Raw genomic sequence first — 72,089 nt, forward strand, 5'->3', positions numbered from 1 at the left:
AGGCCTTAGCATCCCGACTAAGGGACTTCCACACCCCGATCGAGGATCTTAAACCTTGACCGAGAGGTTCCTAACTAGGACTAGGGGCTTTTTAACCCCGACCAATAAAACGAACCTAGGCTAGGACAACAGTCTTAAAGCCTGTTTGGTTCTGATTTTCAAATTTCAAAATTATTTTTGTAAATTTATAACCTCAAAGCATTTTATAAAAATACTGAAAAATTAGAAAATGATTTTAAAATATTTTTGGGATATTTCCACAAAAAAATATTTTGATAAAGGCTCGTTTAGATTTTTTATTTTAAATTCTTAATGCCTTTTAAACTAATGTTGTACAGGTGTTTATCTCCCTAAGTCATCAACAACAACATTTACCATCATTTATATAATTATTGTTACAATTCTTTAAATATGCAAAAAAAACCTATGCATGTCTAAGACCGAAAAAATAATCGGTTAAAATAAAACGTTATACAACCGATTTTCAAATGCTAAATTTATATGTAGAGACCGTTTTTAAAACGAGTACGGAGGATAAAGCATGAAAGCCCTTTTCTCGAGTATCACCAAACTATATACGAACTTAAAGAAACTCTTGTTAAAAAATGTTTGTACACATATGCCAGTTTATTGATTTTCAAAATTCAATTGGCGACTCTATTTTCAAATATATGATCTTTTATATTAATTATTTTTAATTAATTTAAATAACGCGTTTCTAAAAAATCAAATTGTAATTTGATTACTGCAAATTCATGGATTATTTAAATTTGAACCTAAATTAAGTATTTTAATTATTTTCAAAAGTTTTCATAAATTATATTAAATCTTTTAAAATAATTTTTATTTTTATATGATTCCTGATACGTACACCGAGGTTGAAATTCTCGAATCTTGAGCTTGCACTATGACCAAATGGTTTTCTAGGGTTATAACTTTCTACCGACTCCGTTGATGATTAAATGTTTAACTTAAAAACATGAACTTGGCTTTTGAAAACGTTTGAATCATGTTTTCAACTTAATAGGCATATCCTAAAAGGTACAACATCTAATGAATTCATAGGTTTTATCCTATTAAATGCAAATAGTTACAAAAGGTACATCACCCTAACATTATATGCAAATAAATACACGACTGGATTCAGTACTTCTACACTTATGTGCAAACATTATCAATGAGAAATGACAACTTGTTACAAAATTATTGATGTTGCGAGAGGAAAAACTAGGATACAAGGGATTGACCACACCTTTTGGCGATGAGTCATCCAATAGGATGTATGCATTGTGGTGGTGGGGAGATTTTCTCAATTGAGTTGATATTCTATGGTTTATGGCGGTAATTTTACACCCTCCACTATTGGTGAATGATATTTTCTTATGATTTCCCTTAGCACAAAAAACATGGATAATATCACCAAGTCGGTTGTTTGTTGTTCTCAAACAACCAAAACCTTGTCATTAAATCTCTTATGTGACTACTATATATGTATTATGTGTATGCATGTATTGTAACATCTCAAACATGTTCCTTTTCAAAAAAATCAGATATTTGTAAATATTTTGACTTTCACATCTTAGACGATGTTTAGGCCGAAGGATACCATAGTAGTCACGTGAATTGATAGTTTCCACGAAAACGAGTGGAATTGTCAAACCTATGTACTAATCCCATCATGAGGTTTATAAACTTCAAGATAAATCACACCTTCATGATACAAATTCAAAAAAGGTGGAACCCCATGAGACGAGTTTACTTTATGGGAGAAAGGAAAATGTGCCCAACCATAGAAGAATTCTAATTTATCTTAACGATGGACAACAAGAATATTATGCACTTGAAACTATTTGTAAAATCAATGTCCTTGAGGAAACTCTTACAAGAGGAGTACATATACACAAAGACAACATCTAATATTATCATAAGGAATACGTATATCGACTTCCAAAAATGGACAAAGATGGAGGTAAGGAATGGAGAAATCCCTTTGACTTTAGGATCATCCATGTTGACGGTAATGATCCTACTAGCTCACTTCTTCCTAGCACTAGCAACTGGTAAACTCTCCTCAAGAATCCTGGAGGTAGCATACCACATGCGTAGGGGAAACAAAGACCCCTCAAGTATCTTTCTAGATGAAATGCTAATGGTATTGAATGATTTATTTCTAACCTCCACTATGAGTAAAAGAGGCTCACGTTTGATTCTCTACATCTGGTTACTCGACAAACTTAGACATTTTCCACCAATATGTCCTAGAGACATCATGTCCCATTCTCTTCAATACTAAATAATGAATAAAGCTTCACCTAAACTTCTTGTAGAGAATGACGATGAAGTTAGGGAATTACTCATATGGTATCCCATAAAGAAGATGTCATACATGATGGATGATAAAACTATGATCATACTTATGGACTTGGAATGGGTTACATTCTACTACACTCACAACCTCTTAAAACAATATGGTTGTGGCTTCATGTCCCTTTATACAAGGACTGTTATCACTATAAACAGGCCAATTAATTGCAAGGCATATGTGGGATATCTCGAAAAATGGCACAATGTCTCCGAGATGAGTATCCTAGAAAAGCGAAAGAACTACCTGACTTCCATTCACAAATAATACGAGCATGCAAAGAAAAATGAAGAGGAGGAATCATCTAGTGTAGGAACAGGCTGCATGACTTAAAGCCTGTGACCATCGTCAACACTTTTTCCCTTTAGACTCTCTCTATAAATCTTAACAAGAGAGATATATTTGAAACAAACTTAACGAGTATGTTTTGTATAGCAAATCTATGTTTGGTTTTTAATCACAAAAGAGATGCATTCCCTATGATTAATCTTGCATGCATATTCATTACATTGCATTACATTGTACTATGTTACAACTAAAAACCTCACCTATTTTTCTTCGCAACAGTCCACGACTACGATAGTCGACACAGTCCCTAGATAAAGAGATCCAAAAACCGGACGTTTTATACGTCACCAGATGGTCGAAGAACTCACAGTACCTGAAAAAGTTTATATGACCAAATTCGGTTAAATGAAGGAAGCCTTGCAGCATGTGATGGGACAACTCGTGCTTATCACAACCTCTTTACTAATCAGCGATATCGTCCACATCCCAAAAGATGCATTCTTTTTCTCGATTTCCTAATCAGCCTATCCCGGTTAAGTTTACTCCCATCAACCCATGTTCTACTGGTCCTCGAACTCAAGAAGAAGTCTCTCTCTATGAAGACTCTAAAGAAGATTTTGACCAAACCACACGGGCACAAACACGGGACAGATGGGGAAGTACTCAACCCCCAAGGATCATAAGAAATCATATTTCAGTGGTTGATCAACCACTACTAATGGAATATAAATATTATATGGCTCAAGTTCAAGCCATGCATGTAGAGATGCAAGCCTAACTAAACAAAATGGCTCAAGGTAAAAGTATTGAGGAATACTATGACTGAAAAGATGCTATGAAGATTGTCGAATGAGTAGTCATTCCATTAGACGTCAAACTACCAGCCATATCCAAGTACATCGAAATAAGCGATCAATCGGTCTTTTTTAAAATGTACACTTCTACAATGATCCCATTGCGAATTTAAGAATCAACAGTTCTCCGTTTATTCTCTCAGTACCTCGATGACGCTACTTTATGCAAGTATCACTAGCAAAAAATAGTGTATCTACAGACCACTAAAGAATTGGTTGCAGTGTTCATAGAACGCTTCTCTATGCACCTCAACTTGGAATGACAATAAAAGAGGTTAAAAATATCAAACAATGAGAAAATGAGAAAGTCTCTATGTTCATCAAAAGATGGAAAGATGTCGCCAAGAAAATTGATTCCCTCCCGAGCGAACAATGACAAATCAATATGATCTTGGAAAGAATTAACGGACGATATTATGTTGGATTCGTCATTAAAACCTTCCAAAATATGAAGAAATTGCTAAAAACTGGCAATAATCTCGATGACGCCGTCGAGAAAGAATGGAGAGAGGAAAAAGTAGTTAAAGTTTCCCCATCTCCAAGTCATTTCTCAAGAAAGCAAAAAAAAGAAGTACAATAGGTAATGACTAATGACTGCTTGACAGGAACGTCCTCCTCAAAAGACAAGCCTAATTAAGCCTCCACAAGCTAAGGTAGACACAACAACCCCTATAAAATCTACGCCTCTAAAGGCACCTAGACCTCCTAGAGTCTTTGACGATCTAGGGATGCTTTTGAAATGGGTGATGAAGATTCTCCAAGAAAAAATCTTATCAAACCCCACACCCCAAGAATGGACAGACCACTCTTGGGAAAATATGAGAGCACTTGGTGCGACTACCATCGAGCAAAGGGCCATGCTATTGATATTTGTAGAGCCCTTAAACATATGTTCCATGACTTGTTCGACTAGAACATGATCGCCAAGCCAGAGATAGCAAAGAATCTACTAACGAATCGCTAACCGACAAAACATCTTTTGACACCAGCACATTGCTGGACCAGATCCATGACACTCAACCAGAAATCAACATGATTGATCTCTGGCCCAAAAAGAAGTCCAAGACCCATTCCATTAAGTCTTCTAAATGGTGGAAGTCAAAAATGACTTCCCACACCCATGCCTTGATAGATATCACGGTAACACGTAGTGGAACGGATTTTCAACCCAATTTCATGAAGACCACAATTATAATGTGTCATCCACTTCTCAACCACCAGCATTAAAGTGAAAGGAAGATGAGCTCAAAGCTCTTAACCCAGAAGACAACCTCCTAAGTCAACTAAAAAGGATGAATGCTTACATTTGCATCTAGAAAATTTGGATGTACTCCATCGAGCAAAGGAAAGTACTCTTCAATGAGTTAAGCAAGGCAAATGTATGTACTAACACCACTCTAGAGGAATTAGTATGAACTATTACGGCGAGCTAAGCTTCATTTTAGGGTTTGGGAAAGATTCTTACACGTCATTGGAGTGTTCTCCAATCATTAGTAAGCTTCCAGACCTACTGTAATTCAATTTATGATTTGAAATTAGATTTTTCCAAGTTTGATCAGGTTGATCATATTTAGGGTTCAAATTTGCGTTTTCTTTGTTTGAAATCATTCCCTATATGATTTTTAAGCTTTCTGTTGAAGAGATTTCATCAATTCAACTTAAATCAAGAAAACATAAATTTGATTTGAAAATATAGAAAATTTGAATTTTGTGTTCTTGAGCTTTAAATCTTGATTTTTTTAAAATAGTTGTTAAACATGTTTGTAAACATGTTAGGATGATTTCCAGATCATATTACATTCATCCTGATCATGTTGATCCAACTGAAATTTTTGAAATAAAAAGTTTAAATTTCAGTTTTGAATGTTTTTACAAAGCTTGATTGATGTTCTTGTTTTGGTTGTGTTCGACTATAAACATCATTTTGAAGCTGTTGTAACAAGAATTACGTCGTTAGATAGCCTAAATCAAAAATCATTTTGAAAAATCAATTGTTATAGAGTTAGATTGACCGTGTTTAGGGTTAGGGATTATGATCCCTACATTCATATAAGTTGTTTGCAACTTATAGTTCATGATTTCATGGTCTATATCAAAAAATACAAACCTATAATTCTTCATACTAAATGAAGAACACTTGGCCCCCAACGACCGAGTTATGTATGACCGGGATCGAGAAATAGGACCGAGAACTCTCGGTCCTGGTCGAGACCAAGGACCAAGGAAACCGACATAGGACCGAGACCACCAGTGTTCTTGAGTTAGGACCGAGACCTAAGATAGTGTTCTTGAGAAAGAACTGAGGAATCTGATCAAAGATTCTAACCTAGAACCGAGAGGTCTGACCTTAGACCGAGACTCCTAGGTTCACGATCGAGGAAGCTAGTCTTGGGGAAGAGCCTCCTGGAGCCAAGACCGAACAATCCAAGTTTAAGACAGGCCTCCTAAACCCCAAGGTCAAACCCTTCAGTCCCTTGACCGAGTGTCCTAAGCCCCGATCCAGATCACCCCAGTTTAGACTGAGCCCGTTCGAGCCCATATGGGTAAAAACGGACCCAAGCCTTAGGACTTTAGTCCTAATGTCTGTTTGGTTGCATTTTTCAAATTCCAAAATTAATTTTATAATTTTGGACCCCAATCCATTTTCAAATAATCCTAAAAGGTTAGAAAATGAATTTTAAATATTTTCAGAATATTTCCCAAATAATTATATTGGCTAAGGCCCGTTTGGAATTTGTTTTTAAGTTCTAACACTTTTCTAAATTTTTTTCATGGTTTTAACTAAATCTTATATCAACGTAATCGCATGTACGTCCTTCTAAATATTTACCTAATCTAAACTTATTCATGTTTATGACCCTCAGACTACTAATTAAAGGAAATAAATATAAATAAAACATTTGATAGCCATATTTTTACTTTAAAAAAACCGTCATTTGATTGACGCGGAGGACATATCGTGAAGCCTTTCCCCGGGCATAACCAAAAAATGAACCCCTTATAAAAACTCAAGTATAAAATACGTTTATACACTTATCATTTTACTATTTTTTCTAAAATCATTTGACGACTCTATTTTCAAATAACTATTCTGTTAAATTAATTATTTTTGATTAATTTAAACAATATTTTAATTAAATTGTTATTTTAATCCCCAAATTATAAAAAATTTAATTAAATTAATTATTTTACATAGTTAATTTTAAAAAGTTGTTAGGTATTGTCAAAATCCTTTAAAATATTATTTTTTTAAAAGAGACCTAGCACGCAAACCAATATTGAAACGCATCAAACCTCGAGCCACCCCGTAATCCCCATATTATCACATGTCCATGACACATGTTAAGCTACGAACCAAGAGGGAACATTCCTGGGGTTACAACTTTCTTGGCGACTTTGTCGATGACCACTTAATTTATAAATAAATAAAACTCTGGGCTATACAAGTTCTTATTTATAACATTCTAGAACTTTCACAATAGTCCACATTATAGGGTCCATCACCCTAAAGAGTATTTAGGCTCTATCCTAATAATTGCCAGAAACCCAAAATGGGTATATCACATGGGATTACGTGAAAACGTACCAGATCAGAACTCTACCCACCCGTTGTTTGACGTCCCCAAACAAAAAATTCGCGACACTCAACATGTACGTGCTTATTTACATACATACATTATAATATATATAATAAACATCTCTAAGCATATTTATTTTTAAGTTCTAACACTTCTTTCATTTTTTTTCAGGGTTTTTACTCAATCTTATATCAACGCAATCATATGTTATGCCCTTCTAAATAATTTTGTATAATTATTTACGTAATCTAAATTTATCCCTCTTTAGGACCGTAAACAACTAATTAAAGGAAATAAATATAAATAAAACTTTTGAAGATAAATTCTTCCTTTCAAATTAAAACAGTCATTTAACGGGCGCGGAGGACATAGCACGAAAGCTCTTCCCCGAGTGTAACCAAAAAACGAACCTTTTATAAAAATTATGGTATAAAATACGTTTATACATGCATCATTTTACTAATTTTTCTAAAATTATTTGGCGACTCTGATTTCAAATTAATAATATGTTAAATTAATTATGTTTGATTAATTTAAATAGACTTTAATTAAATTGTTATTTTAATCTTTTGATTATAAAAATTTGAATTAAATTAATTATTTTTTACATATTTAATTTTAAAGAGCTGAAAGGTACTATAAAAAAAAATTAAAATAATATTTTCTTTTTAAAAGACCTGACACGGAAACTGAAACGCAAACTAAGATTGAAACGCATTGAACTTTGAATCACCACGCGATTCCCGTATTGACACGTGTTAAGCTACGGACCAAGAGGGAACATTCCTGGGAGTTACACACTTACACATATCATATTTTTTACATTTAAATTTAATATATGTATATATAATTAAATAAAAGGTATTATATGAGTTTGTAATTTTAATTTTATAATACATTTGATTATTTTTTTTAATATTTGATTAGGTTATTTAATACTAATAATTTAATATATATATATATATATATTATAATAAGAGAAAAAATATATTATATATAATCAGAAAAAGATAACCAAATTATCGAGATAGAAAATGAGTGAATAAAAATTAAAATTAAATTAAACTTAAAATATATATATATATATATATATATATATATATATATATATATATATATACTATTAACCAAGAAAAATAAAACTTTGGTGTATCGAATTTAAAATTGCATCATTATTATATATATTTATATAACAGATGTTTGAAAATATTTAAATTTTATATCTATATATATAATTAAATAAAATTTATATTATTTTATAATTAAATAAAAGATATTATACGTAATTATAATTTCAATTTATATTATTATTTTTTATTTTTTATTAAGTTATTTAATACTAATAATTTAATATATATATATATATGCAAAATAATAAGAGAAAATATATAATATATTTATATATAATTAGAAAAATAACTATATTATTAAGGGAGAAAAAAGTGAACAAAAATTAAAAATAAAATATTTGTATTTAGAGAGAAAAATAAAACTTTGGTATATCAAATTTAAAATTGCATTATTATTATTATTATATAAATTTATATGATAAATATTTAAAAATATTCAAACATAATATAATATATATATTATAACATTTAAATTTAATATATATATATATATAATTAAATAAAAGATATTATATGAGTTTGTAATTTTAATTTTTAATATTTTTTTACTTTTTTCTCTATTTTGTATTAAGTTATTTAATACTAATAATTTAAATTTAAAGTTTCATTTTATTATATAATATACAGTATTAATAAATTAATCTAATTTGGATTTTTTTTTACTATAATTAAACATTATTTTAATTATATATATAAAAAATAAATATTCAATTAAAAGAAGGGTTATATATCTATAAATGTTATTTTATCAGTAAAAATAACTTTATTAAAAAAAGAATTAATAGTTTTTAATTATCTAAAAATTATTTTAATTTGAACCATCATTTTCTTAAGCTTCAAAACTTATATATAAGTATCATTGTTATTTTAATTTTTATAATACCACTCTTAACTTCGTATTAGATGAAATTAGAATTATAATCTTTAAATATAAAATGTGAACACTTTAATCTATAAATTATTGATTATTGATTTTAATTTATAATTTTTTATATTTATATTTATTATTTTCAAATATATTAAAATCTGTTATGAACTAATTTTTATTCTTACCAAGATTCAAATCAAACTTTGATCTTTATCAAAAGATGTTAATAATGTATAGAATTAAGTTTCATTTTATTTATATATATAAAAGAAACATGGAAAAGGGGATTTGTGAGAAAATTTGAAAGAAGATGACCTTATATAATCTGATTCACTGACAAATTAAAAAAAATAAATTATTTCTCTTCTCCCTAATTTTTATCTTTTTAGTGATGTAATGATACGTAATTCTCTCTTTTATTCACTCTCAAATTTTCTCCCAATATTACTCCTCTCTAAATAAATTAAAAAATCTCTATAAATAATCATATATATATATATATTTGTTCAATTGATAATTTACAAAATTTAACAATATAATTATATTATTTTTTAAAAAAAAATTATATATTATAAAAAATATGAATTTTTTAAGGATAATAAAATAAAGCCTCACATAAAAAAAAAAATTAAAACATATAAAAAAAAAACAAAAATTCAGATAACAAAACATCATGAGGAAGTTCTTCTAACTTCTCAAACAATATTATAAATTGTCTTGATAACAATAATAATGTTGTAAAGATTATATAAAATAAAATTACTCAAAATAATTATTCAAATTATATTATATCTTTGTAAATAGTCGCAATGTCTAATGATTTCAAATATGAAACATTTTACGGACAAATTTGTTTCATTTGAAAAAAGCCAAGGAGTAAATTTCACTATTTATCCTTTGAAAACCGCCATTGAATTTTTGAACCCTAAACCTGCAATTATTTCCCCGCTCATCCAAACGCGCATTCCTTCTTTCTTAGAGAAGAAGAAACGAGTTTTTCAACCGTCTCGATCCTAATCGGTGCCGGCGTCTTTTGTAGGTTCGATTCAAGAACTCTCAATCTGTTCCTTTTTTCATTTCTGCACTTACTCTCAATCTGTTCACTCGCATTTATTAGTCTTTCATAAATCTTTCGCAGGTAAAAATCACTTTTTTCCCTAGAGAGAGAAAGAAATTGATTAAATTTGTGCATTTGTTGATTTGGGTCTTTCGAGATTTCGATGTCTACTTCGACGGTTTCATTCACCGCCAATCCTGCTCTCGCTAAGAGGAGGCAAGTGTTGATCGGTGAAGAGAATAGATCTATTAAAGAATTGGTAGTCGGCGATGGAACCGCGACTTCGGGAGGAAAGGAGGATTTCACTCGTTCAGTTCGGGGTGAATTGGTTATGGAAGCAACCAGAGACGTAATACATGTCAAGAAATCTCTTCAGACTTCACCTCCTCGACGGTCAAGCCGAAAGCCGAAGACTGAAAGGCCTCGCTGGTTGACTATATTACGCGTTCTCACAAAGAATCTTTCGATCTTGATTGTTTTATTTGGATTGGTTCAGATGGTTCAGAAACTAGCCCTGCGTTCCGGCAATGTAAGTGATAATCCTCCTATTAATGATTCTTCTTCAGAAGATATTTCAGTTTTTAAGCAACGGTTATTGGAAGTAGAAGAATCTGTGAAAGCCTCTGCTAAAGTAACTGAAGGGAAAGTTGAAGTTGTGAATCAAAAGATTGAGAGTGAAATAGGGGGTATAAGGGTAGATCTGAATAAGAAAATTGAGGAACAGGAGTTGAAGCTTACGAATGAGTTGAAGAAATTAGATGGAAGAACCTCAAATCTGGAGGAATCCCTGGTTAAGTTGACCACCAAAGAGTGGTTAGCCAAAGAGGAATTTGATATATTCTTTGATGAGTACAGAAAAGCCAGTGGACTTGACAACAGTAATTCACATCATATTAGCCTTGATGATATGAGAGCTTTTGCAAGAGAGGTTGTAAAAGATGAACTCATAAAGCATGCGGCTGACGGTCTTGGTAAAGTGGATTATGCACTAGCATCGGGTGGGGGTTTTGTTATGAAGCATTCAGAAATCTACAACTTAGGGAAGCGCACAAATTGGTTTTATGACAACAGCCAGGTTAAAGTTCACCCAGATGCAGAGAGGATGCTTAGACCTAGTTTTGGGGAGCCTGGTCAGTGTTTTGCATTGAAAGGAAACAGTGGTTTTGTAGATGTTGGGCTCAGAACTGCTATAGTTGTTGAGGCTGTGACTTTGGAACACGTTTCTAAGGTGAATTATCTTTCCCCATTACTTCTTTTCTTTTTATTTTCTTCATTTATCGTTTCTAATAAGAAGGCATTTAAACAATGCTGAAAAGAGAGTTACACAAGAACGGGATATCAGAAACATCGATACCCCGAAAACCTTGTTATCCATTGACACAAAAGATGGGCAGGTTCAACAAAAATGCTAGGAATAAACCCAAATGAAAGGGAATTATGAAATGCTGGAAGTCATGTTTTATTTGTTTCATTGATCTCAATAGGTTTAACCCAAATGGTACGCCGTTGTTGCTTTAAGGTACATGAAGACTCAAAAAACTTAAGCCATACTTTGGGCCTTTTTTGTTGCTGAAATTAGAACAATACAGGATTAATAAGAGTGTTACATGCTAAAAGTCAGGAATGGAGATGTAATTAACATGAATACCCCTTAAACTTTCAGTTGTCTGTACCCATTTACTGAGTTTATGAGCAGATTGAACAAACTTTCTAAACACAAAAATTAAGGAGATAAAAGTTGAAGAAGAAACAAGATGAGTGCAACAGTGATGATTAGATAGTTACTCTCATCTTGTTGAGAACAAAGTCTGCTGAATCTGAAACCATGGTTTGACATAAAGAATGCTGTCATTATAATTTATGTAGTAATAATTGAAGCTGTGATGTCTCAAAGAATAAAGCTACCATCAAATAAAATGACATAAAAAATGATGATGGTCTTCTTTCTTATATCTAGAAAATTGATAGGCAAATTTCTTACCTAGTGTCTGTCCAATTGTTTGCAATGCAACTTTAATGTTAGGAGATACTTATCGAACTTCTTATTGATAGTTGCAGGTATTTTGATTTCATAATAAGAGTTGTTGCCATACAAAACTAATTCCATTCCCTTTATGTTTCATTTCAATATTTGTCACTTAGAACTTGTTTTGATATTGGGTTATTTGGGTTTATTCAAAATAATCCCTTGTATTGTACAAAAAGATATTTAAATAATTTACCCAAATGATCTATTTTTTCCTGAAACAAGATTTTTTTCCAAATAATCCCAGATCAAACAAGCACTAACAATTTCCGACAGATTTTCTGCTTGTACTGACCCATTTCTTTCATGCATATGAATGGAATGGAACATACAGAGTGTTGCATACGACAGGTCTAGTGCTCCTAAAGATTGCAGGGTTTCAGGCTGGCTGAGAGAGGGAAATAATAATAACAATGGGGAAGAGAAGAAGATCCATTTTCTGACTGAATTCACATATGATCTTGAAAAGAGTAATGCTCAGACTTATGAGGTGTTGGAATCAGCAGGTACTAATGTTGTGGACACAATAAGATTAGAATTCACGTCAAACCATGGAAGTCCTGCACATACGTGCATATATCGGTTGAGAGTTCATGGCCATGAGCCCAGCAGCTCTACCTTAATGGTGTCAGCACAGTATTGAACTCGGTTTTTGCAATATGTTTTTGATTTCTCGTTATGAAACTAACTGTAGTTGTTTGGAGTGTGTTTGTATGGATAAAACTACGATTATGTGTATTGTGGTTAGAAACTTTTGTGTTAGGCTCTCAGCTCTTTTATGTTCTTCTGGAAAAATCTGTCTGGGAAATATATATATATTACATCTCAAGTGTAATGTGGTCCTTTTGTAAATCTTATTTATTCAATTCACTTCAACATATGATTGAATACAGATATTTGAAGCTTGATGAACTGAAAAAATCCATCTGCATATATGTCATACAATTGTTTTCTACTATAACTTGGTTAAATGTGAGAATTATGGTTTTGTTAAGACATCATATGATTTTTTATTTATGATGGTATGAGTTTATAAATTATTTTAATTTACAATTTTATATTAATAAATTAAAATAAATATTTATTTATTAAAATAAAATGAACTCATATTTAATTTTGTTACTATATATTGTTTTTAGTGTTATTTGTTTATTATTATTTTTTAAATTAATAATATATAATCTATTCTTTTAAATTTTTTTCATAACATTTAAATTACATTTACAAATTACCAGTTTATACCATTCAATTGACCATTGGTGAAACCAAAAATCAATTTTGTTGAGATGTTGTAAACTTAATTTTTTAATGTATATATAGTGGGGTTGATATTTTGACCTCTTTAAGATTAAATTTTATGTGACTAAAGTTGTATGTTTTCAGTTTTTCTTCTAATTTTTTGTTTAAAAGTTTATATATTGCTTTTGTTATGTCACCAATTCATAGTAAGATTCTGAAAATATTTCATTAGGTTGCCTTTTTGTCTCCTTGTAAGCTCTTCAATAAATAATTATAGTAGATCTTAGATTTTTGGCATAAGTGTAAAGTGATATTTACTTCATGATTTGATTTGAGAAGTTTATAGGAAAATAATACAATGTTTTTTTCCTTGTGTTGTTTTTTCATTTTACTTCTATATTTTTCTTTAGTAGCTCCAAAAGTTTCATTTCTTTTGTTTCCAACTAATGAGTATTATTATTACTTGGTTCAATTATCTAACTAAGCACAAGTTCTACTAATGATATATATATATATAATGATGCTTAATTTTTAAAGTATTCGGATTTCCGGGTCGAGAGCTGTGGTTAATTTGGGTATATGTGAGACTAAATGGATACTTGGGTCGGATTGTGGGTTGACCCGCCCATAAACTTAAAACGGTTAAAAATAAAATTAAAAATGCTATAGGTATGGTTCGAACTTGCAACCTAACAAAACAAGTACAACCTTTTAACCAACTAGACTAATAACACTTTATATTTTAAATTCAACCCAAAATTTGATAAACGCGTGACATGTTAACGATATAAGTTCAACTTTTTTTTAACTAACTAATCTATATATATATATATATATAATGATGCTTAATTTTTAAAGTGTCCGGATTGCCAGGTCGAGAGCTGTGGTTAATTTGGATATATGTGAGACTAAATGAATATTTGAGTCGGATTATGGGTTGACCCACCCATAAACTTAAAACGGTTAAAAATAAAATTAAAAATGCTATAGGTATGGTTCCAACTTGCAACATAACAAAATAAGTACAACCTTTTAACCAACTAGGCTAATAACACTTTATATTTTAAATTCAACTTAAAATTTGATAAACGCGTGACATTTTAACAATATAAGTTCAACTTTTTAACTAACTAATTATATAATGATTCTTAATTTTTAAAGTGTCCGGATTGCCGGGTAAAAATTTTATTGTAATGTTTTTTCACCGTTTTTTATATTATTACTCGTGCAAATGCACGGGATACATGCTAGTTTTGTTAATGTTGTAAATTATTTAATTGACACATTTTAACTATAGTCTATAAATTCATTTATTTTGGCTACACAAGACATGATAATTTATTTAATGAAACCAAAATAATGATATATGTCACTGAACAAAAACAAAATGACAAATATACTTAGTACAAAGAAATAGTAAATGCAAAATAGATGGCCCCGGTATTAAAACAACTTATGGATTGTATTTTTTCGATCTAGCTGATTTGCTTGCATCAACCGGACTACTTGAAACCTGAAAGAAGTTATATGGCTTCTCTAAAAAGAGTAAATAATGAATGCCTCTGCACCCTAGGTTAGGATATCCCATAATCATATGTCGTCTTTGTTTTTAGTAATGAAAGTTAAACTGATACAACTTATTTATCCATGTTTCATTTTTTCTCTGGTTATCAAGATTATATGTTTTACACTATTTCGGGTAATAAGTTAACATATTAAGCATATTAATCAAATTTATCTACGAATACCTCTACTAAAATAAAATAAATATACAAGATCTAAAAAGTGATGAGAATACCCGATTTAAATAACAAATTTATATATTTAAAATTTTATCTCGTATTATTGAAAATGTAAAATTAAAACAAAAAAAAAAATCTATAGAATTTAACAAACTTTTACATATTATTTAAGTTGCAACCTTCTATTCTTTGTATAATAAAATTCATCTATTATATAATCTGAATCAATATCTTCAACAAGCTTTCGTTCATTATAAATTATCATGGTATTTGTTAAAAACTATTCTTCCGTCTTATCTCGTTGAATAGTGTTTACATGTTTCATTGTTGAAAATGATCTTTCTGTAGTGGTAATAGAAACTGATAAAGTCAAAACAAGTTGAATCAATCTATTAATCGAATTATAATTTGATGACTTATTTGTTTCAACTAATTTGCGACACAATTCAATGATGGAAGATATATTTTGAAAATTATCATTATGAGAAACATCAATTTTATAATGCATGAATTGTGATATCAAATAATACATTTCTTGATCACTGAAGTCTCTTAAATAATATTTTTTAGCCAATTTGTAAATATTTTCAACATTAAATGATTTGAAATTATCTTTAGGGTGTAAAGTAGAACTAAATATGAGGAGATCTATTGCTTTATCACTAAATCTGGAATTTAACTTTTTTTGTTGAAAATCTATCACTGAATTAAAGATATTTAAATGATAGTGTTGTAGAATTGTCAACAAATCTTTGTGTTGACATGAACGTCTTGTTGCATTTTTGTATGAAGCAGTTGGATATGAAATTTCAATGCATGTTGTGTGCAAACCATTTGCACGTATTCTATAAAATGATCAAAATTTTCTTCTCTTAAATTGAAAAGTCTAGATCCATGACACTTATAATTTCAAGAGATTTGTGTTGCAAAGCTTGACAAATTAGGTCTGTAATTTCCATAATTTTGTGTATCATATAAAGTGTGAAAATAAATTTAAAAGATCTCAAATCTATCAGACAACTGTTAGAAATTAAAGTAGTAATAATAATAATTAAGGAGTCTTTTTATTATTCAAGAGTCTTTTGGTCTTATCTCTAGTAAATGAGACTTTTCATGTCTTATAGTTTAATGTATAAGTTTTGTTTTTACTTTATATAAGTTTGTAATAATGTTCTTATTTCAACAAGTTCAATAGACAGAATTTTATTCTAATTTGTTTTCATTCTCTAAATTCTTTATTCACTTTCTAATAAGTTTCTTCACGGTTCGATCATCGAAGTCCTGTTTGTGACTTTGTTACATGGTATCAGAGCTTTGGTAACATTGATGAACAAGGTATCGTTGTTATTCGATATGGAAAGTGGTGGTCGTGTAACTGGACTCGGTTTGGAGTTGTTAAACCAGTCAAACTATCGAATATTGAAAACCTGTATGGAATCGTACCTGGTTAGGGAAGATTTGTGGGACATCGTCATAGACAACGATGATGTATCTCCTGAGGATGTTGCTAAAATGTGAAAGCATCGAAGAAGTGGAAGAGACTCAACGCGAAGGAAGAATTTGTGTTGAAGAGGTCAATCTCCCACAATCTGTTCGAACACATCATCGGCTGTGGATCTGCTCGCGAGATCTGGGAAACGCTTGATCAACTTTTCAACAAGAAGAACGATGATCGTCTCTAGATGCTTGAAAACGAGTTGGCAATCGCAAAACAAATATGATCTATCTCGGAGTTCTTTCTTAAGGTAAAATACATATGCTCAAAAATTTCTTTATTGAACCCAAATGATAAAATCTTAGGGGCTCGAACAAAGAGGCATATTGTTCGAGGACTTCGACCCGAATATACATCATTCATCACCTCGATTCAAGGTTGGGCTCAAAAATTTTCACTCGAGGAGTTTGAAAATCCCTTCTCATCTCAAAAGTCTTTGGCTGCACAAATGGATGGAACGAGTATAAAGGAGGAGTTAAACAGTAAGTTGTTCGTGAATAAAGAAATTGAGCTGAAAAAAGGGAAAGTTGAAGAAGGAAGAAACATGTCAAGATTCTTCAAATATTCCTAAGAAGTATCTTAAATGTTTCAGGTGTAGCAAGACTGGACACTTCAAAAGATATTGTCAAGTAAATTTTGATGGAAACTTTGCTAATTCAAATCTCGGAGAAAAGTCTAATCAGCGTGTTGAGGAGGATTATGACAAAACTGTTCATGTCAATGTGATGATTTCAAAGGAAAAGCAAACATAGACGTCTCATGGTAAACAAGAGATCGATCAAAGGTGGATCCTCGATTTAGGGTGCGGACATCACATTACTGAAGATGATTTTGTACTCTCGTCGAGTCGAGTTCATACTGGGGTGGTAGTATTGTCACGGCAGATAACTCAATTCACGAAGTTAAAAAGGAGGATTGGTTGTCATTGAAAGCGACAAAGGAGAATCTATTACTCTGAACAATGTTTGCCACATTCCAGGAATTCGAAAGAACTTTTTCTCGATCGTAAATGTTATAGACGCTGGAAACCTTGTATTGTTCGGTCCACATGATGTGAAGTTCTTTAAGAACGTAAAAGATATTAGGGAGAATGTGGTTCACAATGGAACTCGGGTAAATGATCTTTTTTCCTTTCAACATCAAATTCGTACATAGAAAAGGTGAACGACAAAAACACCTCCTTTTTATGGCATGAAAGACTTGGGCATGTCAATATGACTAAGCTCAGTGTTATGTCTCGAAAGAAACTTATCGAAGGTCTACCTAAAGATCTGAGAATTGAGGAGGGTAGTGTGTGTGAAGGATGTCAATATGGGAAGGCTCATCGACTTCCATTCGACAACTCTATATCGAAAAGTAAGGGTTCTTTGGATCGAGTTTATAGTGACTTGATGGGACCAACTCGAACTGCCTCATACTTGGGAAGTAAATATATGTTGTTATTTGTGGATGATTTTTCCTGGTTCACTTGGATGTACTTTGTAAAAGAGAAGTCCGAAGTGTTCTCTAAATTTCCCGAGTTCAAGGAGACGGTAGAAGAAGAACAAAAAGGAAAATTTGAGTATTGTGGACAGACAATGGTGGATTTTTTCTCAAAAGAGTTTGAATTGTTTTGTAGGCAAAATGGCATAAAAATAGAACTCTCATGTCCTAAGACCCCACAACAGAATGGGATAGCCGAAAGGAAGATTCAACACCTTACAGAGACTTGTAAGTCGTGGCTGCATATGAAGAATATACCAAAGCAATTATAGGTGGAAGGCATGAGTTGTGCTTCCCATGTCATCAATCGAGTTCCGCTGAGCCCAAATAAATTCAAATCTCCATTTGAGATGCTTTAAACAAATAAATTCAAATCTCCATTTGAGATGCTTTATGGTTTTAAACCAAGTGTTAAGCATTTTTGAGTTTTTGGATCTATTTGTTATGTCCATATTCCAGACTCAAGAAAAAGAAAATTGGATGCAAAGGCAGTCAAGTGCGTGTTCATCGACTATGATAAGAGAAGGAAAGGGTGACAGTGTATGGATACATCAACCCACAAATGCACTGTGTCGAGAGATGTTATTTTCGACGAAATTTCTTCGTACTACATGAAGGACGTTGAGGAAGCTGTTCAGACTAATCTTCTCATACCCACGTCTACGAGAAGCTCCTGTAGTAATGATCATATTGACAAGGGGAGCCCTAACTTAGCTCAAGATACTTCATTCGATGAAGGAGTAGAAAGTAAAAAGTTACCAAGAAGTCCACATTAGGAAGAATCTAGTCAACAACAAAATGAGGAATCTCGACCAAAAAGGAACATTGTAAGGCACTATCGATTCAGGGATGATAATTTTGTAACAACCTTCTCTTGTTTCTTGGCAAAGGTAATAGACGACGAGGAACCCGCTTCTTATAATGAAGCAAAGAATGTCAAGGAGTGTGTGACAACAATGGAGGAGGAAATGCATATTCTCAAGAAGAATGAGACATGGGACATCGTTCTAAAGCCTCCTGAAACTCAAGCAGTCACATATAAGTGGGTGTATTAAATCAAGCGAAAGGTTGATGGAAGCATAAATCGATATAAAGTTAGATTGGTCGCTCGAGGATTCTCGCAGAAGTAGGATCGGCTTTAAAGATAGAGACGGGGGTCTGACTAAAGATGAAGACTTATGAAAAACGGTTTGAATGAAATCCTGTTAGGGATTTAATTCGCTTTCTATTCTACGCAAACACTTGTAAATACTTGAAACAGATTCAAGGCGAAATTGTTTACTTGGGTTTGAAGCACAAGATGATATATGAAAAGATGACAGAAAAGAAAGAACACAGTAGTTTGTTTATGGATGTTCGGAGAAACTCTCCTACGTCACCCCTTCTTCCAACCACTGGAAGGATTCACTATAAAATGATTTGAATCAAATACAGTTTACACACACTTAGCTCACTATTGAACAGAACACTTTCTGTTCAATTACAAGATGAAGATTATCACTCGGCTAAAGGTGTTTTGATTCTAGCTCTCTCTTGATTCACACACAGTACAATTAGAAAGCAGTTTCACAGTATGAATATTCGAATGCTTGAATTCTTTCAAGATCGGCAAGTTCGTAAGGTTAACAGTTCTTCTTCTTAAGGTAGATTGTCCGTTGTCCTTTATATTTGTTAAATACTGAGCAGGAGCTAACGGTCGAATCTTTTATAATGATACGTGGCACTCTTCCATTGGAAAGCCTCCATTGTACACAGCAGATTCTGAGCACAAGGATCGTGGCCGTACATCACTGGTATTGCGCCAAATATTCTATTAGGGATGTACCTGCAAAACAAGTAATGTGAGGAAAATTCTCTTACGTGGCATTCCTTGGTTGGTTGTATATAGCTGTTGTACTAATCTTCACTAAAAAGTGGAGTAGGAGTAGGGTACGGCTATAGCACGTGGTTAGGTGAAATGCTAGCTTCAAGCAAACTGCTTAAGATGAGCATTAAACGTATTTCAGTTAGACGGATTGTAAAATCGGTCTAATGAAATCAAACGTCTCCTTCTAATAATAACATCTATTAGACCGCTTGGTCTAATAGAATTAGACTCACGTCTAATTACAATAACCATTAGACTGCATGTCTAATTCCGGTTCTACCTCAGACTTGTCTGAAGGAGTTAGACTCACGTCTAACTTTCACTAATTAGACTACACATCTAATTATCCAATAACTATTAGACTGTACGTCTAATTCTGGTTCTACCTCAGACTTGTCTAAAGGAGTTAGAATCACGTCTAACTTTCACTAATTAGACTACACGTCTAATTATCCAATAACCATTAGATTGTACGTCTAACTCCACTGAGTTAGACTACACGTCTAATTCCGGTTCTACCTTAGACTTGTCTGAAGGAGTTAGACTCACGTCTAACTTTCACTTTCTATTAGACTGCACGTCTAACTCCACTGAGTTAGACTGCACGTCTAATTCCTCATAAATTAGACTATCTGTCTAATTACAAATATATTATACTACACGTCTAACTCCAATGAGTTAGACTGTACGTCTAATTTCGTTCATTCATTAGACTACACGTCTAATTCCGAATATCTATTAGACCATCTGTCTAATTACAAGTCTATTAGACTATACGTCTAACTCCGTTGAGTTAGACTGTACGTCTAATTTTGAACATATTAGACTTACGTCTAATTCCGTGTATATTAGACTTACATCTAATTCTATACATTCATTAGACTACACGTCTAACTCCGATGAGTTAGACTGTACGTCTAATTCTATGCATTCATTAGACTACACGTCTAACTCCGATGAGTTAGACTGTACGTCTAATTCTGAACATATTAGACTTACGTCTAATTCCGTGTATATTAGACTTACGTCTAATTCTATACATTCATTAGACTACACGTCTAACTCCGATGAGTTAGACTGTACGTCTAATTCTATGCATTCATTATACTACACGTCTAACTCCGATGATTTAGACTATACGTCTAATTCTATGCATTCATTAGACTACACGTCTAACTCCGATGAATTAGACTGTACGTCTAATTCTATGCATTCATTAGACTACACGTCTAACTCCGATGAGTTAGACTGTACGTCTAATTCTATGCATTCATTAGACTACACATCTAACTCCGATGAGTTAGACTGTACGTCTAATTCTATGCATCTAATGCCAAAATCGGTCTAATGACCCTCATTAGAGCCAAGTCTTATGAAATATTGTTTCAATATACCTGCATCAAAACTTATAAGTCATTTCATCATCAAAATCTTAGTGGTTAAATTATTTCAACACTTAGTCAAAATAATTTGACCCAACAGAAGATGACGTCAATTTGCACTATGTTGGCCTTAGCAGCAAGTTCTTGATGGAAGTTGTGGCAATTAGACGTCGATAATGCATTTCTCTACGGAGAACTTGATCGCCCAATATATATGGAACAACCACCTGGATTCGAGAAGAATGATGGTGACGAGTTGATTTGTAGACTTAAGAATATACTATATGGATTAAAACAAGCCTCACGTACTTGGTATGGAAAAATTGTAGAATATCTTCAGTTTTGTGGGTATAAAGCTTCAGAAACTGACTCAAGTCTATTTATAAAAAAAGCATCAATAGAAGATGGTGGTGGTACTTCTATATGTGGATGATATAATCTTGACGGGCAGTAACTATGATGAGGTTGCTCAGCTATAAGATGAGCTCTTGCTTCGCTTTGAGATGAAGAAGTTTGGTGAACTTGGAACTTTCCTTGGTCTACAAATCGAAAATTTCGAGAAATGTTTGTATCGCGGATCAACTACGCAAAGAAGTTGATAGATAAATTTGGTATGACAGATGGAAAATAGAGTTATATTCCTCTCGACGTAAATCCCAGACTCAGTCGAGATGAAAGAACATGTCTACCAGATCATCGTCTGTATCGTGCTCTTGTGGGAAGTCTGATTTATCTAAATATAACAAGGCCTGACATTGCTTATGCAGTTGGAGTGGTGAGTCGATACATGTAGGAGCCAAGGAAACCACACCTCGAGGAAGCGAAGAATATTCTGAAGTATACTAATACCTCACTAGATATTGGTTTACTCTACGAAAAATATGTAAAATTTGTCTTGCAAGGACTTACGGATGTTGACTTTGCTGGAGATCAAACGATCGAAGGTCCACATCTGGGTTTGTTTTTCTTTGTGAAAACACTAGCATATCTTGGAGTAGCAGGAAACAATGATTGATATCCTTGTCTACAACATAAGCGGAGCTCACGCAACACAGGAGTGCATGTGGCTTTGTAGACTTTGGGAGGATTTTCATGTCAAGTTTGATCAGTCGGTTCCTATCCATGGAGATAATTTGAGTGCTATTAAATTGAATTCAAATTCGGTGTTTCGTGAAAAAAAATAACACATTGAGTTAGAGCATCACATTATTTATGAAAAAGTACTAGAGGGAATCATTGAGATGGTTGTAGTAAGAAGTGAAGAAAATGTTGTTGATATCTTCACAAAGCACTTCCTAAAGATCCTTTCGAAGATCTACGATCTAAGTTGGGACTAGTTCATCGGACATCACTTTAAGGGCGGTGTTAGAAATTAAAGTAATAATAATAATTAAGGAGTCTTTTTGTTATTCAAGAGTCACTTGAATTGTTCAATCCTCTTGGTCTTATCTCTAGTAAATAAGACTTTTCATGTCTTTTAGTTGAATGTCTAAATTTTGTTTTTTACTTTATATAAGTTTGTAATAGTGTTCTTATTTCAACAAGTTCAATAGACAAAATTTCATTCCAGTTTGTTTTTATTCTTTAAAGTCTTTATTCACTTTCTAATAAGTTTCTTCACGGTTCGATCATCGAAGTCCTGTTTGTGACTTCGTTACAACAACAACATGCTTCTCCACGTAAAGAACTAGACAATCGTTCTTCCATAATATTTTCAAGCACATAATAATTGCACCAAACATATCAATTAATATGCAAATAGATTCCAAATGAGAGCTCCATTGAGTAGTCCACTACGATGTGAATTACCAATTTGATTCATTCCTTTACCAGTATCACGTTCACCCGAAGTAATCATACGAGAAATTTCAATAACTTGAACATAATGAAACTTAGAATTTCATTTGAAAGAACAACCAATAAGATTAATAATGGTGGATAGTCTTGAAAATAATAGCCAACAAAAAATCTCTTTTGTTAAAGCTCCAACTAAAGATGTGGATACCAACCCTAAGTTCCTGGGTTCGAGCCCGTCAGGTGGCAAGTTCTGCGCTTGGTTAATGATTAAGTGTGTTTGCGGGCTACATACTTAATCCTTTGCCCCATTTTTCCCAAAAAAAAAAGCTCCAACTAATACTAATTGCAACCTATGAGCAAATCAATATATATATATATATTATGCATATGGACACTCTTGAAGAAATAGAGTTTGAAGTCCATTCCAAGTACCAAACATATTACTAGCATAGTCGTACCCTTTCCCTCTGATATTAGTGATATTCAAATTATGTCGAGAAAGAATGATATGCTCTTCTTTAATTTAGAAGCAGTAGCATTCGGAACATTAACAATATTAAAGAAACTCTCTCGTAAGATACCCAAACAATCAATAAATCTCAAAATAATTGGCATTTGATCTTTATTTGAAACATCTTTAGTTTCATCAACTAAAATACAGAACTTTACATCTCCAATTTCTTCATGGATTTTTTTTCTTACTTTATTTACAAAAATATGTAAAATTTCATTCTAAATAGTTGGTGAAGTATATGTTGCATTTTTTTGAGCGTTTTCTAACACTATATCACCAATATTAACATTCAGTTGACCCATAAGTTTTATCATCTCTATAAAATTATCACGGTTTTTAGAAGATGAAGATTCATCATGACCTCTAATGCACAAGCTTGTAAACTAAGTCATCGAATACGCTCAACTGTCGTTTTAATGCGTAATTGATTTTTGAACTTCATCTAAACTTTGTGGATTCAACATTTTTTCAATATGTTCATCAAATCTTCAACACATTTCATTGCATTAGTCTATGTGATGAAGTAGGTCCTCCCACATGAATTAAAAGTGGACATTTAACTCCATCGTTAACCCTTTTCCAATTATTAAATCCATCAATAGTGAATGAAGGATTAAGAGGTGATTTCTTTTGGAAAAAAAAAACAAGAAAAACAAAATATTAAATCATTTGATAAAGATTACTCTACCCAAGAAAACTTTTCAAACCACGAGTATTGAAATTTACGATTTTGGGTTTGTGATCCATACTTAGTTCTTAAATACTCATTCAACTTAGGTTGATATAGACTCATTCTAATATAAGCTCGCCTAATTTCATCTTATTGATTAACGGGATGTTTCCATATAGGAATCTGAATTGCAAGATCTCGTTCAAGAGTATTAAGATCAATTTCAACCCTTGAAAATTTTAAAAGTTGCTCTTCTTCAGTATTAGATGCATTAGATTGAAGATTTACCTCATTAACCATGAATAAAGATGGACTTCCTTTATGTTTGAAAAATGATAATAATATTTTTCTTTTTTACTTCTTTCATTTTTTCATTGTAATCTATTAACAAAAACATAGAATTAGAATAAGAATATATACAATTTATACAATTTATACCATCTTTTTTTTAATTAATTGAGAACTAACATGACACCTCACAGCTATGACCCCCGCTTAAACTCAAAGCGCTCTCATATGAAATCGAATTAGTGACATTTTAATTTCTTAAACCGACTCTTACCACTGAGCTACCTTGGTAGAGACAATTTATATAATCTTATACTATAAAGAAAATTAATCGAGAGACTAAGTGTAAATAAAACTAACCCAAAGCTAACCGAAAAATTCAAAAGATGGGTAAAAAATAGTTTGAGAGAAATTAAATCAAAGAAACATGTAAGACTAACTAAAGAAATAAATAAAAATGTAAAAAATTACCTGCTACAGTCCACCCTCACCCGCCAAGTGGCTCTGCTCTAGAATACAAGGAAAAATAGATTGATGACTAAGTTACTTAATCTTTTATGCCAATTATAAATATTATATGCACAAGCAAAGACAAAGTAAGAAAATGGAACAAAACCAACCGTGTGATCATGGCCGGCAGATGAGGATCACCACTCCACCAACACCCAAATAAGAATAAATAAATAAAAATGCACTAACAAAATTGGTTAGCATAACATTTAACTAATTAGACCTATTATTTTTGTATAATAAATAACTTAACCTTATAATATTTTTTATTTCTCTAAATATATTTATGTTATATTAATTTAAATATTTTATATTATATGGATAAACAAGTCTATAGTTAATGCACTTAATCAAAATTTAATTATAATATCAAAATAAATAAAATATATTTATATAATAAATAATAAAATTAACATAACTCTTTAAATATTACATCCAACACATATCTTGTTTGGGGTTTGTCTGGTAAACTTCATTTAAACTCAATCACAACTTGAATCTATTCAAACCGAATTGTTCAATCAAAATTATTATTCACCCCTATACATAATACACTTATAAATAAGTATAAAATGAAATAAAACAATATAAATGATTAATGAGAATATTCAAAACTCAAAAGTGTATGCCCTCAACCACAATTGCAATTAATGATCATCAATCTATTAAGGGAGATGCTAGACAACTAAAACAAAAAATGGTGGTTAAAGACATCTTTCAACTAGTTGTTCTTGTTAGTGTTGGATTTCATGTATCTTTGTATTCTATGATGTTGATCTTTTTATTTTTTGCTAGAAGCTATGAAGTTGACTTTGTAGAGAAGTATTGGATTTCAAGATTTTTTTTTTGAGAACGCTGGTTCCGCTACTCCTATGGGAAGAGTTTGATTTAAAGCTTATTTTAAATTTTGTTTGTGCCAGCTTATCTTAAATGTGTCGTATGTTCGATTCCTCTTTGAAGATGCAACTATATTTATTTTCATTCAATTGTAAGTTGTAACAATCTATAAATTATATCATCTAGTGTGATTGGTAGTATTCAAAGACTCACATTCTCATATTACAAGTGGAGAGTGCTAGAAAAGGTGAATGTGACTCTCATGCTCGAATTTGTAGAGATGACAAAGACTTGTGATCAATTGAATCAATTTGTTTCAATTTAACCTCAACAAAGTTTAACATCCGATATTTGTGCAAGTCTCGATCAAATCTTCTTCATAGGAAATTGTGTTATGTCTCGTTGATAAGCGACTCGTAGAAAAAAGATTGAAAAATAAATTTTTTCATGTTTTTTTTTCAAGGAAAGGAATCCATCAATCTTAAGACCAGATCAACAAAACTTTAATTAATAATATTATTCATTATTTTATATACTAATGAGGAGGATCAATATTTTAAGATGTTTGAATGTTCCAACAAATATTGTGAAAATGGTTTGACCTTTACTCTCCATTTTATTTATTAGAAATAAAACTTCTTCTTTCCAATTTAAAATATAATGGTGTTATTCATGCTGACCAATTTATAATATTCAAATATTATTTAAAGTCCAACATGAAAAGCACTCCTCTTAATCTATATTGACAATTAAAAAGCTGTCAATAGCAAATATGTCATACTCTAATGCCAAGCACGTCTCTTTATACTTGTATCATATATAAATAAAATGAAACCTTCCTTTTATTCTTCAACTACTACTAGATTTTGTGTAACCAATACATACATAGAAAATGGCAGGCATCGGTTCATATGGGAAGGTCAATCCAATGGATCAAGATATTTTACATCGCAAAAGAAAAAACAAGAGAATCATTATCATCGGCATTTCCACCATAGTACTCGTTGGCATCGTGATCGGTGCGGTGGTTGGAACCGCGGTTGGTAGAGACAAGAACTCGAGTGTAGATCAACCATCACAAGTCTCGGCCACTATCAAGGCGACTTGTGGCGTTACCCTCTACCCCGATACTTGCGTCCAAAGTGTCATTCCAATGGCCAACTCCACAAAAAATGTCACGCCACAAGGTATCTTTAGGTGGGCACTACAAGCGGCGATCAACGAGCTCTCCGTTGTCTCGGAGCGCTTCAATATCCCCGATGGATCCTCCCCCGACAATTTCACTGCCGCCGCTTTCGCCAATTGTCGCGATCTCCTCGAATTGGCGATGGACCATCTGAATGACACGGCAAACTTATCTGGCGATATCACCTCTCCAAACACTCTAGATGACATGTTGACGTGGCTTAGCGCGGCTGGGACTTACCAACAAACTTGCTTGGATGATTTTGAGGATTCTCTTAATAGTACCGTATCAAACTACCTTAAAACATCGTCCGAGCTCACTAGTAACAGCTTGGCTATAGTTAACAGTTTTGCCAAAGTGGCGAATGAGTTCAATTTTCATCGTCGCCTTTTGAATAGCGACGTTGACGATTCGTCGGCACCTAGTTGGTTGTCGAGAAGTGGTAGGCGTTTACTTCAGGCACCGTCGGGGTCAATACAGGTGGACGCGATTGTGGCTAAGGATGGATCGGGGAAGTATAAGACGATATCTGCAGCACTTAAAGCGGTCCCAGAAAAGAGCAAGACTAGGTTTATCATCTACGTGAAGAAAGGAGTTTATCAAGAGAATGTTGTGGTCTCAAAAAATGCATGGAATGTTATGATTATTGGGGATGGTTTGAGATCAACCATAGTAACCGGTAACCTTAATGTTGTCGACGGAACACCAACATTTCAGTCCGCAACTTTCAGTAAGTCGACGTATTTATATTGTTTTTTTGTGTGTATTACTCTTATATGAAACATGAGACAATTTATTTTGTACAAAAATACTCTTTCTGAAACTTTTAAATAATAGTTACTTAAAAATCTTTCAATTTTTTTGATAACTTGTTTCTCAAACTATGGATATCTCTTAACTTTGATGATGTATTTTTTTTTAAAGAAAACACATTAAAATTTTGATAAACTAGAGGGTCTTTTGTCCGCAACACTAAATCAAAACTATATTTGTGCTAATAAATACCATTCAAATGGATTTTTTTGGAAAAATGATTGGGAGCGCTACTTTGGGGGAACGACTCGTACAGAAAAAGTGACATCGCTGTTATACGAAAGTGACCCCGTTGTTATACAAAAGAGACCTCATTGTTATACAAAAGGGACGAGGTTTCTTTTGTATAGCAGTGAGGTCACTTTCGTATAACAACGATGTCACTTTCGCTGTACGAATCGCTCCCCCAAAGTAGTGCTCCCTATCATTCCTCATTTTTTTACCACATTTATAAATTTTGTCAACTTTTTCCTATAGAGATACAGAAATTTATGATTTTTTTTTTTTTTGTAAATGGTTCAATGTGACTTGAATCATTACTACCTCAAGAACAAGAGTTTTGTACTCTATCACTAATATATAATTAGTTGTAAAATATTGGTTTTAAATATACTGAAATATTATGGCTACTTATTAGTAATTAGTGTAATTAATCACATCACCAATCCTTCAATGAAATGCGTGAGATAAACAACTTTAATAATACTTGATGTTCTTTCCCATGCAAATGGTTGAATTAATCAAGATTTTACAATATCCATGCAGCTGTAAATGGGAAAGGTTTTATAGCAAGAGACATGGGATTCCGAAACACCGCGGGTGCGATCAAGCATCAAGCCGTTGCTCTATTATCGACGGCTGACCAATCCGTCTTCTACGGATGCTCAATGGATGCTTTCCAAGACACACTCTACCCTCATTCCAACCGCCAATTCTACCGCGAATGTACTATAACCGGTACTGTCGATTTCATATTTGGAAACGCAGCTGTCGTCTTTCAAAATTGCACAATTGTCCCTCGACTCCCCATGTCGGGACAACAAAACACCATCACAGCCCAAGGAAAATTGGACCCAAATCAAAACACGGGAATATCCATTCAAGGTAGCACCTTGATCGCCTCAAATGACCTCAAGGGTACGTCCATCAAAACATATCTTGGTCGTCCATGGAAGGACTACTCGACCACTATTTTCTTTAACAGCAATTTTGTGGGTAGTTTGATTAATCCAGCCGGTTGGTTGCCATGGGTTGGAAACTCGGCTCCTGCTACAATTTTTTACGCCGAATATCAGAACTTTGGAACTAGTGCATCTACAAAAAATAGGGTTAAGTGGAGTGGATTGAAACTCAATCTTACTGCCAAACAGGTCGCAAAATTCACTGTTAATCCATTCATTGATGGAGCCAATTGGTTGCCGGCTACCGCGGTTCCCTTTGTGCCCGGACTATAAAAATTGAACTTTTCAAATTGATTCATTCTATCATGCATGCATGCAAAAAACAAATGTATAATGTTTGAGTACATTAATATTGGTATGTTTTTATGTATTTTTTGTTTCATCAAAGATGTGTTATGAGTTCATTTATTTATATATTGTTTATTATTAAAGGTCAAAGATTTTAAACTCATAATCAGAACTATGAATTTGAATGGGGTTATGTGTGTCTTTGACCTTAATTATGGAGAATTGAAGAACTTTAAACCTGAGTTCTTGACCTTGTTCAATGTTGAAAACTTATTATTGAAAGTGTTGCAATCAATTTTTTTTAAATGACCGGAGTGTGAAGACTCGAACTCACGAGTTTTGTGTTTTATCCAGGGACGGACCTAGGATTTCGAACTGAGGTGGGTTTAAAAAATATTTAGGGTGGACTTAAAATAATAAGGAGAAAATTTTAAAAAAAACAAGTATATAAAAGTAAAGTTTTATCATTTTTTTAATAATTAGATAAAAAAAAACAATGAATTACATTAATTTTTTTAAGAAATTAAGGGTAATGTCATATTTCTACCGTAAAAAAAAAAATCGGGGTGGACTTCAGCCCACCCGAACCCCTACATAGATTCGTCCCTAGTTTTACCACTAAGCTATAAGTTCACGTGTTGAAATCATATGCTTTTAAGTGAGAGTGGCTCCTAAGATGCACAAGAAAGATTATCAAATGTCGGCTAGTTTTGGTGAACCAAAGGAAAATCTTTAGATTCAAGAAATCAACGACTTCATAACAACTATGGAGGCTGGGATCTTTGAAGAAACATTTTGTATTATGGACAAGTCATATAGTAAATCGGTTAGTAGTGTTGATATTCGATTCCAATTAGTGGAAAAATGGATGGGAGAGCATATTAAGATGATCAAGGCTATGCTTAGAAACACAAAGGAGAAAGAAGCAAAGAAAGACGAAATTCGCCAACTAAAAACTTGGAAGATTAACCCGTGTAAAGAGTTCAAATAATCTACCTAAAAGTAGATCCTCATTATCAAATAAAAGAATGGAGTTGTGACTAAGGTAAATATTAGTATTTCTGAAATTATCTAGATGATTGTTATAAATGAACGTGGTTATGTGTATTTATGTTTATGAAAGATTTTACAATACAATTTATGAAAGATTTTAACAAGTGTACATAGTTTTTTACTTCAAATTCTAGTATCACATTTTTTATTTTCAATCATTTAATTTATTAATTAATCTATACAAATATATATTTTTTATTGAAAAATGATATAAAGCGCGACTTGGGACAGCGAATGCCCCAGCGATGCCTACGTGGCGGACAGTGTGAAATTAAAAAAAAAAATATCTTTCTTTCTCTCTCACTGATTAATTAATTTATCTCTCTCATTTCTAGCTAATTAATTAATTTAAACACTAAATTATAAATTATAAATTCTAAACCCTAAATCTTAAACCGTTTAGGTTAGGGTTAGGGTTAGGGTTAGGATTTAGGATTTAGGGTTTAGAATTTAGGATTAAGGGTTTAGAATTTAGGATTTAGAATTTAGGATTTAGAGTTTAAGGTTTATGTTTTATTTAAACATATTATTAAAATATTTAATGTGAGAATTTGTTGTAAATTGTTGAGTTATTTTACCCGTTAAAGAGATAATAAATATATAATAATAGTGAGAATATGGATAAATGGGATAAATTATTTGTAGAGATAGAGAGAGAAATTATTTAATAAGAGGAGAGAAAAATTAATTAACAGAAGGAGAGAAAATATTTTATGGTGATAAAGCGTGTCTTAATTATTATTATATTTTATTTATTTATTAATTCTACCTGTCGGGCCACGTAGATCATTCTCCCCAGGTCACTGCCTCCCGGTAGAGATATGTATATTCCTCTTTTTTATTTGTATAAAATTTAAATTTACAATTTTAAAATATTATTATAATAATTAAACAAATTAAAAATCTAAATAACTATTTTTTATTAAACAGAATTAATAACTAAAGTGAAAAGACAATACATATCTTATTAAAAACATTATAAGGTTATAATTTAAGTGGAATGATATGTACTTCAACTTGATAAACATAATGATCTTATTAATGTTGGTGTGTACTTCAACTTAACAAAGATAATGATGTTCTATAAATAAAAATAAGCTCAATTTACACTATTACATGATAATCAATAATAATGTTGAGACAAAATTTAGTGTATATATATACAAGAACAAATAATGAATATTGAGATAATGAAGTTGCATTAAAAGACTAATTGGTCAAACTTGTTCTCAAATGAACACCCCAAATCACATATTTTACAAGAAAATGGAAAAAATCTATGCTCTTTTACTTCATAAATTGCATGAAGTTTTAACAATACCAAAAAAAATGATGTCATTATATATGTTTAAACTATCAAAGGTAAAATCTTGCTAATTTCTTATATTAAAAAAATCTTCTTATTAAAATATTTTAAATTAATTACATGTTAAGAAATTGTTAAAAGTGTTTATAATTGAATAGCAATATGAATAGTATATCCAACCATAATTAATCATTTAACCAAACAAAATAAAAATTTAGGCATCATCATTCAAGTTTTATATATAGGTTTGTTTTTCTGTCAACATTTTAGTTTATGTTTTAATGATATTTTTTAAATAATTAATTTCGTTAGATTTTTGTTGTTACGTTACACTTTTTTACATTCGTGTTTTTTATTATTTTATCGTTAAATTTTAAATATTTTTTATTTATTTCATACTACAATAAAAAAAAATTATTATTATTTTGATTGTTAAAACAACTCAAATCAAGTCTCAATTATTTGGCTGGTGCATTTTAATTTGGAATGCAGCACCTTCATCTCGATTCTCGAATCAATCTAAGGCCTTGTTCGGATTAGGGTTTTTGAAAAACTTAGAGAGGGAAAAAGGTAATGATTGGTGATAATTTTGAAGAAATAATGATTATTTTTGATAAAAAGACTTAAAGGGTATTGATATATATAAATAAAATAAAAAATAATAATTTAAAATAAAAGGTATTTTAGTATTTTGTTTAATGAAATAAGTGATATGATTGTTGAAAAGTGATTGATTGGAAAATTGATTTGGGATGGGTTTTTTAAAAAACCCAAAGAGAACGAGACCTAAGTAATTATAATGGGAATAAAATAAACTAAACATATATTAATGTTAAATAGTTTATAATTTTAATAATAAATTATTATAATCACATTAATTATATATAAAAAAAATGGATATACAACCGACCGAAATCATGTGGCCGGCGGTGGGCTTCCTCTAGAAGGCACTAGTTAGCCAGGTCATACCACACTATTTCTATTCCTATTCCACTTAGAACTTGTTTGATCTTTCATTATTTATATTATTTTTTTTATTACAGCACATATTCTTTTAATAATTTAATTAATCAATTAAAATATTAAATTCTTTTCACACTTCACTTTTTATAAAATTAAGATATTAAATAAAGAAAAATTATTTAAAATAATTTAACTAAAAAAATACTTCTTTTTATCATATTTTTACAAATTTGGAACAAATAAGGCTTTAATGGGAAATTTGATAAATAACCTAAAAGTCCTTTAATTCGCTGGTCACCCGCATAAATTTAATTGCGCAAATGACCACTTCAAAATATTCTGACGAAATTACCCTGTCGCGTAACGCGAATGTTAAAATCGTCTCGCGAAGGAAAAACTTGTGAAATTACTCTGTCGCGTAACGCGAATGGCACGATTATTTTGAAAATTTCATATATTTTTTCTTCGCGAGACGATCTTATACTTCGCGTTACGCGACGAGATAATTTCATTCGAATATTTTAACCTCGTCATTTGTACAATTAAATTTATGGAATGTTAATAATTTTTTTATATTTTTTTTTTTTTCAAATTTCCCACTTTAATGGATGGATCTTTAATAGTCGAAATACCCTAATTCTTATCATCATCTTGACTTACCTAACCCACCTTCACTCTTCATACACCACTTCTCCAAGTCAACTCTCTTTCAATGGGCCCATGTTGATATCTATATTTATGCTATCCAGAAATCAAAAATCAAACTTCATCTCCATATGCTTCTAATCTGAGAATTTGACACCATTGATGAGCATTTCCAGCGATTAAGTTCGAGGTTTCAAATGGGTAAGATCAGAATCTACATTTAACTCTTCAATTTCTCTGGGTTTTTCTTTATATTCAAATCCCAGTTCCTATTTTGTTTTTCATTTTGATTGGTTGATTGGATCTATGGGTATGGGAAGTTCATGCTTTCCAAAGTGTAGATTAGGTAAAGTAATGGCTTGGATTCAAATCGTCTTAGGAATTCTTGTCATAGTTATGAGTTGTTTAAGTCTATTTGGATTCTATTATGCCGGTTTCTTCTTCTTCAATCATGAAGATACTTGTCGTAACTTCTATGGAGGTGATGTTCATAATAAGCATGTAGAATCATCATCATCATCACAACAACAGGATAATATTGATGTAAGAGCCTTATCTGCAAGAATCAATGAAGTTCTTGATCAACTCGAAAACCTACAAACTAAACTCGAATCAACCGTCCAAAACCTTGAAAAGAAGAAAGACAGTTCAAATAAAGAGCAAATCAAGTTTCTAGAGGACGTGATCATTCGTCCACTCTACACTGCTCACGTTTCTTTACGACAGATTCGTTTGCCTCGACTAGAATCTATAGGAAACGAAACTGTTAAAGAGGAGCCTTTGATTAATTCGTTCGTGGTTGAGGAAATTCGAAAGTACATAACCCCGAAAACAAATAGGCATGGGAGGACGAATATCTATGGGGCTGATGGTGTTTATAATACGATTGGCCATGCTTGTGTACTCATGAAGAAGGAATTGGAACAATATATGGATTATGATATTGGATCGTATTGTAAGGATGATTGGAATGTTGCGCAGAAACTCATGATCAACGGCTGTGATCCATTGCCAAGACGGAGGTGTTTAACGCGAGCATCAAAGCTCTACACGAGTCCTTATCCGATAAACGAGTCTCTTTGGAGATTACCCAAAAATGGAAATGTAAGATGGAACAATTACGCATGTAGGAATTTTGATTGCTTATCGAGTAAGAATCCTAAACGAGGCTATTCTAAGTGTGTAGGATGTTTCGAGATGGAAAAGGAACAATTGAGATGGGTGGTGAACACGACACTAGCTGTTGATTTCTTGATAAATGATGTATTGAGGATTAAACCGGGGGAGATAAGGATTGGTATAGCTTATGGGATTGGAACAGGTTCATTTGCAGCTCGAATGAGAGAACAAAATGTTACTATCATCACAACCGCGCTTAATCTTGGTGCTCCGTTTAATGAAATGATCGCGCTTAGAGGTTTGATTCCGCTTTACATGACGTTGAATCAACGGTTGCCTTTCTTTGACAACACGATGGATTTGATCCACACGGGTGGATTTATGGACGGGTGGATGGATTTGGTGTTGATGGATTTTATATTGTTCGATTGGGATCGAGTTTTGAGACCGGGTGGTTTTTTGTGGATTGATAAGTTCTTTTGTAAGAGGAAGGATTTGGATGATTATATGTATATGTTTTTGCAGTTTAGGTATAGGAAACATAAATGGGTTGTTGCTCCTAAATCTAAAGATGAAGTTTATCTTTCAGCATTGTTGGAGAAACCTCCTAGATCATTGTGACAACAACTATCTTTTGTTCAATTTTTATTTTTGTGTATCTTCTTGTTTTCTAATAGATTATACAATTGTGAGTTAAGAACAACCTGGGATCCAATATAATTTGTGTGAATAGCTTCTGAAATATAATGCTAACTTTATAAATTTAAAAAAAAAAATCAAACCTGATTATTGAACTAAAACTCTTTTCATTTGGACTATTCAAAAGCAATTTGGAAGAGACAAATTCTCATTTGACTATCAAAGGATTTGATTTAAACTTTTAGAGCTTGTTAAAAAATATTAACATTATGTCATTCTATACAACAAATCACTCAATTTATTATGTAAAATAATAAAATATTTTTTATTTAAAATTATTATTTTTTAATTTATTTATATTTATCAATTCAGATCATTTTTATCAAAATTTTCATTCATAATTTTGTTTTTCCTTCTTCCAGGTTATTCAAATCACTTTTGAACAAACCCTTAAAATAACATATTTGACAACTAATTCCAAATTTTAAAAGTAGAGTTAATTGAATCTGAAATTCTAATTTGGGATTAAATGTTTGATATTATTATAATTAAATAAGTATTATCAAAATAAAAATATATTCTATAATATATGTTTACTAGACTTATATTTCACCAGATTATTTTTGCATCATTATGACACATTCAATTTCTTTTTTCTTTTTCTTCCATAACTATTAAATTTCTTTTTAGTCAATTAAAGAATTTGAATTAAAAATACACTTTATTAATTTTAATAAAAATAAATTTAAGTTACTACAAGACATATAGATAAAAAAATAATTATAACAAAATGTAGTATTAGTTTTTTTTTTAATTTAACAATATATATTTTTTAATTAAGTGGTTTATTTAAAGAAAGGTGAAATAAACCTATTAAACATGAATTAGTAAAAACAAGTATCATAAAATAAACATTTTAAAAAAGTACAAAATATTAAATTGGATTATCCAAACTATATCAATACAAATCATATTAATCAATATAAAATAGTTTAAATGATTTAGATTTGAGTTAATTTGTTATAAGAAAATAAAAAAGTCAGAGATTTCTTCACAAGTTAGTAGCTATTTGAGCATTCATTTCATTAAACATCATCAAAGACAACAAAGTAGTGTCTTTCCCCCCACCCAAATATCAACTATTTCATTCCTGTCACTGAATAGGTTGATTACATTTGTATTATAAAACCCTAAACACAATAAACATCCTACTGGCTTAAGAATACATAACAAATAATAGTATTGTTGTGAGCATATATTGTACAAACTACAATCATAAGTTTAAAGATTAAGATCAATGGCGGTGCACCAAAAAATAGTTATACATTTATAATGGGAATAACTCGGAAGTTCGATTTCAATGAAAACACCGGATGTTATTAGTTGAGGTTGGTTGTTGTAGCCTCTTACCCAATTAGTTGAGGTGAACATAAGCTGGTCCAAACACCTGGTAACAAAAAAAAATAATACATTTCCAAAGACAGAATATTAGACCCAAAAAAGTCATCTAAAACTAAATAAGGTTGTACATAATAGTGTAAGCAAATCTGATTGGGGGATATTGTGGTCTTTCTTTTCTTTGTCAATTTTTTTGGTCAAAGTTGTATAAAATTGAAAAGCAAACAATCACGACTAAACACAAAACATTTAAGCATATTGGAAAAAAAAAAGATGGAATCTCAATCAATTCACAATCGGTTTGGCCAATAATTTCTTCCTTCAATTTGAGTTCTAAATTATCTTTAACATATAAGGATCTGAGAGAAAGTAAAATCATATCTTGAATGAAATCTCCATAGAAGCCTTCTATACAACATGAACAACAAACAACCACATCTCCCTAGCTCAGAGCCAAATCTGTGAAGCAAATTATTTCTAATATGGGAAGTAGATCTCGCCAACAACCAGATCTGGAAATTCAGCCATAAGTTATGTGTCTAATGTCTAGTTACACAAAGACAACTAATTTATTTGAATTCAATCCAAATAATCTACATCAAACAAGGCCTAAATCGGTAAGAGAAGAAAGACAAGGATAAATGAGTTTAGTGACCACTGGCTTGAAATTGATTCAGACAAAGTGGTCAAAGAAACACTGTTTAAGTTGGTTTATTAGTCAGACAGAGCTTTGGTGTATTATAATTTATTGTTACTTGATCACAACCTTCATTCTTGGAGGATAAAAGGCCTGATGTCTAGATCTTTTCTTTTGGTTTATTTCACTGTTTGTATTGTAACAAGTCATTACAAAATACATTTTTGAAGTGAATTCATCTGTTTTTTAGAGGATGCAAAGGTTGCATAACAGTGAATTTTTCATCTTTAATACAAGGAATTATTATTATTATTTTTAATATGACAACATAGAAAAGTGAAAAGGCAATCACCTTGCAAATATGATTAAGCATCCACCAGACAGTAGTATTGTGACCATCCTTTGGCAATGCAAAAACCGTCTTGCTTGGTGGGCAAGAAACTATTTCCCTCATCCGAGGAAATCAAAAGGCCACAATGTTTGCAAAGACATTCAGCATCTGTTTTCTAACACAATTTACAAATTTTATCAAGCGCAAACCGGCCTGCTTAACCTTTAAAGATTTGCAAAACCCTTCTGTGACTAACCTTCATCATCACTATTTTCGATAGGTCTGCAAGTGGATAGGGATGAAGCTTATAGCCTCCGTAATTTACACAACACAACGCTAATAACCGAGCCTGTAACATTAGATTTTAGCACTATTATGCCTGCTTTTTTAACCATACAGAACAGCCACATACAATTGTTTTTAATTTTTTTTGGTTCAAGTGCCAGGCTGCTTGCTGGAGGGTGGAAGTGTCTTTACAACAGAATTTCATTCGAAAAAAGAAACATTTGGTTATTCAAAAACCTGGTGGATGGAAGGTTCAATTATGTAACATTGCATATCAGATGCCTCAGCTGCTACAGTAGAAATAAACTGTTTATAATAGCCCAAACGGTAGTATCTGCTCCAGAAGAGAATTACTAAATAAAAAGTTGCTGATAAATTTATTAATCAGAATTTATTAGAAAAGGGAACATTACCTTAAAACCTTACGTGCAAAACACATTTCTTTTGATTTTATGATTGGAGAAGGTATGCGACGAAACCATAAAGACAACGACTCCACCTGCCAATGAGCATAAATGCATATGTATAATAGACGAGAGAATTTTGAAGACAAGTATAAATAGATGACAAACCTCTGGCTTTTGGGAAGGATCAAGATGAAGCAGCACATAAAATGAATAGAATTCAGGTTCATGACTATAACAATACTGTAATTTTCTGTTTTCTTCATACAGATGATATAGAGATGCAAGAACTTTCATAAGTTGTTCCATGTTGAGGTAACACATTGAAGAGATTTCTGGATTATCTCCGGAATTGTGAAGCTTGTGGCTCGATGCAATGTGAAATCTTACCTATTCAAAACAGAAGTTATTTTTAAGCAAAATATCAACCATAAACAAAAGAAAGGAGGAACGAAGGTGACTTTAGTAGCTTTATACATTAACGTATATGGATGAAGTTATGTTTGGAAACTAAGTTTAGTCAGAGACTTATTCAGAAATTTATCTGGTTGTTTAACGTTTGGATTTGGATATAGAAACAAATGGGGTCACAGGAAACACCGAATTTGGGAGAGACCAAGGGAAATAAAGATGAGGAAACGAATAATGTGATATATGGAAAATAAGTGTCGATACTAATCTAATAACTAAACAGAATTATCCTAATACTTAATAACACTAACTATCTCCAAATATTATTATAACTATCTAGTTCTTCTAATTTGTCGTCCACATGTCCTCATTTGATTGTCCCATCTTGAAACAAACATTTGAAGTAAATGATCAATATGAAAGGCCTGTTTCAGATTGGAAAATACAGCAACTTCTTTTTTCTGATTTCCATGTAGATTAATAAAATATGAATATAATAGTTTTCCATAATTTGCTTCACTATATGACTGATGGCATGTTTTGATAGACAAGGAGGCTTTCTGAGGCTGATGAACATAAATAGGGCCATTATTCCTCATGATAAATGGTAATAAAAAAATTTGTGGTTCTTTTTTGACAATTATCAAAGAATCGATAAATACATGAACATACCATTTTCTCATACATCTTGATGACTTGGTCATTAACAATATTTTGCATAGTAAGATCTTGCCTTATGGACCTTGTTCTGTCAAATATGAAGTCATGAACCACTTCAAAAGGATGTTCTTTTGAATCCAACAACTTCAAAAGATAATTTAGAGTCTCTTCCAACACATGGATGGGCCGCACATCCGAAGCTTTAACATGTTTAGATGATATCGTTCTGCAAAACTAAGGCAGACATATAGAACATGAACTGGATTATAGTACAAAATATCAATGTGAAACAAGATTCAAAATCAAGCTAAAATCAGTAGGAGCTATAAAAGCACCAGGGTTCAAAATAAAAAGTCCATCAAACTAAAGACAAGTTTAAGTATACTCTTTTGAACAGCCAGAAAAAAAAAACATAAAAGTCCATTAAACAAATTTTACATATAAAAATATAAAATTGTACCCATAACTATAAAACCTTCCTTTTTGAAGTAATGATTTTAAAATGAAGTCGAGAAAATTAAGGATACAAACATGAAAACAAATAAGACAGACAGAATGAAAGAAAACGGGCATCCACACATAACATCAAACATCTTATTTTTTCATGTCTTCCATCTAACTGCGATGATATATCCTTCATTATGATAGGAAAACAAAAAGAAGAAAAGAAGCAAGAGTTAGGTTTTCAGTACAAAGAGAGAGTAGTGACATAGAACTAAAACATGTCTACAATTATGCTAACAATATGAACAGTATTCAGTGAGTATTTGACTATAAGCACAAAAACACAAGGATAGTGATTGGAAATATTCAATAAAATAGTGAACAAGGAAAAACCATACCAATTTTTTTTTTTTCATAAGCACAATTGTTGGCCTCAATTTAGTTTAATTTAGGGGTTCACAAGTTTTAAATATTTGGGATCACCTTTTTAACGGCAAGACTAGTGGATGTCTTTCTGGGATCACCATCGAGCCTCTCAAATAAAGATAAATCTCTTAGTCTTTCCCTTTGTTGCCTTTCCTCAACTAACATGTAGGAAACAGAAGCAACATAAATGAAAGAAATCCCTTAACAGATATATGAATGCAACTACAGCACAAAGCTGATATTAGATGCAAAATGAACAAATCAAAGAACCTCATACTCCAGGTTAATTTTAGATTATTTTCTTCTTTTTTTGTGTGTGAAAGGAAATCAAGTGAAGAGATGAAGAATCAAGAAACACGAAACACGAAAGAAAAGACCGCAGAAGAAAACAAAATTTTCAAATCAAGGAGGAAGAAAGGGAGAAAGGCACACAGGATAATGTTTTATACTCTAGTATCAAATGCAACATGGTAATTTTAAAAAATAACTATGCCTTATTTTTTTAAGGATTCAACTTAGATGAAGTTGGCAGATATTAATCCATTCAAAACATGATATGTATATATGTATCAATTAAGCAGCCAAATTAGTAAGTCAAAAGATCATTTCAATTGAGTATTTACAAAAAAAAAAAAAAAACATTTGAGTATATCTTGGAAAAGACTACTCATTTATGGATCCCATACCATACATTGGCTTCATTTGGAAACAATATTTCATTATGTTCTCATCCGGGCGTGGATTCTAAGATTATGTTTGGTAACCGAGTATCTGAACTTAGTCCAAACCCATATCCAAATTCAGCATAAAAAATGTGTCTAACCACAGAGATCTAGGCTCAGTGAGAGTTAAAATATATCAATTTGGAGAGATCTACAAACTGTACAAAATTTATAGTAATCAGACAGTTGGATCGTCAGTGTGACACCATAATATATTAGAGATTTCTAAGCAAGGTACAAATTCATACACAAAAGTGTTTCCAAATAAAGGGTGACAATTTATCACACTACCAAGGTCATAACAGTGAGGCCTCATCGTACGTTCAATCAAAATTATACATGAATTCATGCTTCTTAAGATGTCTAACTGATCTTCCATGTTACTTCAGCTATTACAAAAGATAAGAGAATCTAATTGTCCAGATCTTCAATAGCTTAGCAAACAATACACAATTAGGGAACATTCTTAGCACTAAACCGACAGCTAGTTTGTCTAGAAAAAATAACTGAGCTAAAATTGCAATTGGACCAGAAACCTACCTGGGCACATGAAAAGGCATGTACCAACTATGGAGGTTCCGTCAACAAGAGATTCTTCCTCTCCTGAATGACTGACCTGCTGGTTAATTTTTCTTCTGGAATTGATTTCAGAAGGAATGGTCAATTCTTCTTCGCGATTGCTGATGTTGTTTCCGTAATTATCACTACCAGAATTAGATTGAGGATTAGGGTTTGAAGGGCTGGCAATAACTTGATGTCTCGATCGGTGTTCCTTCCAAGAAGACGAAGAGCGGGAAAATTGATTACTTCTCGGTCCCTGGCCTCCTCGGCCGCTATATCGTTGACTCCTCTCCATTGTTTGGACTGAGATCAGAGTCGCATTCAGTGTATTATATCGAAGTGGACATTGTAAGAAAGTTGGACTACTCCTTTAGAAGATGCTGAAAGAAAGTAAGAACAAGAAGAACAAAGCTCTCTCACAATTGGTAGAGAGAGATATGCATAGTAAAAATTAACCTTTTTCCTAAACAAACCAATATTTTTTTTTTAATTTGTTTATTTAATATTTAACATTATAATTTATTATTAAATACATTATAAATTTAATTATATTATATATATTTAAAATTCTAATTATTATTCTTTATATAATAAAATATGGACACTTTCTTGGAATATGAATGTGATTTAATAGATGTAAATGAATATAATTATTAAAAATATTGGGTTTAGTTAAGAATATTAATCATTTATTATAAATATAATATAATTAATGGACGTGATTTGTAAGATTCTTAGTTTTCATATTCTACTATTATGAAGACCTTTAGTTTTTATATATTTAATCCTATAAATAGGACACATCAAAACATTATAAAGATTATCCCTTTGATAAATAATAATATATTATTTTGTTGTTATCTCTTTTGTTCATTATCTTGTATGTTTATAACATGTTATCAGCACAAGTCTCTCATTTCTGAAGTAAAGGTCAAGGCTCCGTCCTTGTCCGTGATAACCAAATTTCGCACCTCATTTGCGAAAGCCAAATCGGTCAAGGTTGACAAAAGGTATCTTCGAAAACCTTTCAAACTAATTTATTTTATCTCAAATTTAATGTCGAACTTCATGAAATGGAGAAGTTATTTCTGATGGAGATAAGTTAAAGAAAACATTCTTCACTTTTCATGCATCGAATGTGCTCCTGCAGCATAAATATCGTGCAAAAGGATTTGAGAAGTATTCTGAATTGATATCATGTCTATTATTGGCTGAACTAAATAATGAGGTTTTGATGAAAAATCATGAGGCCCGTCCAACTGGACCGACTCCATTCCCTGAAGTCGAATATAATTATAGAGGGCAACATCGTGGTCGTGGTCGTGGCCGCGATCATTTTTCAGGTCATTCCCGCAGAAATGGTCATGGACGCGGTGGTGGTCATATGATAAAAGGGAAGAAAATTAAAGAAATAAATGATAATAAAAGGGATCAAATCAATAAGACTATGGAAAACAAATGCTATCGTTACGGTATGAATGGTCATTGGTCGCGTACCTGTCGTACGCTAAAATATTTTATTGATCTTTATCAAACATCGTTAAAAGGAAAAGGGTCCATCGAGACCAACTTTGTTTTCAATGATGAAAAAATGATAATGGAGACCAACTTGGCTTCGACTTCCGGTGATGATAAAATAACTTTTGGTCTCGATGATTTCTCCCAGTTTGATATAGCCGACTTTCTTGTCGAGCATGAAAATTAGAATGGGATCATTGAATATTTGTGTTCCTTTTATAATGTTTAATAAAATTTTCTAAATATATAATAATAATAATAATAAATAAAACTTATATTTTATCGAGACTATATTTAATTTGATATTGTGTTTGAATTATTATTATCGGTTCATGTATTCGTTTATTAATAATATTTATTTTATTTAATAAAAGAAAATGAAGGTTCCTAGAAGCGAACCACGTGATGAATGAAAAATGTAGTTGTCTCGTAGATAGTGCCTAACACATACCATTTTGAAAAGCAATAAATTTTTTATTTCTTTGGTGATGAAAGAGACATATGTGAATACAATATCGGATAGTTCAAAAATTATTGAAGGCTCCGAAAGAGCTAATATTATATTACCTAAAGGAATAAACATTTGTATTGATAATGAATTGTATTCGTTCAAATCTCGAAGAAACTTGTTGAGTTTTAAAGATATCTGCGGAAATGGATATCACATCTTGAGACTTCAAATGAAAGCAATAAAAAATATTTATCTATCACAAGTATCTCGGGTAAAAAATATTGTTTAGAAAAATTACCCGCAATTTCTTCTAGATTATATCTCACAAACATAAGTGTTGGCAAAGTACATGTAGTTACAAACCAGAAGTTTGTTGATCAAAATAATTTTATTACATGACATTATAGATTGGGACACCCTGATGCTATTATGATACGAAGAATAATTAATCATTCATGTGGGCATTCACTGAAAATCCAAAAGATTTTTCTACCCAATGAATTTTTTTGTGCTGCTTGTTCATAAGGGAAGTTAATTATAAGGTCATTACCATATAAAATTAGGATTGAACCCTTGAAATTTCTTGAAAGAATACAAGGTGACATATGTGGGCATATTCATCCACCATGTGGACCATTCAGATATTTTATGGTATTAATTGACACATCAACAAAATGGTCACATGTGTGTTTATTATCAACTCATAATCAAGCATTTGCAAGATTGCTTGCTCAAATTACGAACTCACTTCCCAGATTATTTAATTAAATCTATTCGTTTGATAATGCTGGAGAATTTACCTCCCAAGCTTTTAATAGTTATTGTATGTCAATTGGGATAAGTGTTGAACATCTAGTAGCACATGTTCACACACAAAATGACCTCGTAGAGTCATTGATAAAACGTCTTCAACTAATTGCATGACCGTTACTTATGAAAACGAAACTTCCGATACAAACTTGGGGACATGCTTTTTTTTGAGAAAACAGCTTAGTGACATTTCATTAAAAAAACCAAAATAGGGAAAAAAAATACAAAAGTTTAAGATCAGATCTAAACAATTTCTAAATTTGATAATGAAACAATAATTGAATTACAGATAACAACAACAATAATCAATTAGCGTCTTAACAAATATAACATTTAACCAACTAGGCTAATAACACTTTTAAAAATGAGACAACGGATTAAGTATGTAGTCTGTAAACACGCTTAATCATTTAACCAGGCGCAGAACATGCCGCCTAACGGGCTCGAACCCATGAACTTAGGGTTAGTATCCACCTCTTTTTGCCGCTAGGCTAGAAGAGGGGAATACTTGTGATGCGGTGCGAGTCGAAGAGACGTTTATGCGAAAGTTGCAGCATCCGAAAATATCTCGCAAGTGTCAGATTTCGACGATTGCCTAGTGTTTTTCGGGCGGAAACGTTTAGGGGCTCAAAATCGCATTTTTTATTAGTTTCGGGTGTTTTTTTGAAATTTATTAAAAGTTGTTTATTTCTTTTGCAAGCTAGGGTTTGAGTATTTAAAGAATCTTAAAACACTTTGTTAGGGGAAGATTATTAATCAGAAAACGAGGTTTCCTCAATATCTATCAACTTTCGGTATTCGTAAGAATCAACGAATCTTGATAAAGGTTCATCCTAGCCACGCACGCTGCATCAGTTGGTATCAGTTTCCAGTCGACCCTGAGGTATGCCGCCCCGAAGACAGCCGCGCAACCCTACCCCTGGTGCTGATGATGGTGACCTTGCTGAGTTGCGACGTGAAAACGCTGAGTTTCGCCGTGATAACGACGATTTGAGGCGGCAGGTTGAATGGTTGACGCAACGGATGGATGCATCTATGCACATGCACCACTCTGAAGATGATGTTACGATGACAGATGAAAACCCTCTCGGTGGTCTTCGGAATCGATCCCCTGAACGCCCCAATCATCGCTGGGAGCAGGCTTTCAGGGTGGACATCCCTAAGTTCGATGGTAGTCTATCACCGGAAGAGTTTATTGATTGGCTTTCTCAGGTTGAAGAGATTCTGGATTTCAGGAAGTTCCTGCAGATCGTCGTGTACCCCTTGTTACGATCCGCTTACATGGTCGTGCACAAGCATGGTGGCAGCAGTTTGAAACAGACACGTGTTCGTCATGGTAAGGCAAAGCTCACGAATTGGGACAAATTCAGGAAGCATATTAGGGCTGCGTTTCTACCATATAATTACGAACGTAACCTGTACCAGCGGTTCCAGAATCTTCGTCAGGGTTCTCGTTCCGTGGATGACTATTCCACTGAGTTTTACACCTTTGTGGCTCGTGTTGACCTGTCTGAGTCCCCTCTCCAGTTGGTTTCTCGCTATATTGGTGGCCTTCGCCTCCAGTTGCAGGATATTTTGAATATGTTTGATCCCTTGACTGTTTCTGAGGCACATCAGCGTGCTTCACAGGCTGAGAAACAGCTAGCCAGGCGCGGTTCGGGTAGCTTTGGAAAACAGGATGTCCCCACTAGTGGTATTGGTTCTTCTTCCCAGCCGGCCCATCCCACCCCAGCCCCCCCTCGCGGCACTACAGCCCCCCCGCAGGGACGTCCCGGTGGCTTGCGTTGTTTCAATTGTGGTGAAGTTGGCCATCGCCAAGCAGAGTGTCGCAACCCAAAGTCCACCAATCGTGGTCTTTTTACTGAGGTGGATGATCCTGACTCTGCTCTTCCTTCAGATTCAGCCCCAGTGTATGATGTTTATGATGATGAGGCAGTGGAGGAGTATGTTTCTGGTGATGTTGGCCCCCTTTTGGTGATTCGTCGATCATGTTTAACCCCTCGTGCTCCTGACAACGAGTGGTTACGCAATAATCTGTTCCATTCCACTTGTACCATCGGTGGCAAAGTTTGCACCTTCATCATTGATGCTGGGAGTTGTGAGAATGTGATTTCTGAGGTTGCAGTTTCGAAGCTGGGTCTGTCCACTGAACCTCACCCCAAGCCTTATCGCCTGTCCTGGCTGAGTCAAGGTACGGATGTTACAGTTTCCAAGCGCGTACTTGTTAATTTTTCCATTGGTTTCCCATTATCGTGATGTTGTATATTGTGATGTGGTTTCCTATGGATGCTTGTCACCTTTTACTTGGTCGCCCTTGGCAGTTTGATCATTCTGTTATACATGATGGGCGTGCTAATACCTACACGTTCTTATTTCATGGTACCAAGATTGTGTTGATGCCAAATCAGCCCAAGAAGAGTGCTGCCCCCACTCATCATGCGTCCCCCCCCTGCCACCTTGTTGTCTCGGGGTCCTTTTCAGACCGCCATGGTCGAATCTGGCATGGTGTTTGCTCTATTTTGTTCGCTGATTACCTGTGGTGCTAGTTCTGAGGTGCCTATTCCAGTGCAGCCGCTGTTACAGGAGTTTGCAGATGTTTTTCCTGAGAATCTGCCTTGTGCCTTGCCTCCTTTGCGTGATACCCAGCATCACATTGACTTGGTTCTAGGTGCTACCCTACCCAACCGTCCTCATTACCGCATGAGTCCCAAAGAACATGAAGAGTTGCGTAGACAGGTGGAGGACTTGCTGGCTAAGGGACACATTCGAGAGAGCCTTAGTCCCTGTGCTGTCCCGGCCCTTCTTACCCCAAAAAGGATGGGTCTTGGCGTATGTGCATTGATAGTCGTGCTATCAACAAGATTACAGTGCGTTATCGGTTTCCTATTCCCCGGTTGGATGACTTGTTGGATCAGTTGGGTGGTGCTTCTGTGTTTAGCAAACTGGATCTCAAGAAAGAAGGCCATGTTGGGCGTGATCGTACCTTCCAGCTTCTTGCAGCATCTTATTTCTGGCCTTCGATGCGCAAAGAGGTGGGGCGTTTTGTTGCTCGCTGTCGTGTTTGTCAGTTGGCTAAGGGCGCTTCGACTAATGTCGGGTTATACTTGCCTCTGCCTATTCCCACTCAACCATGGTCTGATGTCAGTATGGATTTTGTCCTTGGGCTGCCACGTACCCAGCGTGGTTCTGATTCGATTTTTGTGGTGGTTGACCGATTCTCGAAGATGGTTCATTTCATTCCCTGCAAGAAAACCTCTGATGCTGTGGCTGTTGCACAACTTTATTTCAGGGATGTGTATCGCCTTCATGGACTTCCTGCCTCCATAGTTTCTGATCGGGACACTCGCTTTGTGAGTCACTTTTGGAGGAGTCTTTGGCGTTTGGTTAATACTCAGCTGAATTTTAGCAGTGCCTATCACCCGCAAACTGATGGCCAAACTGAAGTTGTTAATAGGTCTTTGGGGAACCTTCTGCGCAGTTTAATTGGGGATCATCCTAAGGCTTGGGATCTGAAGCTGCCTCAGGCCGAGTTTGCTCACAATCATGCTGTTAATCGCTCCACTGGTTTCAGTCCTTTCCATGTGATTACGGGCTGTCTCCGCGTGCTCCTCTTGATTTGTTAGCGCTGCCCAGCAAGGTGCGTCCTCATTCCACTGCTGCGGATTTTGTTGGTCAGTGGCTCAGGTTCATCAGACCACTCATGACCGCTTGGTTGCTGCTACTGCCAAGTACAAGGAGAAGGCTGATTCGAGAAGGCGTGCTGTTGATTTTGAAGCTGGTGACTTTGTGTGGGCTATTCTGACTAAGGATCGTTTTCCAGCTCATGAATATAGCAAGCTTGCTGCTAAGAAGATTGGTCCTGTTGAGATTGTGGAGAAGATCAACCCCAATGCTTATCGTTTACGCCTTCCCAGCCATGTGCGTACCTCTGATGTGTTCAATGTGAAGCATCTTGTTCCTTTTGTGGGTGAGTCTTCTTCTGATGAGGATGATGCGGTTCCAGATTCGAGGACGAATCTTTTCTACCCTGGGGGGAATGATGCGGTGCGAGTCGAAGAGACGTTTATGCGAAAGTTGCAGCATCCGAAAATATCTCGCAAGTGTCAGATTTCGACGATTGCCTAGTGTTTTTCGGGCGGAAACGTTTAGGGGCTCAAAATCGCATTTTTTATTAGTTTCGGGTGTTTTTTTGCAATTTATTAAAAGTTGTTTATTTCTTTTGCAAGCTAGGGTTTGAGTATTTAAAGAATCTTAAAACACTTTGTTAGGGGAAGATTATTAATCAGAAAACGAGGTTTCCTCAATATCTATCAACTTTCGGTATTCGTAAGAATCAACGAATCTTGATAAATGTTCATCCTAGCCACGCACGCTGCATCAACTTGGGGACATGCTCTTTTACATGCACCAACATTAATTCATATCAGACCTACACATTATAATGAGGTCTTTCCTTTAGAAATGGTTTATGGTCAGGAACCAAATATTTCCCATCTAAGAATCTTCGGATGTGCGGTATATGTGCCAGTTGCTCCATCACAACGCACAAAGATGGGACCTCAAAGGAGATTGGGGATATATGTTGGATATGAATCACCGTCTATAATTAAATATCTTGAACCATTGACGGGTGACTCATTCACAACACGGTTTGCCGACTGTCATTTTAATGAAATGATATTTCTAACATTGAAAGGGAAAAATAAGTAGTTGGAAAAGGAAATAATATGGCGTGAGTTATCATTAGCTCACTACGATCCTCGTACAAAGCAATCTAAACTTGAAGTTTAGAAAATCATTCACTTGCAAAATTTAGAAAATCAATTGCCAGATGCTTTTACTGATCCTAAAAAGGTTACGAAATCTTATATTTCAGCTGTAAATGCTCCAATTAGGATTCATGTCCCTAAAGGACAACCCACTACTGCTAACGAGCCTAAAATGCAAGTGAAACGTGGTAGACCAGTCGGTTCCAAAGATAAAAATCCTCAAAAAAAAAGAAGTAATGGCTCAAACTGAGGAAACAATTACTCTAGAAGAGTATATAGTCATTGAAAAAATGATTCCAGAGGAATCACAAGTACCTAAAATGAAGAGATCTCTATAAACTATATTTTGACTGGAAAAAGATAGAATCGAGATGAAATTGATGTCGATGAAAATTTTGCATATGCTATAACATGCGATATTATTAAAAAAGATGATCATGAGCCAAAGTCTGTAGAAGAATGCAGACGGAGAAATAATTGGCCAAACTGGAAAGCTGCGATTGAAACTGAATTAAAATCACTCGCAAATCATAAAGTTTTTTGACTTATTATCCGTACCCCTGAAGGTATTAAACCGATCGGTTATAAATGGGTGTTTATAAGAAAAAAAAGAAATGAGAAAAATGAAATTGTCAGATATAAGGCACGACTTGTTGCACAGGGATTCTCGTAGATACCTAGTATTGAATATGAGGAAACATATTCTCCTGTGGTGGATGCAACAACATTTAGATGTCTGATAAGTTTATCAATACACGAGAAATTGTAGATGAGATTAATCGATGTTGTTACGGCATATTTATATGGCTCCCTTGATAACAACATATACATGAAACTCTCTGAAGGATTTAAAATGCCAGAAGCATTTAATTCAGATCGTCGAGACCTTTACTCGGTTAAATTATGCAGATCTTTATATGGATTGAAACAATATGGACATCGGTGGTATAAACGTCTAAGTGAATATTTATTAAAGAATGGATTTCAAAATGATCCAATATGTTCGTGTGTGTTTAAAAAAAGATATGGATCACAATTTATAATAATTACAATTTATCTAGACGAATTGAATATTATTGGAACTACTGATGAACTATCTGAAACAGTTAGTTATCTTAAGAAAAAATTTGAGATAAAAGATCTGGGAAAAATAAAGTTATGTCTTGGCTTGCAAGTTGAGCATTTAGATAATGGAATTTTTGTCCATCAATCTTCTTATACATCAAGAGTACTAAAAATATTTTTTATGGATAAAGCGCATCCCTTGAGTAGTCCAATGATCGTGAGATCGCTTGATATAAATAAAGATCCATTTCGACCTCGTATGTATAATGAAGAACTAATTGGTCCTGAAGTACCATATCTTAGTTCTATTGGAGCACTAATGTATTTGGCTACTCATACTAGACCTGATATATCATTTACATTAAATTTATTAGCGAGATATAGTTCTTCACTGACAAAGAGACATTGAAATGGAGTTAAGCATATTTTCTGGTACCTTCAAGGAACTGTGGACATGATTATATTATCCATATATATGTGAAGCTGAATTGATTGGGTACGCAGATGCAGAGTATTTATTTGATCCTCATAATGGTAAGTCTCAAACGGGTATGTATTCACATATGGTGGTACAATCACATCTTCAAACCATTCTGAGATCATCGCTATTCATGAAGCAAGTCGAGAATGTGTATGGTTGATATCAATCATTCATCATATTCGAGAGTCATGTGGCTTATCTATAAACAAGAATTCTCCAATAATTTTATATGAGGATAATGCAGTTTGCATTACACAATTAAAGGGAGGATATATTAAAGGCGATAGAACAAAACACATATCACCAAAATTCTTTTTCACTCATGATCTCTAGAAGAAAGGTGATATTGATGCTCATCAAATTCGTTCATCAGATAATCTAGCAGATCTATTTACAAAAGCATTGCCTAATACGACCTTTGAAAAACTACTATATAATATTGACATGTGGAGACTTAAAAGTTTAAAGTGATATAACAAAAGGGGAATTTACGTACTGTACTCTTTTTCCCTTAATCATGGTTTTATCCCAATGGATTTTCCTGATAAAGTTTTTAATGTGGCAGTATACCAATGGCATCCAAAGGGGAGTATTATAAATGCAATATAATTAATGAATGTCATTGTGTAAGACTCTTGGTTTTCATATTCCACCGTTATGAAGGCCTTTTGTTTCTAGGGAACATTGTAAAGATTATTCATTTGATAAACAATAATACATTCTCTCGTTCTTATCTCTCTTGTTCATTATCTTGTATCTTTATAACATCATTCTTATTCTTGTTCTAATTCTAATTGATAATTTGTTGATTCATTAAAGAGAAATTATTAATATTATTTTGTAATTAAAATTAGTAACGTGTCATATTTAATAAAATATAATATCTAATCTTATCCTACTAATATATATATATATATATATATATATATATATATATATATATATATTAAAATTAAATATATATGATCCAATTTTTTTATTAATTATAATTAAAAATTATCTATCAAATATTAATAATATAAGATATCATAAATGTTTATGAATCTACACAAGAAACTAGTCTAGGTAAAGTTCTTTTGTACCCACGGCCAGCAAGATGTAGGTTGGTTATTGTTTTTTCTTTTACAAGATCTTCTCTATCATATTGTGAAATATCATTAAATGCATATTCACACATAAGAGGTACAAACCCTTACATTGATCCCATGCAGAATCAATTGTAAGCCATGTGTTGCCGCTTTTCGTAGAAATATCATCCAATAGATATTCACTCGAAAACACATTTGGAGAAACTCATGCCTCAAACATGCACGAGGCGACTAGTTATCTATTCATATGATATACGTATGTCCATAGATTTACAAAAGTGAATCCTCACGTTTCATTATTTCTTATCGGTATCACGCATGAGCTTCTATAAGGTGTTTGCCTCAAGTTTCTCGATTTCACGGTATCTATTAAAAATATGGGTTAGATACACCCATTTAGGTTGTATCACTTCACCTTTTAAATTTAATGGATTCGGGTTTGCGAATGGTACCTATTAGTCAAAGTTGAACACACCTTTTACTAAAAGAATAATTTCTCCAACTCTGTCCAAGATGGGTATTATTAAATACTCTGAGTATATTAAAATAAATAAATATGGTCTAGTAAGATTATCATATATGATTACTAAAGAGGAAGATCTAAAATAAATAATTAATTCGTGAAATGGTCCTCTATAGTCTATTTTCAAGAATATAAAAAAATGGTAAAGTATCAAAATTACAAATTATATCACCATGTTGACAATAAGACGGTCAAATGGTGAGTTTTGAGACTAATATTATATTTGTGTTTTTTAGGAAAACGCTTGGAAAAATAAATAAATAATTTTTTTTTCCGAAGGATCATCCTAGCTTCGTTGTACGCGGCAGCGCGTGCACATCGGCGCCGAAATGGAGAAGCCGCACACCAAGCAAAGCGGTAGTGGGTGGTAGACCACTAAATGAGTCAAAACGGACGAGTTTAGGACAAGTCCACGCTGGGTCAAGGCGCTTGGCTCGGTCGACTACACATAAAAATGGTGGGAAATTCAAACTTCGCGGGGCCATGTCATCGCCATCTCCGGGCTTCAAGTCGTCGTGGCTTGCCGATCTTCAATCGGAAAACTCATAGCCCAATAACAATTTCATCATTTGGTTACTTGGATTTTTGGCTAAAACATAGGAAAATCTCCCTTGGACACATTTTAGTAAAAAAATTACTCAAGGCTCAATAGATAACCACATTCGATGAATATAGTTGCAATGGAAAGATAAGAGGATGGGCTATGAATATAGTTGCAATGGAAAGATAAGAGGATGGGCTTCCAAATCAAGATCCACGTCTTTCATAAATCTTCAAGGAAGTCAAGAACAAGAATTTTAAGCTCGAAACTGACCACCTTGTACTAATAAATCATTGAGGGAGTTGTAGTCCACTAAATTGAGCTCACAATGTATCAAATTAAAGCTAAGACAAGTAAATTTCATGGAAACCTCTCGCCGAAAACTTCTTCATCAAACTAAAGCCTCAACAATTGTTTGGCCATCATTTAACATTCTTCTACTACACCTCTAACATGATTAGAGAGGTTCTTTGAATATGTTGTAACTCCATTTCTTAATTGAAGCAGCTAGTTCATTTACTCTTCTTTCGCTTAGATTCATTTAAGATAGTATTTGTAGAGAAAAGTTGTAATATATTATTTATTATAATATTGATTACATGAGAGTGGAGAGCCCTATTTATATACAATATACAAGAAACTTTTACACTACTCTAAAAACATTTACATTACTCAAACCACTACTCCACTTCCCAAGTTTGACTTAGACATTAACCAATGTTGAAATATTTATAGTCCCCAAGCCACTTATACGTTACCCAATGATGACTCATTCATTATTTTCAACACCCCCCCTCAAGTTAAGAGTGAATAGATTGAAAACTCATAACTTGTCAAGAATGTGGTCGAAGGAGGTTCTATCCAGAGAATTCGTGAAGATGTCGGCCAACTGGTTCTTACTCATTATGTAAGGTGCTTCAATTTGGCCAGATTGTACTTTCTCCCTGATAAAGTGACAATCAACTTCAATATTTTTCGTTCGTTCATGAAAAACGGGATTAGACGCGATATGTCGTGCTGCTTGGTTGTCGCAATACATTTTCATCGGTTCACTATGAGATATCCCCATATCTTGGAGTAGATGCTTAATCCAAATAAGTTCGCTAGCTGTAGTAGCCATAGCCCGGTATTCTGCTTCAGCGCTGGATCTTGTAACCACGTTTTGCTTCTTGTTGCACCAAGTGACTAAATTCCCGCCAACAAATGTACATAATCTAGTGGTTGATTTTCTATCAGAACTTCCTGCCCAGTCTGCATCCGAGTATCCAATGATGTTTAAGCACTAATTTCTTTTAAGCCAGATTCCTTGTCCCGGAGTAGCCTTGAGATATCGAAGTATTCTTTCGACTGTTTTTAGATGACTTGTTTGTTGAGCATGCATAAACTGTCTCAATGCACTAACAGAAAAAGTAATATCTGGTCTAGTGACAGTTAAATATATAAGTTTGCCAACTAACCTTTGATACCTGCCAATATCCACTAACAACTCACCATCTTCAGAATTAAGTTTAGTAGTGGTGTCCATTGGAGTATAAGTTGGCTTTAATCCCAACTTCCCTGTTTCATTTAATAAATCTAAAGTATATTTTCTTTGAGACAGGAATAACACTTTTTGTGAATGGGCTATCTCTACTCCAAGAAAATATTTAAGAATACATAGTCTTTGATATCAAAAGTTTTTTGTAAATACTTTTTAACTTTATTTATTTCTTCGTCATTGTTCCCAGTAATTATAATATCATCAACATATATAAGAACAAAAAGAGAGAAATTTTTAATAAATAAGGAGGAATTTGCCGTACTTTTTGTGAATCCATTTTGAAGAAGAGCATTACTTAATTTAGCATACCAAGCACGAGGAGATTGTTTTAATCCATACATAACTTTATTAAGTTTACAAACAAGTTTAGAACTCAAGTTGTCTTTGTAACTTGGAGGAAGATCCATATACACTTCCTCCTCTAAATCACCCTGGAGAAAAGCATTTTTTACATCCATTTGAAAAATATTCCAATTTTTATTAGTGGAAATCGATAAAAGAATTCTAACCGTGTTCATTTTGACTACGGGGGAAAATGTTTCCTCATAATCTATACCATATGTTTGAGTATATCCCTTTGCTACAAGACGTGCCTTGTATCTATCTATTTTACCATTACTATCATATTTTATTTTATATACCCATTTACAACCGACAGGTCTTTTTCCTATAGGAGGAACAACAATATCCTAAGTATGATTTTTTCAAGTGCTTCTAGTTCCTCACACATAGCTTGTTGCCATAAAGGATTAGAAACAGCTTCTTGAAAAATTTTAGGCTCAATGTTATCTAAACAAGTTAAAAAATTTAAATGTGTTAGAGAATTTTTTTCATAAGATAAAAGTTGTTGAATAGGGTAGGATACCTTATAAGAAATATAGTCATCAAGTTTTGCAGGTGGTCGACTAGGACGCACGGATCTTCTTACACCTTCATATCCTGATAGGTTTTCACGAACTTCTTCTAAAATAGGTTGTCTTTCTTGTTCTAATGGATTTTCTGAACCATGTGACTCCTGATTTTCTCTTGAATAGGTTGAACTCTCTAATTCTCCCCTTGAGATGATATCGGATTCCACGTTATCTTTGGTCATTGGTACCTCATCTCCCCATGAGTATGAGCATGACCTTAGTGCTTCATTTCCTGTAGTTACATCTGTAAAAGGGTTAAGAGTAGGGATAAAATCGTTAAAAGAATCATAATCATTAATTTTTTTCTTTGAAAAATGGCTCATGCTCTCTAAATATAACATTTCTAGATATGTAAATTTTATTAGTTTCAAAATTATAACATTTGTACCCTTTCTGAGTCGTTGAATATCCAAGAAACAAAGCTATAATGGAAGTTGTACTAAATTTATCAGTGCGACTAGTGTGAACAAAACATGTGCAACCGAAAACACGCAAATGTTCATAAGAGATTTTTTTGTTATTTAAGACATTGAGTGGAGCTTTTCCATTCAATACAGAAGTAGGAATTCTATTTATAAGGTGAACCGCAGCGAGAAGGGCATCAGACCAAAATCTCTTAGGGACATTAGACTGGAAAAGTAAAGCTCGGGTTACCTCAAGAAGGTGTCTATTTTTTCGTTCAGCAACTCCATTTTTGGCAGGTGTATGAGGACAAGTTTTTTGATGAAAAATGCCCTTTGATTTAAAGAAGTTTGAAAATTTTGAGTTAATGTATTCAGTACCATTATCAGATCGAAAGTTTTAATTGTGGCATTAAAATGATTTTCTGTAAATGAATTAAATTCTAAAAACTTTTCATACACTTCCACCTTTGAAGTTAAAAGATAAATCCAAGTTGTTCGTGAGAAATCATCGATGAAGCTAACATAATATTTAAAATTATTATATGAATCGATAGGTGCAGGACCCAATACATCTGAATGTATCAATTCGAGAGGAGATTTGGTTTTATTTGTAGAGATGAAAAAAGGAAGTTTGGTTTGTTTTGAAAATTGACAAATATCACAATTTGAACAAAAATTATCTATTCGTAAAAGATGTTTTACAACTTTATTAGAAGGATGTCCTAGCCTTTGATGCCATAAATCTTGCTCAAAATTAGTGTATGAATTGAAAGCACATCTAGAAAGATCAACAATATAAATATCGTTGACAAGTTGTCCTTCACCAATCTTCATTCCTGTCAACTTGTCCTGAAACACAACACATTCATTAGAAAAAATAACAAGACATTTAAGATCTTTAGTTATTTTGCTAACAGATAATAAGTTAGGAGATAATTGTGGAACATAAAGAACATTATCAACATTTTTTGAAAATACTCTGATAGACTCAGTTCCTAAGATAGGCATATTTGAATCATTAGCTGTTTTAACACTTTGTTGTGAATTTTTAATGGAAAAATCCAAAACATTATTTTTATTTCCAGTCATATGATCTGAGGCTCCTGAATCAACTACCCAATAATTAGGATTTTTGCAAAAATATGTAAAATATTTTGAAAAAATATCTGGGTCCACTTTGGATGTGGACCGAGCCTCTTGTGTTTGCATGAATTTGGTAAACTGATCAAAAGGATTATTGAAATCTGTTTGATTGTTTGACCCTGCTGCTATGTTAAAGTTGTGTTGTCCAGTAGTTGGCCTAATATTCCATCCCATTTGATCATTGTTTTCTCCTCCATTGTTTTGAGCGAGAAATCCTTTCGGGTTTCTCCCATTAAAATTTCTACCTTTTTCTTCGCCATTCTTCTTTGCCGCACGAAGATGAGGATAGAGTTTGAAGCAAAACTCCTTAGCATGATCCTGTTGTTAGGAAAAAACCTGACAGAACCACAACAGAAGAAAACAAAAGAATGAACACTAATAGAATTTGATAACGGAGTTCGGCCAAAATGTTGCCTACGTCTCCGAGCACTAAGGCTATCAATTAATAAGGAAGAAGAGATACAAATTTGGGTGCTATAAACCAAAGAGGGGAGAGTTTCTTTTATACACTAAGAAACTTCCCCAACTCCCATCATCTTCCGATATGGGATTTATGCTAATTGTGAATATAGTTTCTTTTATATACTAAGAAACTTCTTTCACTCCCATTATCTTCCGATGTGGGATTCTAATTGTGCCAAAAAAACAACACATGTTTCTTACAATGATTACAAAGGAGATTGCTGGTTCGTTGAAAATTTTGGGATTTGTGACCAAAAAAATGCTTGATTTTCACCTGTTGTTTGCCCCTCACCTCCCATGGTGCTTCTCCGTGTCTCCTCTTGTTGTAGCCTTGAGACAACATCATCGAAATCTGGAAGAGTAGACGTCATGAGGATTTGAGCACGGATGGCGTCCTAACTCAGATCGAAGGAGGCAAGCAACTCGTATATCCCTTCTTGTTCATCTCTCTCTTGCAAAGTATTCTCATCGTTGGTCCGAGGTAAGTACATCATGAGTTCTTCTCGTCTTCTGGTTAACTCACCAACAATTTCGGTAACCGACTTCGATCCCTTTTTAAGGGACTGGATTTCAAATTTCAGTTGATATATGTGAGCATAATTTTAAGTATTTTCATATCTTTTGTTGACTGAATCCCAAATTTCTTTTGCTGAATTTTTATCCAAGAAAAATTCGGAAATTCTCGGCTCTATGGAATTTAGAAGCCAACTCATGATTTGATAGTCATGGGCTTCCCATTCCTCGGCCCTTTTCTGATCTTCCTCAGTGAATTTCTCTGATATGGTTGGTTGTGTTGATGTCCCAAAAATATGGCCAAATTTGAGCTTCCATTTCAGAAAAATAGTTGTTGACCGCTCCCAAGTGATGTAGTTCTTTTCATTCAAAAGAACCAAGGTCATCTTCCCGGTTGAGTGCCCATCAAAAAAATTGCTCCCGAAAGTAGTCATTGTCGTGTTTAACAAAAGCAGAGAATACTTTGAAATTTCAAGCTAAACAGCACAACATTGCTAAAAAGGAATATGAGAAAGTAAAGATAGTGCTGAAAGAGAGTCAGTACACAAGTACCCGTTCTGATACCATGTAGAGAAAAGTTGTAATATATTATTTATTATTATATTAATTACATGAGAGGGAGAGAGCCCTATTTATATACAAGAAACATTTACACTACCCTAGAAACATTTACATTACTCAAACCACTACTCCACTTCCAAAGTTTGACTTAGACATTAACCAAGGTGGAAATATTTATATTCCCCAAACCACTTGTACGTTACCCAATGATGACTCATACATTATTTCCAACCGTATTGATGGTTTGATTTCACCTAATTTGTTTATTTTGTTCCACGTGCCTTGCCTTGACAAGTAATAAGGTAAGATAAGTTTTTGTTTATTTAAACTAAAATGTGTGTATGTCTTCAAGGTATAAAATATTTCAAACTAAAAGTAGAAAATACTTAATTTTAAATAAATTAAATTTTGAAAGATAAAACTTATTTTATTTTATTGTTTTAATCACGGAGATTGCAACAAATATTCAAAATCTATAAAAGGAAAAAAAAAATTTGTAATTATGACATAATTTGTTATAACTTATCTATCTATATTTAAAAGGTAAGATATCAATAAGAGGTGAATACCAACCATAAGTTTTTGGGTTCAAACTCGTCAGACGACAAGTTTTGCGTCCGGTTAAATAATTAAGTATTTGCGGGCTACTTAATCCGTTGTGCTATTTTTTTTATAACTTTATCTATATTTAGAAGGATCATCATGAAAATAAAAACATAAAAAGACTAACTTATCTGATACAACTCAAACTATATTAAAAAGGATCATCAAATGTAACTGAACAAAGTACAGGGAGAGTAAACTGTGGTCAATCCAGACTTCAATGATCAACCTAGCCGGCGGGGACCCAACACATTCTCTGCCATTATTAGTATTCCATCATTAACAGCTCAATAACTCAGAAAATTCTAAATGACAAAAACCACAAAACATATAACTCAACAAAACAGAAGTGAATAATAACATTCCAGTAGAAATGTGACACATCTGGACATCAGTCACTAAGTTCAAAACTCACGCTTTCAGGTCATTTCTCTTGGCCCAATCTGAATACTAAACGTTAACCTCAACCTCAAAACAACATCAACCTCAATAGAGGTTGGAGCCACGTACATTGTTGCCAAATCCGACAAGGGAGCATCTTCGTTTCAATCATTTGTCAAAATCTGACAGCTCGAAAAGATGTTACCCGTATCTAGGGACAGCACAAGAATCCTAGAACACTACAGCCGACGGAGGAGACAAAGCCTCTTTCTACTCCGGCAGCTCAACATCGGAGATGGCAACGACTCCTGAAGGCATCCAACAAAGCTCCCAAGCTACTCCAGATCAACAACTGAGCTGATGCTGTGATGCAGGCAGCTGAATAAAAAGGAATGGCACATGGGGAAGAAGGCATGAGTGGTGGGGAAGAAGAGGTTCGTTATTACATCAAAACAGATCATATAAGTGTGCCAAAAGAAGTTACAAATTACTAGCAACATTTTTACTATTAATTAAACATCCAAATAAGTGCCATAATCATCCTAACATACTACTTGAGTGGGACTTACAAACCAACTTTTTTTCTAAAGATACCAACCCACTTCAAAGAACAGCTAATTGTCCCTATCTTTAAGGAAACATAAAAACTAAATATTAAAACCAGAGTGTATTCATGCACACAAAAAAAGCACCTAAACTGAGAGGAACTTTTTCATAACATGTTGGGAGATCCTTGACAACTGCTCTTGGAGTCTACCATCCAAGAATCTTGGACTTGAGCTGCAAATTGCAAGTTCCAAACAACGTCCTCAACCGAAGGCCTATTGCTTGGCTCGTCTAAGAGGCACCTCAAACATATCTCCATTATTGTCTTCAACGACTCGTCTGAACAGTCTTTTTGTATCGAGGGGTCAATGATACCTCTTCGACCTACCACATCGTCCGCTCTCAAGCTTACTCGTAGCTGAATGCCCAAAAGGAAATAAGTAAAAAGAAAATTAGTTTTAAGAAAGGTATTCAAAACTGAACACATTATAGGATGCTTTTCTATTGGAAGCACACCATTTCTCTTATAATTCTCATTTAGATGTAAATCTAGATAGGATGACTTTGAAAACAATGTGTTTCTGAATTTAGCTCGACACATATTCATAAATTTATTAACAGTTCTTCTGCCAGATAAAGACACCACTCCACTCCCCGAACCCAATCGACCAATTATTACTTTTTTTTTAACACCACCCTAAAGAGTTGAAAGATACTTTGTTGAAACAAACAAGAAGACTTACAAGGTCCCTAGCAACAAGAATGGCATTTGCAGACATAATGGCCCTTCCCATGATAAGTTCAAGTAAAATTACTCCGAAATCATAGATATCCTTCTTGTCCTCATGTCCAACCCTGAATAGATTTGATAGATGAAACATTTCCTTAAAAGTGGAATGTTTATAGTACATAACTCATGCCTATTTTGTTATAAAATGATTTCGATCATAATTCATAATCCAGAAAAATCTACATTTTGTTGTGTTTGCAAAAATCACAATGATTTATAAAATACTTTAGATTATGATCCATACAAGAATCTGTAAAACAATTGAAGCCAAAAATCACACAAGATCTAGCCAAAAATAAGATTGTGACAAAATAAATATTTCCATATGATAGTTTGGCCAAGTGGACTAAGGTGCTAGATTAAGGTTCTTGGCCCGCAAAAAATAAAAATAAAATACCTATTTCCAAATAGCCTAATTGTTTTTTTCTTTTTGTTTGGAGAAGACAAATAAAATAAGCATATTTTCATTACCTTATCTTCTCATTAGTTTCAGAAGAAGAAGTTCCAGAAGCCACCTGAAAATTTTTACAAGATATTTATGAGCTTAGTTTAGTTATTTCATAAAAAAATATTCATTCTTACCATTCTCTTATCTTCATTCAAGAAGGGAATGTTACAAGTGCTTATTTTTGCAATTAGATTGTGATCTAACATCACATCTGTTATCTTCAGATTGTTTGAGAAGATTCCTGGCACGATTCTCGTATGGAGAAACTGAATACCCTTAGCAACTCCAATGGCGGCAGCAATCCTTTGTGCCCATCTGAACTTTTGTGCGACAGTTCTTTCTGTTTTAATCACAATAAGAAATGAGGAGAGCTTTTGCATTTGTATTGAACCAAAAATAAAAACATTTTTTACCAGAAATACAGTCCCTGAGAGTCGTCCTGTTTGGGATAAATTCCAACAGAAGATACACAGTGATGACACTTGAATCATCTGGGCAGCATTCAAAGCAATGACCAATGGCACTAATCAAGTTACAATGCCTCAATTTTGATATCGACTCAATTTGGCGCGTATACAATTGAGTACTATGCTTCTTCTTCATTTTCAAGCTCTTAATAGCCACCATTGTACCATCTGCTAGTGTACCTTTAAAAACCTGATTTTCAAAGACATGACAGGAACATGTTTAAGTCTTAAACTTTATAACTAAGCTTGAAGAATCATTTATATTTTCTACACAAATAAAAAATATATAGTACTTGTAGTTCATTTAATAGTATTCTTACATTTATATATACTAAATTGAACTTGTTTGATGTGGCTTTTTTAGATTTAATCAAACAATTTTTCATCATCAATTATTTATTCCATCAAATCATCAACTAAAATAATAAATACTAATAATACTTTGATGATTTGACCTAAATAAACAATTTCTACATCAAATACTATTCTTTTCGAAAAAAATATTATTTTGAAATAACTCCCCATCAAACAGGACCCAACCCATTGTATGTGCATAGAGGATATTTTAGTTAGATAAGGAAACATATGAGTAGGCAAACCTTGCCAAAAGGTCCTTCACCAATTAGATTGATCAAACTGAAGTCATTAGTAGCTTCCTTGAGCTCCTCCAATACAAAAGTTCGATAAGGAGGAAGGCCAAGAGCACCAATCTTCATTGTCTCAGAAATATATCCTGTCAATCATCAAAACAAAATAAAATCAACAAGTTCACATTATGTTTTTGTTATTTTTGAAGAAAAAACCAATTGTTACTGCTCAATAAAATCAACAAGTTCACATGTTCTCATTTTTTGAATTTTGATCTGAATTCGGATTCAAATGAAAACCGCCAATAAATTTTTGAATCAGTATTTTTTGTTTCCAAACATTATCTCATTTTCCACATCAAAATGAGATATCTCAACCAAAAAAGTGTTTTCAATGAGATCATGTTTTCAATCCAGTTTCAATGAGATATCTCACATAGAAAATTGTTTTCAAGTGGGATTGTGTATGATTATCTTTTCCACTTCTTGTTGCTTCTAAAATATACACAAAACTGAGAAAGTATCATTATTGAATCCCAAATACATAAGAAAAGAAAATAAGGGTAGAATCCTTACTAGCATCTGTCAGCATCTTCAATGTATTTGCAGGATTTACTCTCTCCAGAATCATTCTTGTTTGTGGTGCCTTAATCAAATTCACACTTCTCAATCTTCCAGCAAACACGAACAACAAACTGCACAAAACAAGCCCAAAACCGACCCCACCCACTAAAGCCAACACAATAACCGCCGTCCTAACTGGTTTCCTAATCCGGTCTCTTGGCGTAACGTTAACAGCCAGAGCCTCATTATGACAATAAACATAAGGATGCTGTTTTTGCCCATGGCTGTGATTCAAACAGTTACCATCATACTGAAAAACCATTCTTTGTGATAAACAACAAGTAGGTAATTCGCCTGTTAACCGATTCGACGACATATTGACATAATCAAGAACGTCGCCACATGAAGTGTTTTCAAAGAGGAAACCAGTTAATTTGTTATCAGAGATGTCAAGATAAGACAATGAAGGAAGTGACATCAGTTGTGGCATGAATGGACCAATAAAACCGTTCATGGAGATATCAAACTTTTCAAGATGGTAAAATGAGGTTAAGTTTTCTGGGATGCTGAATCCAAACATGTTCTTCCTAAGAACCAGATGAATCAACTTATTAGGCAAATAAGGAAAATGAGGACCCAATTCGTTTTCCTCAAGGTCCAGAATCTGAAGGTTAGTCAATTTGGTGAGATTAGGAACTTCTCCAGACAAATTGTTCATACCCAGTTTCAGAATTCTAAGGTTTTGCAATCTAGCCAATGAACGTGGAACAGAGCCATGAAATGAATTGCTACTCAAACTTAAAACAGTCAATGAAGATAAAGAAGCAAACCAAACAGGGATTTCACCGTTGAATCTATTGTTATCGAGAACAAGTGTTTGAAGGTTGACAAGGGATGAAACTTCCACCGGAATGTCGCCGGAGAAGTAATTTGATGTCAGATTGAGTATCTCCAAGGAGGAAAGAGACGCGATTGAAGTCGGCAACGGTCCCCATAAATCAAGAGAGACTAAAGAAAGAACCTTTAAGCTGGGGAGATTAGCTAGGTTAGTGAAGAACAACTGTGAGGAGAAGTTCTGCGGTAAGTCATGTGGATGAAACCAACTGACCCCTGAAATGTGCAGTTGGGTTACGTTTTCTGCGTAGCAGACGATGGTGAGAGATGGGTTTGGTTCGAAATTGCAGAAATCTGTGGCTTCGTTCCAATTAGTGAGAGTAGACTGTGGATAGTTAAGATGGTTTCTGAGATTGAGTAAGGCTTGGGATTGAGATGGAATTAGTTGAAGTGACTGTGAGATTGAAGTAGTAGAGAGAAGAAGAAGAAGAAGAAGAAAAAGAATGGAGATGAAGAAGGATGGGTTTGCCATAGAACATGAATGTATGTCAGTCACTCATAATCTATCTATCTATCTATCTATGCATGATCGAGAGTGAAAGACATGATTTTGATTATATGGGTTTTAGTTATCTGAAATATGTGATGATGAATCAAGGAAAGGAAGGCATGCCCAGAGAAGGGTGATAGTTGCAGAGCTTGAATTCAGTACAAAAATGGCTCGGAAAAGAGATTCCATTCATGCTACGAATGTTTGATGAATCAAGCGTTTTTTTTTTTTTTTCTTTTTTTTTTTGGGTTGTCATTTAATTTTTTTTTTAGCTTAACTCCATTCATCTCTTTATTAGAAGAACACATAAATAAGGTTAACTCATTTAATTATTTTTTTTTTAGCTTAACTCCACTCTCTTTTTTATTCATATTGATATTTCAATAAATAAAAAAAATTAAGAATCTATATATATATATAATGCTTAATTTTTAAAGTGTCCGGATTGACGGGTCGAAAGCTGTGGTTAATTTGGATATATATGTAATAGTAAATGGATACTTGAGTCGGATTCTAGGTTGACTCGCCCATAAACTTAAAACGGTAAAAAATAAAATTAAAAATACTATACTTATATTTCGAACTCGCAACCTAACAAAACAAATACAACTCTTTAACCAACTAGACTAATAATACTTTATATTTTTAATTGAACACCAAACTTAATGAATGCGAGACGTTGTAACAATATATTTTTATTACATACGGATCTTCCTAGTAGTTTTATAAAGTAACTTTAATATAGTCTTTTAGGCTGGGTCTACATAGGTTTTTTAATGAATTATTTAAAAAATTAATGTTCTGAAAATGTTTAAAATATATTAATATATAATTTTAAAAAATAAATAATATTTTAATTGATTGAGTGATTTAATTGATAAAAATAGAATTAAAATATTCTTTATTAATTAGTCTTAGCCCTTCTTGTTTGAGGTTAATCAAATAATTATAACTCAACAATATTATATCACTCATTTTATTCTCTATCACATTGTTCAATTCATTACATAAAATATTAAAATAATCTTTAAAAAAAATTCAATCGTCTTAAAATTATATTCAATCATTACTTTCCAAATAACTATGTTATTTGAATAAAACTCAATATTTTTTTAAAAATTCAACTATAATCAAATATTATTTAATTCACACATTTATCAATATATTATTATATTTATTAATTTAAATACTACCAAATTTGCATATATATATTTTTTAAAATATTTTATTATTAAATATTTATACATTTCAAATCTTTTATAAAATAATAAAACACATTTTCAAAATCACACCTTATCACCATTTCTAAAATAATTCAATAATTATTTAAAAAATCTTTATCCCAACATTCTTGTATAAAGAAAATATTTTAATTAAAATTTTATTTATTTATTTTAGAAACGATTCCACCAAACATAAATTGCAAGTCTCACACTTTTAGAGGAAATCTATCACTTAATATACTATTGTTAAAAAATATAAGTAGTACAACATTTTATTATTATAATATGTACTTCAATGAAAACAAAACTTATTTGATTTTAAGTTACTTAATAAAAAGGTAGATTATAAATTCAAAATTTTATTTAAAGAAAAAATAAATAAATTGAGATTATTTATGTTAAATTATTAAAATATTTTTATATTTAATTTAAATTTGATAAAAAAATAAAATATATATAAATTGAGTGAATGATTAAAATGCATATTTATTTAAATAAACCACAATCAAGAGTTTAAATTGTTTTCAGTTAAATAACTTTATAAAAAAAAATACTTTTTAAAATTAGTAAGGGCTAAATTATTAAAAATCACATATTAAAATAAAAAATAAAAAAAGCTGGTTTGAAGTTCACATGATTGGTTGCAACAGTAATTATATATATAAGGTGAACCCCACAGCACTTTTCTGTCGCAGAACGGATTGAAACAAAGACAAAATTGATGGTAAAAAAAAAATCATGTGAGCTTCGAGAAAGAATAAGATTTTTTTTTTTGTTTTTAAATGTTATAATATAATCATTGTACTATCATTAATACCTTGGCTTTGCTTGGTTAGTAAATAATTTCCTATTATCATTTTGTTTGGAAAAGAATTTTTAAAAATTTAAGTTATTTGAAAAATAATAATTTATAATAATTTTAAGAAGGTGAGATATTTTTAAGTAAAAAATTTAAATGGTATTAATATATAATAATTTATAATAAAAAATATTTTAATATTTTAATTAATAAATTAAATAGTATAATGTAGAAGGAAAAGAATTAAAATATATTTAAATAACTCAAATCAAACACGGCTTTATTCAATAAGTTTAACTTATTTATAACTTTTTTTTTTTTTTCAATTTATTGAATATTAATTAGGATAGTAAATATTGATAAGAGGAAAAGAAAAAAAATTAGGATATCAGTATTCAATTCTCAATTAAACCACCATCTAAGAAAAGTTCATTCATTCTTTAAATAATCGATAGGGAGGGCAAACTTTCTCATTTCTCTACGCTAGTAGCTATAACTGATAGTCTTCCAAAAAGTTCTTCCATGGAGCTATTCCAATCATCGACCAATCTTGATTGAGCGTAAGTTGATTTTCAGAGTGTGTCGTCCATTTAGGTTCGAGAATAAATGATTGTTCAAACTAGATTTCCTTCCGAGGGTACAAACTTGGTGGGAGAACCAAGTGATATGGGGGTCACATTCTTCCAAGATTTTTGTTAAATTTAGAGATCTTCGAAAGCTACTTAAAAGTTAGTTTGTAGGGGACCGTGATTACTTTCGATATAAGGTTGATACCTTATGCTATAAGATCAAAGTTATTGATGGGGCTGAAGAGGTGCGAGAGTTGTCGGATTCTAAGATTAGCTCTCGAATTTATTTGATTAGTGAGTTGCTCACTCTATGCAAGAAAGAGGAAATCCGAGCTCGTCAGCGTAGTAGGGCTACTTGGTTAAGATACGGTGATAAGAACACAAAGTTCTTTCATAATATTTCGAATGCTCGGGCTAGAAATAATGCGATTAATTCTATCTCGGTTCTCGGGGTTACTCATGAGAGTGAGCCAACTATTTCCGTAAACATTATCCAGTTTTATAAAAATCTATTTTCGTACCATTTATCGATATGCCAAAGTTAGACGACATAAATTTTGTGGCTATTAGTTCTGAGCAGAAGTGTATTCTTGAGAGATGCTTTACGGTGCAAGAGGTGGAAGATGCTATTAATGTGTGCGGTAGTGACAAGGCTCCGTGTAACGATGATTTCACTTTGGCTTTCTTCAAAAAGGCGTGGACCTTCCTCAAGGGGAAGTTATTGCGGCTATTGAACACTTTTATCGTTTCTCCTCTTTCGACAAAAGATGGAATTCTACATTGATTGTTCTCATCCACTAGGCTTCAAGAACTATAGACCTAAAAAATTTTAGGTCTATAAGTTTAGTTACGTATTTTTACAAGATTATTTCAAAATGTTTGGCAAACAGGTTACATGTGGTGTTAAAATCAATTATATATGTTAACCAAATGGCGTTTATTAAAGAGCGTCAAATCTTTTGATGCGACGTTGATTGCCAATTAGTGCATTGATTCAGCTAACTTTAATGTTGCTCAATGCGCTTTTGTCAAACATGATATTGAAAAAACTTATGATCATGTTAATTAGGACTTTCTCTTCGATGTCTTAGCTAGGATGAGAATGAGAAAAAAGTGGATACGATGGATAAAATTTTGCATTACCACGGCTAAATTTTCTATTATTTTGAATGATAGTTCTCAAGGCTTTTTCGAGAGTTCAAGGGATTAGGGAGGGTGACCCATTTTCTAAATTTTTGTTTGTCATTGTCATGGAAGCTCTTTCTGGGATGATGATCTTCGCTAAAAATAACAGACTTATACATGGGGTTAATTGCGGATAAATTTCAAGCGCATTCGTAATATTTTGTGGTTATTTGGCACTTGCTCGGGACTTCGTGTTAATCTTGTCAAATCTAAAATTTTATTCTCTAATTATGTGTCGGCTAAGAGAAGATCTCGTCTGGCAGGTATTCTGGGATTTGGCATTGGATGTTTTCCGGCCACGTATCTTGGTCTTTCTCTAGGTGCAATATCTGGAAAAGCAAGTTGCTCTCTAAGGGAGGTCGTATGGTCCTCATCAAGAGCACGTTGGAATCTATGCCTATTTACATGATGTCATTATTTGTGAATCCTAAAGCGTGACAGTAAAATGGAGAGGTTGATATGTAAATTTTTATGGGAGGTCTTTTGAGTCTTCATTTTCACATCTTGTTAGTTGGGACAAAGTAAAAATGACCAAAGATGAAGGAGTTTTAGGTTTTCGTGACCTTTGTGCTTTTAATAAGGCCGTATTGCCAAAGTAATTTGCACATTTTTGTTCGGAACAGGGAAGTCTATGGGTAAATATGATTAGAAGAAAATATGAGTTAGATTAGTCTAGTTGGTTTACAAAAATATTTATTCGTCTCGTGGGATGTAGCATATGGAGTGGCATTTCAATCATGTGGAAAATTTATCGTGAGTTTACCGTGGGTGACGGTTCATCTATCCGTTTTTTTGAGGATGCATGGTGTGGGGATAAGATTTTTGTTGTTCTCTTCCCCGTGTTGGCATCTATTACTATTTGTAGAGAATCCACAATCAAAGATATGTACAACCATGGCTCTTAAGAGTTTGTGCATCGTATTAGATATAGAAGGAAGTTATCATTGGAGGATAGTTCTTCTCATGATAGATTATTATCATTAGTAGCCAACAAAGGGGTGTCTCCAATGAACCAGGGTACGATGCGATGGAGAAATTTGTACAAGTTTGATGTGGGACATTGTTATTATCTATTTAATAGTCATTCCAACTGAGTTGTGCTGGAAGAAATTATGGGAATCTAATATTCCCACTAAAATCTCTTTTTTTGGGTGGAGTGCAGTCTACGGTGGTATTCTAAATGATTATCGATATATGCGCAAGAGTCTTATATTAGTTAGTCGATGTCGTATGTGTCTTAAGGATGTGGAGACGACCCCTCATCTCCTTTTACATTATAAGAGTGTCGCTAGTATTTGGAGTCTTCTTTGGAGTATTATTGATATTCATTGGATTATGCCGGGAACTATTGGTGTGTGTTGAAAAACGTGGATTGTGGAAGCTAGATTTGAGGGCCTGAAACAATGAGGTTATATTCCCATTATTTTCTGGTGGGTAATTTGGTTGGAGAGAAATCGTAGAACCTTCAATAATCTTAAACGATCATTGCGAATCCTTCACAAGGCTATCATTCTAACATTATATGAGGTTCGAAGTGGAAAGCCGACAAATTCAGTCGGAGAGTTCATTGCTCTTTTGAAAAATCTTCGCACACGTTAATTTTTGTATTATTTGTGTGATTTTTTTCTTCCAATAATATTATGTTTTTGTCGTTAATTTCATAATAAATTATATGAATCATTAAAAAAAAAGTTTATTTATATTTACTCGAAGAGGGGGCATAGGCATCTAGATGTAAAAGTTCATTACGAGTTTTTTTATTTTATTTTGGTGATCACAAATATTATTCAATTTTTTAACTTAGGTTTGAATAATTTTAAAATAATTTATAATAAATTTTGTTATAATTTAAATTAAATTATTACTTTTTGATATATTTTATTATTAGGTTGGGATGATTTTTGTAATTTAATAAAATAATGAGATGAGATTTACTTTTTTTCTAAATTAATGACATATCTTGAAACTTATTACAGTAATTATATGTTCTTGAATCTTAACTGAAATCTTATTAAAAATGAGGACATATATAAAGAAATTTTTTGAAACAAATTAATATAATATACTTCTAATATTTATATCATATGCATTTAGCACTTCTTGATTTCTGTTTTCATTATTTTTCTCCACAAATATATATTACTTGTAGGCACAAACAATACTACATAATTTTTTTATTTGATAAGAAAAGTTAGTTTACTTTGTTGATATTTTTTTACTTTCTCCAAATAAATTTTGATAGGCTTAATTCCTTAGTACAACTTGGAAACATGATTTTAAATAAATGTTGCCAATGCAACATTAGTTTTATTAGAAAAAAATTCACACGAATAAGGATAAAAATAAAATAAATTAAAAAAATTATAATAATATTTATTCAATGTTTAAAATTATTAAAATAAAAAATATAACGCTCTCATCCCACATTTTATTCACTTCGATAAACAACTTATTTTCTCACATGTTTCATCATATATTTTTTTTCGAATGAATCTCTTATTTCGTGACTTTACACTTTCACTTTGTCAATTAAATATTTAATTCATATTTTTTAATAATTAGTATCGTGACCTCACACTTTGGTCAATTAAATATTTGATTCATATTTCTTTAACCACTTTCAAATGATACAAGTCTATTATCCCTCGACAAACCACATCTCAATCACATTTGGTTAAAGATTGTACTTGATTTGTTAGGTTGCAAGTTCGAAACCTACAAATAATATTTTAAAATTTATTTTTAACCGTTTTAAGTTTATGAGCGGGTCAACCCACAATTCGACCCAAGTATCTATTTACTCTCACATAAATATCCAAATTAACTACAACTCTCGACCCAGCAATCCGGACACTTAAAAAATTAAGCATCATTATATATATATATATATATAGATTAGTCAGTTAAAAATTTGAACTTTTATTGTTAGAATGTTTCGCGTTCATCAAATTTCGTGTTGAATCTTAAATATAAAGTATTGTTAGCCTAGTTGGTTAAAGAGTTGTATCTTTTTTTGTTAGGTTGCAAGTTCGAAACCTACAAATAACATTTTTAAATTTATTTTTAACCGTTTTAAGTTTATGGGCGGGTCAACCCACAATCTGACTTAAATATTCATTTACTCACATAAATATCCAAATTAACCACAGCTCTCGACCCAGCAATCCGAACACTTTAAAAATTAAGCATCATTATATATATATAGATTTTAACACCGATTAAATATAAATTTTTAACAAACAATTTCTTACATAACTGGATCAACCCACTGAAAACTTTATCTAATTTTTTTCTTTTTTATAATTTAATGCTCTATTTAGTTCCGAAAATACCTCTATTAATACCTTACAACTAATAAGTTAAAAGGTCATTCCTCTATTCAATCCTCTATATTTGGTTTTGGTTGGTGCTCACTAAATTTATATTGTATGAGTCTAAAATATTTGACTAAGTATTCGTTTAAAGTCTTGATCTTTTAATATCAAAACTAGTGGTATGTGATAATTTTAGAATATTATTGAGATAAGCATGTTCAGTATTCTTGTCACTATTTTGTACTTTGTTTCCTTGTCATTATTTTGATGAAACATTAGGAAGAAGTCTTAGGATAAATTTAGTTAAGATTATATTCAAGTTATTCGTTTCATTTCAGCTTATTGACAGATATATTTGATAAAATTTAGTTTATTTTAATCGCTGAGTAAATTTAATTTAGAGTTTATGCGTCTAGTTTATTTATTTTTTATATTATAATATTAAAAAATAATTTATTTTAAAATAAATTATATGAATATATATTAATTTTTATAAGTTTTTATTAATATATAATTTTAAATGTATATATTTATATTTAGTATGAATATGATATAAATGTATATATGTTTTTATTATGATTTATTTATATCTATTCTTAAAAAAGAGTAAAATTATTTTTGTACTTTTAAGTAAGTTATTAAAAAAATGTAATGAGAAAAAAACGATGAAATTATAAGCTTAAAAGTTGGAGGCGAAGGTCTGTTTGATTATAATTTTTTTGTATTAGCTATTAATTAAAATTGCTAGAATAGATTATTACGAAGCGTTCGAATTATAAGCTGAATCAAACTTGTCTTATAATATGCATTTAGCTTTTATAATTATTCATAAGTCAATTCAAATCTGATTGCTACTACTATCTAACAAACATATATAGTTTTATTGACTTGGTTTACTGTTGATCTCTCAAATATTTCACAAAGTAGAGTCTTTGGTTTTTTTTTAATCACTAATTGAATAAGAGTATGTTAGAATATTTTTGAGATAAGT

The 72,089-nt window shown here is 32.7% G+C and overlaps 5 protein-coding genes across 6 annotated transcripts; 3 read left to right on the top strand and 2 right to left on the bottom strand.

The window, feature by feature from the left end:
- Nucleotides 1-9,970: 9,970 nt before the first annotated feature.
- On the top strand, nucleotides 9,971-13,039 carry LOC124919734 (SUN domain-containing protein 1-like). The gene is made up of 3 exons (XM_047460058.1): nucleotides 9,971-10,119; nucleotides 10,219-11,365; nucleotides 12,498-13,039. Exons 2-3 carry the CDS (start codon nucleotides 10,301-10,303, stop codon nucleotides 12,804-12,806), a joined length of 1,374 nt encoding a protein of 457 aa, XP_047316014.1. The 5' UTR covers nucleotides 9,971-10,119; nucleotides 10,219-10,300; the 3' UTR covers nucleotides 12,807-13,039.
- A 13,839-nt stretch (nucleotides 13,040-26,878) lies between these two features.
- Nucleotides 26,879-29,439, top strand: LOC124926664 (pectinesterase-like). Its single transcript, XM_047466943.1, has 2 exons — nucleotides 26,879-27,902; nucleotides 28,751-29,439. The coding sequence occupies exons 1-2, from the start codon at nucleotides 26,879-26,881 to the stop codon at nucleotides 29,437-29,439; spliced, it is 1,713 nt and encodes a 570-aa protein (XP_047322899.1).
- A 4,037-nt stretch (nucleotides 29,440-33,476) lies between these two features.
- LOC124919735 (probable methyltransferase At1g29790) lies at nucleotides 33,477-35,220 on the top strand. The gene has a single exon (XM_047460059.1). It carries the CDS (start codon nucleotides 33,728-33,730, stop codon nucleotides 35,159-35,161), a length of 1,434 nt encoding a protein of 477 aa, XP_047316015.1. The 5' UTR covers nucleotides 33,477-33,727; the 3' UTR covers nucleotides 35,162-35,220.
- A 1,086-nt stretch (nucleotides 35,221-36,306) lies between these two features.
- Nucleotides 36,307-41,852, bottom strand: LOC124919736 (SAC3 family protein C). Of its 2 annotated transcripts, none has more exons than XM_047460061.1 (8): nucleotides 41,438-41,852; nucleotides 40,233-40,333; nucleotides 39,318-39,539; nucleotides 38,403-38,624; nucleotides 38,244-38,329; nucleotides 38,068-38,164; nucleotides 37,802-37,894; nucleotides 36,307-37,713 (listed from the first exon to the last, which is right to left on the bottom strand). In XM_047460061.1, the coding sequence occupies exons 1-8, from the start codon at nucleotides 41,751-41,753 to the stop codon at nucleotides 37,678-37,680; spliced, it is 1,173 nt and encodes a 390-aa protein (XP_047316017.1). In that variant the 5' UTR covers nucleotides 41,754-41,852; the 3' UTR covers nucleotides 36,307-37,677. The 2 variants fall into 2 exon arrangements, with proteins under 2 accessions (XP_047316017.1, XP_047316016.1); XM_047460060.1 differs by having other exon boundaries at nucleotides 36,307-37,720; nucleotides 41,438-41,851.
- A 17,788-nt stretch (nucleotides 41,853-59,640) lies between these two features.
- LOC124919737 (probable inactive leucine-rich repeat receptor-like protein kinase At3g03770) lies at nucleotides 59,641-64,194 on the bottom strand. The gene is made up of 7 exons (XM_047460062.1): nucleotides 62,637-64,194; nucleotides 62,073-62,206; nucleotides 61,420-61,663; nucleotides 61,141-61,346; nucleotides 61,030-61,073; nucleotides 60,512-60,623; nucleotides 59,641-60,186 (listed from the first exon to the last, which is right to left on the bottom strand). The coding sequence occupies exons 1-7, from the start codon at nucleotides 63,988-63,990 to the stop codon at nucleotides 59,935-59,937; spliced, it is 2,346 nt and encodes a 781-aa protein (XP_047316018.1). The 5' UTR covers nucleotides 63,991-64,194; the 3' UTR covers nucleotides 59,641-59,934.
- Between the last annotated feature and the right edge of the window lie 7,895 nt (nucleotides 64,195-72,089).

This window comes from Impatiens glandulifera, chromosome 1, assembly GCF_907164915.1.
Source record: "Impatiens glandulifera chromosome 1, dImpGla2.1, whole genome shotgun sequence".
Classification (NCBI taxonomy): domain Eukaryota; kingdom Viridiplantae; phylum Streptophyta; class Magnoliopsida; order Ericales; family Balsaminaceae; genus Impatiens; species Impatiens glandulifera.

Excerpts from the sequence above, each read along its gene's own strand:
- LOC124919734 (XM_047460058.1), top strand. The coding sequence starts at position 10,301 with ATGTCTACTTCGACGGTTTCATTCACCGCCAATCCTGCTCTCGCTAAG. Across the intron at positions 11,366-12,497 it reads CTTTGGAACACGTTTCTAAG|AGTGTTGCATACGACAGGTC; the intron begins GTGAATTATCTT and ends TGGAACATACAG.
- LOC124919737 (XM_047460062.1), bottom strand. The coding sequence starts at position 63,990 with ATGGCAAACCCATCCTTCTTCATCTCCATTCTTTTTCTTCTTCTTCTT. Across the intron at positions 62,207-62,636 it reads GAAGATGCTGACAGATGCTA|GATATATTTCTGAGACAATG; the intron begins GTAAGGATTCTA and ends GATGATTGACAG. Across the intron at positions 60,624-61,029 it reads GAAACTAATGAGAAGATAAG|GGTTGGACATGAGGACAAGA; the intron begins GTAATGAAAATA and ends AAATCTATTCAG.
- LOC124926664 (XM_047466943.1), top strand. The coding sequence starts at position 26,879 with ATGGCAGGCATCGGTTCATATGGGAAGGTCAATCCAATGGATCAAGAT. Across the intron at positions 27,903-28,750 it reads ATTTCAGTCCGCAACTTTCA|CTGTAAATGGGAAAGGTTTT; the intron begins GTAAGTCGACGT and ends ATATCCATGCAG.
- LOC124919735 (XM_047460059.1), top strand. The coding sequence starts at position 33,728 with ATGGGTATGGGAAGTTCATGCTTTCCAAAGTGTAGATTAGGTAAAGTA.
- LOC124919736 (XM_047460060.1), bottom strand. The coding sequence starts at position 41,753 with ATGGAGAGGAGTCAACGATATAGCGGCCGAGGAGGCCAGGGACCGAGA. Across the intron at positions 38,165-38,243 it reads TTTGCACGTAAGGTTTTAAG|ATACTACCGTTTGGGCTATT; the intron begins GTAATGTTCCCT and ends CTTCTGGAGCAG. Across the intron at positions 37,721-37,801 it reads CGAAAATAGTGATGATGAAG|AAAACAGATGCTGAATGTCT; the intron begins GTTAGTCACAGA and ends AAATTGTGTTAG.